This window comes from Triticum urartu, chromosome 7, assembly GCF_003073215.2.
Source record: "Triticum urartu cultivar G1812 chromosome 7, Tu2.1, whole genome shotgun sequence".
NCBI classification, from domain to species: domain Eukaryota; kingdom Viridiplantae; phylum Streptophyta; class Magnoliopsida; order Poales; family Poaceae; genus Triticum; species Triticum urartu.
The window spans coordinates 698,885,532-698,948,736 of NC_053028.1; the positions used below are offsets into that span (position 1 = coordinate 698,885,532).

General features: G+C 43.6%; 1 protein-coding gene across 6 annotated transcripts; it reads left to right on the plus strand.

The window, feature by feature from the left end:
* Window positions 1–50,423: 50,423 nt before the first annotated feature.
* Window positions 50,424–59,968, plus strand: LOC125521309. 6 transcript variants are annotated; one of them, XM_048686363.1, is made up of 18 exons: window positions 50,426–50,599; window positions 51,073–51,217; window positions 51,833–52,094; window positions 52,253–52,472; window positions 52,570–52,693; window positions 54,556–55,033; window positions 55,649–55,861; window positions 56,145–56,675; window positions 56,917–57,351; window positions 57,810–57,830; window positions 57,904–57,968; window positions 58,084–58,138; window positions 58,459–58,495; window positions 58,589–58,917; window positions 59,000–59,131; window positions 59,217–59,365; window positions 59,568–59,639; window positions 59,834–59,968. In XM_048686363.1, exons 7-18 carry the CDS (start codon window positions 55,808–55,810, stop codon window positions 59,937–59,939), a joined length of 1,986 nt encoding a protein of 661 aa, XP_048542320.1. In that variant the 5' UTR covers window positions 50,426–50,599; window positions 51,073–51,217; window positions 51,833–52,094; window positions 52,253–52,472; window positions 52,570–52,693; window positions 54,556–55,033; window positions 55,649–55,807; the 3' UTR covers window positions 59,940–59,968. The 6 variants fall into 6 exon arrangements, with proteins under 6 accessions (XP_048542324.1, XP_048542320.1, XP_048542319.1 ...); XM_048686367.1 differs by lacking the exon at window positions 54,556–55,033 and having other exon boundaries at window positions 50,424–50,599; window positions 59,217–59,319; XM_048686362.1 differs by lacking the exon at window positions 54,556–55,033.
* The last annotated feature ends 3,237 nt before the right edge of the window (window positions 59,969–63,205 follow it).

A 63,205-nucleotide genomic window follows, 5' to 3' on the forward strand; every position in this document is an offset into this window, starting at 1 on the left:
TCATCTGCTACCTTGTGTTGCGATGATAAATTCCGCACTTAGATCATCTGCAGACGTCCATTTTCCATTATGCATGTCATTATCTTCACATACTTTCACATGCATAGTGGATTGTCATCATAAGTTGAAGTGGATCTCCACAAGTACAACCTGCCATGTGCATTTGCATTCCAAAAGCAAATTAATTATATGCACATCTTCAGGGGGAGCCCTTGCAACTTATGAAGACAATTCCTTATCCGTTATAATTTCACACATTATATTCCCCGTTGAAAACTTCAACTAGTTTGTCATCAATCACCAAAAAGGGGCAGATTGTAAGTGCATCTAGTGCCACCCCTAGTTGGTTTTGGAGTATTGACGATAAACCTAGTTGAGGGACTAATGTGTTTGTGAGAATTGCAGGATAACACAGGTAGAAGTCCCTCATTGATTCAGTTTTCCGACCAAAGATGACCCCTAAAAATGTATGAAGACATTGATGTCAAAGGTGGTATATGAAGATATTCACATTGAAGACTATGACAAGAGAAGACACCGCATGAAGCCTATGGAGCTCGAAGACTTAGATCTTTCGTAGTTCTTTTTCTTCTGTGTTGAGTCATAGGAACCACCGTACTATTAAGTGGGGTCCAAGAGAACCAGTCAGAATGACTGGATGCTTAAACAAAAACCTATGTCTTCGAGTGAAGACTATGAGAGCAAATCTTGTCCAGAGTCGGACAAGTCAGCTTTGCTTGTAGCCCAAGTAAAGTTTCTGTGTGAGTTTGAAATCTGACCGTTGGAACACGTGTCAGTTCCTTAGTGACCCAGGGTCATTTCAGACAAATCAGGTCGGGTTGCCTAGTGGCTATAAATAGCCCACCCCCTACAACCATAAACGGTTGGCTACTCAGATTCAGAATACGGCTTTTGTCGTTTGAGAGCAACCCACCTCGAAGCCTTTGAGAGAGAATTCCTTGCGAGGATAAAGCCCTAACCACCCAGAGCCAAAGAGAATTAGGCATCACTTAAGTCTTCTTGTCTGAGTGATCTGAAGACTTATTACACTTGAGGACTGTGCATCCTCCAGCCGGTTAGGCGTCGCGTTCTGAGCATCCAAGAGACATTGTGGATTGCCGGTGAACGAAGTCTGTGAAGGTTTGGGAGTCTACCTTGAAGACTTACCAGAGTGATTGGGCGAGGTCTATGTGACCTTAGCTCAAGGGGAATACGGTGAGGACTGGGTGTCCTGAGCTGCGTGTTCAGGACTGGGTGTCCGGGACTATGTGTCCTTTGGTTTAAATACCTAGCCGCCCTAACCAGACATACAGTTGTCACAGCAACTGGAACTGGTCCAACAAATCTTTGTGTTCAACGAGTCACTAGTTTCATCCTTCCCTTCTCTTTACTTACTATTACTCTGTTGAAGTCATTGTATGTTTGCTCTATCTTTTGTCTTCATTGAGTGACTGTGTGATCCGTTTGGCTTCTTAATATCTTCCTGCCCGATCCTTACTACCTAGCTACTATTAGTCATTGTCCTTTCACTTCATTGAATACATGACTATGGTTTATCTAGTGTAGTCTTACTTCCGCTGCATGGTAATAGGTTTATTTCTATCGTTTGTCTTCGAAACTTCCATGTTTTGAAGACTTTCATGAAAATCGCCTATTCACCCCCCTCCAGTCGATATAACACACTTTCACCTTTGTTTAAGTGCAAATGGGTCAATCTGTCAGGAGGCGGGGTACAGGTAGACCCACAGTACAGAATCACTAGTGTAGAACCGGGCAATAGCACCGGTTCGTAAGGTCCTTTAGTGCCGGTTCCATAACCGGCACTAAAGTGTGGTCACTAAAGGCCCCCCTCTTTAGGACCGGTTCAGCACGAACCGGTGCTAAAGGGCAACCACGTGGAACGAGCCAGCTCCGGGGGCCGGGAGCCCTTTAGTACCGGTTGGTAACACCAACCGGCACTAAAATGTTTGGGGGGTTTTTGGTTTTATGATTTCTTTTTCATTTAATTTTGTGTTTTCCATTTTAATTCTTTTTCCTTTGCTGGTATTTTATGGTACTACACATTGTACACGTTATGCACATATATATATATAGAATTTCTAGTAGAACCAATCATATATATATCATCAATGTCTCACAAACCACCATATTAATTCACACATACACACATGTATAGCTATATACAATTTATCCTACATATGCATGTTGCCTTCGGAGCCAGTGGCATTAGCCTAATTGGTGCCTTCGGAGCACGATGACAATTGGAAGTGGTTCATGACCTGGTCGATGGGGGCGGTAGCGGGTAATAGTATTCTCCCTTCGGATTTATGACCTGGTCAAGCAAAAATCCCGCTATTTCCTCTTGAAGTGCTTCTACGCGCTCCGTTTCTAGGAGCTTGTCCCGCACCTCTTTGAACTGTTAAGAAGGAGATCAATATGCATATGTATTAGTTGTGTGACTAGATATCGATAATGGTGTAAAAATTGTGAATAGTGTTCTGACAAGCGTACCCATTCCTGTCTTTGAGATCTGCTCCTTTCGGACGCCATCATGTGAATGTTCTCGCAAACGCAGAATGCACACAGATCAGTCCCCTGCGCCTGCTTCAGGGCCTTTATTACGAGAATGGAATTTAATTTGATCAGATAATAATTAATCAAGCATGATAATTAAAGAGATGGCAGCTAGCTAGCTAGTACTACTTAATTACTTACCTTGGGTCGAAACCATTTCAGCTGTCGTTTCCATTCGCCTTCCATGACGTGATGAACCTTGCCTAAGCCCTGCCCGCCGACAAAGAAAATGAATAAAGGGGTTATTAAATAGTTCATATCATGAAATGACGAACTAAATAGGCCGAGATATATAGTTAATAATGATTGAAATTACCTGTTGACTATCCCAAACAAGATGTTATAGTCACTATTTGCTTTGAGTAGCGAGTCCAGTATTTGAACTGTTCCGGCGTCAACTTTAATGATACACAAGATCCAGTGAAATCTGCATGCACACACGTTTGCATGTCTTAATTAAGCGGGCATATGTAAGAAAAACATGTAGCTAGCTAGTAGGCAAAAACAGAGAATTTGTAGTACAAGAAAGTGTGACTCACTGGAAGTTGTAAGGAAGTAGTATATCTTCATTGTATTTGAGGCGCTTCAAGAACTCTAGCATGCTGTCCTCTACCTGCTTTTCATAATGCAGGTTTATTTTCCATGTGTATTCATTAACGGTGTTTGGGTCAATGAACCCAATGCCATAGCGTCCACCTTTTTTCATTTCATACATCTTCATCCTGCATAATACCACAGAAAAGAATATAGTGAGGATAATTACAGGTAATGATTGATTAAAAGGATCACTACAGCTAGCTTGAGACTTAAATTACAGAAAGAAATCACTTACAGACAATAGCAACTGACGATAGATTTGTTGAGTGCGTCTTGATTGTATAACTGAAACAGTTCAGAATACTCAACGGTCACAGGTTTCTCATGGTAGTAATGATCCTTCTTGACTTGCACCATGAGGGACTCTCGATCGGATCTCTTGATAATGTCCATGTACCATTCATGTAATTCATACATTCTCGTTGGGAGCTTCTTGACCTCTTCTGGCTTGACCAAAGGTTGGCCCTGGGCATATTTCCATTTTATTTCCTCCTCTTTAAGCACAGGCATGTCCTCGATCTCGAGGAGTTGCCCAACAGTGATTTTGAGAGTTTCAGCCTGCATTATATGCTCCTGGGTTATGACCACATTGCCCACCTCGGGAACGTAAACTATTTGGCCACAATAATATTGGGCGCGCGTACTGCCACGTGTTGTTGGCGGCACAACAAGCGGGGGGATCGATTGCGCCGCCTGTTCTCCCAGCTGGGCAACGGTTTTCCCGCATTTTTTGACAGCTGCTTGTTGTTTGCTCGAGCTCGAGCTCGCCTCCTTCTGTAGACGTTGTTGATGTAACTTCCTGATGTGGCGCTCATAGTCTGTGTCAACAGGCTTAGGAGCTGGTGGTTGAGCCATACGAATGAAGTGGTCAACTACTTCCACAGGCACTTTCTCCCTTGGCGGCGGTGGCGGTTTCGGTCCAAAATGGGCGTCGACTTTTGCCCGCACTATGGCATTGGTTTGCTCCTCGGTCCTGTCGTAAGCCCTCACAGGAAGAGGAGTAGTGAGGTTTGGACCATATTTCTATCGCTTGCCTCCGCCTGTACTTCCTGTACTATGACCTCGACTCGTACCGCTACGCACCATAGCTGCGGGGTGTCTCTTCTGCGATTGCTGAGGCAGCGGAGACGGCTGACGGGGCTGAGTTGGACGAGGAGGAGTGGCCTGAAGCTGTGCCGGACTTGCAGTGGCCTGAGGTTGTGCCGGACTTGGAGGAGGAGTGGACGTCTGACGCTGTGTCGGACTTGGAGGAGGAGTGGCCTGACACTTTGCCGGACTTGGAGGAGGAGGAGTGGCCTCACGCGTTGGTGGACTTGGAGGAGCGGGAGTCTGCTGACTCGGTGGCGGACTTCGACGAGGAGTCGGGTGACGCGGTGTCGGTGGCCTTCGAAAGATGATGCAATCCTTTCTCCATAGGATGATACGATGTTTGGCATCTCCGAGTGTGTACTCCTCGTCACCTCCAGGAATGTCAAGCTCTAGCCCCGAATATTGGTCCACCACCTCATCAACCACGACACGAGCATAGCCTGCTGGAATCGGGTTGCAATGGAAGGTTGCATCGGGGGAATTTGTATAAGAAACACCGTCCGCCACCTTCAAGGATATGTTCTTAATTTTGAAGTGTAGCTCGCAGTTAGTGTTCTTCGCGATATCATCCACGGGGTATCTATCCAGCATTGCGTCAAACGGGGTGGAACCCACGCTGCTTCTCGGCATGGATGGGGCGGTGGTATCCAATGCTGGATCATCCGCTAGCTGCTGCAGCTGCTGAGACCCCCTTTGCTGGCTAAGTGAGTCGATCTGCTCCTGCTGCCGCTGGAATTTGATTTCCAAGTCCGCGTGCGCTGATTCTAGGCCTTGAAGGCGTTCATAGTCGAGCTTCCTCTGCTCCTCCTCCATCTTCCTCTTCTTCTCCTCCGCAATCTTCTTTCTCGCACGGGTTCTGCAGTCGGCGTTCCAGTCCGAAAACCCCTCATACCACGGAATAGCGCCCATGCCTCATGTTCTTCTTGGGTGTTCAGGATTTCCCAGGGCACACGTAAGCTCGTCGTTCTCTCTGTTGGGCTCGAACAACCCGGACCGAGCCTCTTCTATTGCAACAAGTAACTTATCTTCGGCTCCGTCCAGACATGCCTTCTTGGAAACTTTGCCTGTCTTCGGGTCCAACTCCCCCCCATGCGCATAGAACCAAATCCTGCACCTAGGGGGCCAGCTCAATGTTTCTGGAGTGACACTTGCATCCAACATCTCTTTCTCAGACTTATCCCACTTAGGCATTCCCACCGCATAGCCACCTGGCCCCAGCTTATGGAACTTATCCTTTTTTGCGGCATTGGCCTTTTTTATTGTTGACCGTTCCTTAGATAATTCTGAATCCTTGAATTTCACGAAATCGTCCCAATGAGCACTTTGATTCTCTAGTGTTCCCTCGAATACTGGAGTCTTCCTTCCTCCCTTAACGTACTTATCCCATTCACGATTCTTGTGGTTCTTGAATGCAACTGCCATCTTCCTAAGAGCAGCGTCCTTGACTTTCTGCACATCTGCTTCTATGAAATGATCTGGAAGGGTGAAATGTTCCATGAGAGTATCCCAAAGCAGACTTTTTTGTCTGTCATCGACAAAAGTAAGATCTGGACGTGGCTTTGCTGGCTTTCTCCATTCTTGAAGGGAGATCGGGAGTTGGTCCTTCACAAGAACTGCGCACTAACGAATGAACTTGTCCGCAATCTTCTTAGGCGCTAATGGTTTGCCATTACGTTTGATTGCCTCGATATTATACTTTACGCCCTTCTTCAACTTTTTGTTCGGGCCTCGTTTCGTCCTTTTGCCTGAAGATTTGTTCGATCCGGATGGCTGAAAGAAGAAAGATCGATTCGTTAATATATCTTCAACTCATTTAAAACATGTGATGATCACTAGATGCCTGCTTATAAAAATATATATACCTCTCCGGTGTTGTCATAATCGTAGTTCATGACTTCATCAATTCGGTCATCGCGATCGAATATCTTATCACCCTCTCCGGTGTTGTTTAGAAATTCGGAGCTGTCATTCTTCATTCTGATCATCATCTGGCCCACGTATTATATCGAACATGGTCTGTTCTCCCTCTCTGTTGGTATTGTCTGCCATAGCTTTTATTTAACTATGCCAAAAGAAATATAAAACAATTTAGTATTCAAATTACATCGTTTCGAATAATAGATATAATCTCGAATACATCGTCTCGAATAATAGATATAATCTCGAATACATCGTCTCGAATAATAGATATAATCTCGAATACATCGTCTCGAATAATAGATATAATCTCGAATACATCGTCTCGAATAATAGATATAATCTCGAATACATCATCTCGAATAATAGATATAATCTCGAATACATCGTCTCGAATACATCGTCTTCAATATTATATATCGAGAAGGAACCCTCACAGGATCATAGCTGAAGTGAGATCCCTGAAGAAACTGCCAGGTATTGGAGAACCTGCCGCCCTCTAACGCAACCATGTAGCGATGGACGTGCTCGTCCTCCTCCCTGACACGGCGATGTACCACCTCCGGCGGGGCCGGCTCCCTCCGCACCGAAACTGGCCCACGCGAACGCCACCAAATGAGATCAGGGGCGACGACGGGACCCGGGGCCGGGTTCCTCATCAAGCGACGCGCGTCTCCAGGCAGCACCTCCCAGTACCAACCCGGCGGAGCCCAGTCCCGGACATGGGTCAGTCGGACGTCGTCGCGGACGGGTCGACAGCGAGGATGCGGGCCGGGCATCGTCGAGAACAAATACTAGCTATACGCCCGCAAAAAGTAACAATTTTTTAATGATTGGATTTTGATAACTAAAATTTCTAACATTTCTATATAACTAACATTTCTAATATTTGTAGAACTAAAAGAAGAAAAATTTCTAACTTTTTTATAACTATTTCTATAACTAAAAAAAAGAAAAATTTCTAACAATTCTAACTTTTTTATAACTATTTCTATAACTAAAAACAGAAAAATTTCTAACAATTCTAACATTTCTAACTATTCTAACAATTCTAACATTTCTAACTATTTCTAAAAAACAGAAAAATTTCTAACAATTCTAACTTTTTTATAACTATTTCTATAACTAAAAAACAGAAAAATTTCTAACAATTCTAACATTTCTAACAATTCTAACAATTCTAACATTTCTAACTATTCTAACAATTCTAACATTTCTAACTATTTCTAAAAAACAGAAAAATTTCTAACAAGTGTGTGTGTGTGTGTGCGCGCTCACCGGCGAGGCGAGAGGCGAGGGGGGGCGGCGACGGGGACGGCGACGGGCGCGACGACGACGGGGATGACGACGACGGGGACAGGGACGGGGCGGCGTTGACGAGGACGGGGACGTACGGGCCGGGGCGGCAACGACGACGGGGACGTACGGGGCGGCGACGACGGGGACGGGGACGACGCGGGACGGGCCGGGACGGGGCGGCGGTGACGACGGGGACGACGGGGCGGCGACGACGGGGACGAGGCGGCGACGGGGGCGGCGACGAGGGATGGAGACGTACGGGGGGCGCGGCGGGCGACGGTGCAGAGGAGAAGAAGCAGATGAGAAACTGAAATTTTCGTAAGTGTTGTTTATATAGGAGGGGCCTTTAGTACCGGTTGGAGCCACCAACCGGTACTAAAGGCCTGTTTTGTCCAGGCCAAGCGGCGGGAAGCGACCCCCTTTAGTACCGGGTGGTGGCTCCAACCGGTACTAAAGGCCCCCACTTTAGTACCGGTTGGTGGCACGACCCGGTACTAAAGGGGGTGCGCTGGCGCAAGTGCGGTGCGGCAAGTTTAGTCCCACCTCGCTAGCCGAGTGGCGACCGCACTGGTTTATAAACCCCCGTGCGGTAGCTCTCTCGAGCTCCTCTCCAAAGCAGGCCTACTGGGCCTACATGTTCTGTGCTGCCCTGTAGGCCTACTGGGCCTTTGCGGGCCTGCATCCTGGCCCAACAATAGGTTGGGTTTCTAGTCGTATGCCGGCCGCTTTGGCCTAGTAGGCGGGCTTTTTATTTTTACTTTTTTTGCTTTATTTATTTTTGAGTTGTTTTTTTGTGTATTTATAGTTTTTTTGTGAATATTTTTGCTTTAGGTACAAAAAATTACAAACTTTCTGTTAGTGCCCGTAGTTTTCAAATTTGAATAGTTTAAATTTTGAATTATTTGAAATTAGTGTGAATCACTAGTTTGTAAATAACTTAACTTTAAAAATCAGTAAAGGCATGAAAGAATTTGTTTGCACATAAAATTTCTTCATGTTTCAAATGCCAAAACACATAGTTAACTACCCTAACTATTACAGAGATTCCCTTCTGGGTGTGAAACACAGAAGAAAGTGATGATAGTGAAGCCGATCACATCCCAGATCTTTGGGTGTGAAACTTATTCTTCGCGTGTGTCCCTTTGCGCCGTAACCATGGAAAATCTTCATCATTTAACGGGATGCTCGGGTCAATATTCACTGTGAATGGAGCAATTTCATCAAACTTTTCATAATCTTCTGACTTGTCTGTCTTGTCATCCACTCCCACGATGTTTCTCTTCCCAGAAAGAACTATGTGCCGCTTTGGCTCATCGTACGATGCATTCGCTTCCTTATCTTTTGTTTTTCTTGGCTTGGTAGACATGTGTTGGAAATATGCCCTAGAGGCAATAATAAATTGATTATTATTATATTTCCTTGTTCATGATAATCGTGTATTATCCATGCTAGAATTGTATTGATAGGAAACTCAGATACATGTGTGGATACATAGACAACACCATGTCCCTAGTAAGCCTCTAGTTGACTAGCTCGTTGATCAATAGATGGTTACGGTTTCCTGACCATGGACATTGGATGTCATTGATAACGGGATCACATCATTAGGAGAATGATGTGATGGACAAGACCCAATCCTAAGCCTAGCACAAGATCATGTGGTTCGTATGCTAAAGCTTTTCTAATGTCAAGTATCATTTCCTTAGACCATGAGATTGTGCAACTCCCGGATACCGTAGGAGTGCTTTGGGTGTGCCAAACGTCACAACGTAACTGGGTGGCTATAAAGGTACACTACAGGTATCTCCGAAAGTGTCTGTTGGGTTGGCACGAATCGAGACTGGGATTTGTCACTCCGTGTGACGGAGAGGTATCTCTGGGCCCACTCGGTAGGATATCATCATAATGTGCACAATGTGATCAAGGAGTTGATCACGGGATGATGTGTTACGGAACGAGTAAAGAGACTTGCCGGTAACGAGATTAAACAAGGTATTGGGATACCGACGATCGAATCTCGGGCAAGTATCGTACCGCTAGACAAAGGGAATTGTATACGGGATTGATTAAGTCCTTGACATCGTGGTTCATCCGATGAGATCATCGTGGAACATGTGGGAACCAACATGGGTATCCAGATCCCGCTGTTGGTTATTGACCGGAGAACGTCTCGGTCATGTCTGCATGGTTCCCGAACCCGTAGGGTCTACACACTTAAGGTTCGGTGACGCTAGGGTTGTAGGGATATGTATATGCAGTAACCCGAATGTTGTTCGGAGTCCCGTATGAGATCCCGGACGTCATGAGGAGTTCCGGAATGGTCCGGAGATAAAGAATTATATATATGAAGTGTTATTTCGGCCATCGGGACAAGTTTCGGGGTCACCGGTATTGTACCGGGACCACCGGAAGGGTCCCGGGGGTCCACCGGGTGGGGCCACCTGCCCCGGGGGCCACATGGGCTGTAGGGGGTGCGCCTTGGCCTATATGGGCCAAGGGAACCAGCCCCAAGGGGCCCATGCACCAAGAGATAAAAAAAGGGGAAGAGTCCCAAAGGGGGAAGGCACCCCCTAGGTGCCTTGGGGAGGAGGGATTCCTCCCTTGGCCGCCGCCCCGCCCTAGGAGATTGGATCTCCTAGGGCCGGCGCCCCCCTAGGCTCCCTATATATAGTGGGGAAAGGAGGGCCTCTCAACCACGCCTTTGGTGCCTCCCTCTCCCTCTGCAACACATCCTCCTCCTCCATAGAGCTTAGCGAAGCCCTGCCGGAGTACTGCAGCTCCATCACCACCACGCCGTCGTGCTGCTGCTGGAGCCATCTTCCTCAACCTCTCCTCCCCCCTTGCTGGATCAAGAAGGAGGAGACGTCGCTACTCCATACGTGTGTTGAACGCGGAGGTGCCGTCCGTTCGGCGCTAGGATCATCGGTGATTTGGATCACGACGAGTACGACTCCATCAACCCCGTTCTCTTGAACGCTTCCGCGCGCGATCTACAAGGGTATGTAGATCCACTCCTCCCTCGTTGCTAGATGACTCCATAGATTGATCTTGGTGATACGTAGAAAATTTTGAATTATTGCTACGTTCCCCAACAGTGGCATCATGAGCTAGGTCTATGCGTAGTTTCTATGCACGAGTAGAACACAAAGTAGTTGTGGGCGTTGATTTTGTTCAATATGCTTACCATTACTAGTCCAATCTTGATTCGGCGGCATTGTGGGATGAAGCGGCCTGGACCGAACTTACACGTACTCTTATGTGAGACTGGTTCCACCGACTGACATGCACTAGTTGCATAAGGTGGCTAGCGGGTGTCTGTCTCTCCCACTTTAGTCGGATCGGATTCGATGAAAAGGGTCCTTATGAAGGGTAAATAGCAATTGGCATATCACGTTGTGGTTTTTGCATAGGTAAGAAACGTTCTTGCTAGAAACCCATAGCAGCCACGTAAAACATGCAAACAACAATTAGAGGACGTCTAACTTGTTTTTGCAGGGTATGCTATGTGATGTGATATGGCCAAAGGATGTGATGAATGATATATGTGATGTATGAGATAATCATGTTCTTGTAATAGGAATCATGACTTGCATGTCGATGAGTATGACAACCGGCAGGAGCCATAGGAGTTGTCTAAATTTATTTATGACCTGCGTGTCAACATAAACGTCATGTAATTACTTTACTTTATTGCTAACCGTTAGCTGTAGTAGTAGAAGTAATAGTTAACGAGGCAACTTCATGGAGACACGATGATGGAGATCATGATGATGGAGATCATGGTGTCATGCCGGTGACGATGATGATCATGGAGCCCCGAAGATGAAGATCAAAAGGAGCAATATGATATTGGCCATATCATGTCACTATTTGATTGCATGTGATGTTTATCATGTTTATGCATCTTGTTTACTTAGAATGACGGTAGTAAATAAGATGATCCCTCATAATAATTTCAAGAAAGTGTTCCCCCTAACTGTGCACCGTTGCGACAGTTCGTTGTTTCGAAGCACCACGTGATGATCGGGTGTTAGATTCTAACGTTCACATACAACGGGTGTAAGACAGATTTACACACGCGAAACACTTAGGTTGACTTGACGAGCCTAGCATGTACAGACATGGCCTCGGAACACAAGAGACCGAAAGGTCGAGCATGAGTCGTGTGGTAGATACGATCAACATGAAGATGTTCACCGATGATGACTAGTCCGTCTCACGTGATGATCGGACACGGCCTAGTTGACTCGGATCATGTAATCACTTAGATGACTAGAGGGATGTCTATCTGAGTGGGAGTTCACAAGATGAACTTAATTATCCTGAACATAGTCAAAAGGTCTTCGCAAATTATATCGTAGCTCGCGCTTCAGTTCTACTATTTAGATATGTTCCTAAAGAAAATTTAGCTGAAAGATGATAGTAGCAATTATGCGGACTAGGTCCGTAAACTGAGGATTGTCCTCATTGCTTCATAGAAGGCTTATGTCCTTAATGCACCGCTCAGTGTGCTGAACCTCGAACGTCGTCTGTGGATGTTGCGAACATATGACATACACATTTTGATAACTACGTGATAGTTCAGTTAAACGGCTTAGAGTTGAGGCACCGAAGATGTTTTGAAACATCGCGAAACATATGAGATGTTTCGAGGGCTGAAATTGGGATTTCAGGCTCGTGCCCACGTCAAGAGGTATAAGACCTCCGACGATTTTCTTAGCCTGCAAACTAAGGGAGAAAAGCTCAATTGTTGAACTTGTGCTCAGATTGTCTGAGTACAACAATTGCTTGAATCGAGTGGGAGTTGATCTTCCAGATGAAATAGTGATGGTTCTCCGAAGTCATTACCACCAAGCTGCTTGAGCTTCGTGATGAACTATAATATATCAGGGACATATATGATGATCCTTGAGATATTCGCGATGTTTGACACCACAAAATTAGAGATCAAGAAGGAGCATCAATTGTTGATGGTTGGTGAAACCACTAGTTTCAAGAAGGGCAAGGGCAAAAAGGGATGCTTCATGAAACGGCAAATCAGCTGCTGCTCTAGTGAAGAAACCCAAGGTTGAACCCAACCCTGAGACTAAGTGCTTCTGTAATAAAGGGAACAGCCACTGGAGCAGAATTACCCTAGATACTTGGTAGATAAGAAGGCTGGCAAGGTCGATAGAAGTATATTGGATGTATTATGTTAATGTGTACTTTACTAGTACTCCTAGTAGCACCAGGGTATTAGATACCGGTTCGGTTGCTAACTGTTAGTAACTCGAAATAAAAGCTACGGAATAAACGGAGACTAGCTAAAGTTGAGATGACGATATGTGTTGGAAGTATTTCCATGGTTGATCAAATATCGTACGCTCCCTCTACCATCGAGTTTGGTGTTTGCGTTGAGCATAGACATGATTGGATTATGTCTATCGCGATACGGTTATTCATTTAAGGAGAATAATGGTTACTCTATTTATATGAATAATACATTCAATGGTCTTACGCGTAAAATGAATGGTTTATTGAATCTCGATCGTGGTGATACACATGTTCATGCCAAAAGATATAAGATAGTAATGATAGTACCACCTACTTGTGGCACTGCGGAATAAATGATAGTACTGCAGCTCCATCACCACCACGCCGTCGTGCTGCTGCTGGAGCCATCTTCCTCAACCTCTCCTCCCCCCTTGCTGGATCAAGAAGGAGGAGACGTCGCTACTCCGTACTTGTGTTGAACGCGGAGGTGCCGTCCGTTCGGCGCTAGGATCATCGGTGATTTGGATCACGACGAGTACGACTCCATCAACCCCGTTCTCTTGAACGCTTCCGCGCGCGATCTACAAGGGTATGTAGATCCACTCCTCCCTCGTTGCTAGATGACTCCATAGATTGATCTTGGTGATACGTAGAAAATTTTGAATTATTGCTACGTTCCCCAACAACATGTCCTTCACATAGAAAACTTGTGCCACATCATTGGCTAGGACGAATGGTTCGTCTGCATACGCAAGATTGTTGAGATCCACTGTTGTCATTCCGTACTGCGGGTCTTCCGTTACCCCGCCTCATGTCATATTGACCCATTTGCACCGAAACAAAGGGACCTTCAAACCACGTCGATAGTCAAGTTCCCATATGTCCTGTATATAACCATAATATGTTTCCTTTCCCGTCTTGGTTTCTGCATCAAAGCGGACACCACTATTTTGGTTGGTGCTCTTCTTATCTTGGGCAATCGTGTAAAATGTATTACCATTTATCTCGTACCCTTTGAAAGTCATTATATTCGAAGATGGTAACTGGGACAGCAAGTACAGGTCATCTTCAATAGAGGTGTCATGCATGGTACGTGTCTGCAACTAGCTGGCGAAACTCCTGGTTTGTTCACGTGTAATCCAGTCATCAGACCGCTCCGGGTGTTTGGAGCGTAGCAAATTCTTGTGTTCATCCATATACGGAGCCACCAAGGCGGAATTCTGTAGAACTGTGTAGTGTGCTTCAGTGAGAGAATGTTCGTCCATACATAATATTTGTTCCCCTCCTAGCATGCCTTTTCCATCCAGTCTGCCCTTATGCCGTGATTCAGGAACACCAATCGTCTTAAGGTCAGGAATAAAGTCAATACAAAACTCAATGACCTCCTCATTTTGACGGCCCTTGGAGATGCTTCCTTCTGGCCTAGCACGGTTATGAACATATTTCTTTAAGACTCCCATGAACCTCTCAAAGGGGAACATATTGTGTAGAAATACAGGACCCAAAACGTTAATCTCTTCGCATAGGTGAACTAGGACGTGCGTCATGATGTTGAAGAAGGATGGTGGGAACACCAACTCAAAACTGACAAGACATTGCACCAAATCATTCTCTAACCTTGGTATGATTTCTGGATCGATTACCTTCTGAGAGATTGCATTGAGAAATGCACATGGCTTCACAATGGCTAATCGAACGTTTTCCGGTAGAAGCCCCCTCAATGCAACCGGAAGCAGTTGCGTCATAATCACGTGGCAGTCATGAGACTTTAGGTTCTGGAATTTTTTCTCTGCCATGTTTATTATTCCCTTTATATTCGACGAGAAGCCAGACAGTACCTTAATACTGAGCAGGCATTCAAAGAAGATTTCCTTCTCTTCTTTGGTAAGAGCGTAGCTTGCATGACCCTGATGTATGCCGTCTTTTCCGTGCATACGTTGCTGGTCCTCTCGTGCCTCAGGTGTATCTTTTGTCTTCCCATACACGCCCAAGAAGCCAAGCAGGGTCACACAAAGATTCTTCGTCACGTGCATCACGTCGATTGCGGAGCGGACCTCTAGGTCTTTCCAATAGGGCAGGTCCCAAAATATAGATTTCTTCTTCCACATGGGTGCACGTCCGTCAGCGTCATTCGGAACAGGTTGTCCACCAGGACCCTTTCCAAAGACCACCTTCAAATCCTTGACCATATCATGTACATCAGCACTAGTACGGTGGCGAGGCTTCGTCCGGTGATCTGCCTCACCTTTGAAATGCTTGCCTTCCTTTCTTACGAGATGCCTGCTCGGAAGAAATTGACGATGTCCCAGGTACACATTCTTCTTACAATTAGCCAAATATATACTATCGGTATCGTCCAAACAGTGCGTGCATGCGCGGTATCCCTTGTTTGTCTGTCATGAAAGGTTACTGAGAGCAGGCCAATCATTGATGGTCACGAACAGCAACGCCTTTAGGTCAAATTCTTCCCCCATGTGCTCATCCCACGCATGTACACCTGTTCCATTCCACAGTTGTAAGAGTTCTTCAACTAATGGCCTTAGGTACACATCAATATCGTTCTCAGGTTGCTTAGGGCCTTGGATGAGCACTGGCATCATAATGAACTTCCGCTTCATGCACAACCAAGGAGGAAGGTTATACAAACATAGAGTCACAGGCCAGGTGCTATGGTTGCTGCTCTGCTCCCCAAAAGGATTAATGCCATCTGCGCTTAGACCAAACCATACGCTCCTTGCGTCATCTGCAAACTCCTTCCCGTACTTTCTTTCGATTTTTCTCCACTGCGACCCGTCAGCGGGTACTCTCAACTTTCCGTATTTCTTACGGTCTTCTCTGTGCCATCGCATCGCCTTGGCATGCTCTTTATTTTGGAACAAACATTTCAACCGTGGTATTATAGGAGCATACCAAATCACCTTGGCAGGAATCTTCTTCCTGGGGCGCTCGCCCTCGACATCACCAGGGTCATCGCGGCTGATCTTATAGCGCAATGCACCACATACCGGGCAAGCGTTCAAATCCTCGTACTCACCGTGGTAGAGGATGCAATCATTAGGGCATGCATATATCTTCTGCACCTCTAACCCTAGAGGGCAGACAGCCTTCTTTGCTTCGTACGTACTCTCAGGCAATTCGTTTTCCTTTGGAAGCACATCCTTTATCATTACCAGCAACTTTCCAAATCCCTTGTCAGATACATCATTCTCTGCCTTCCATTGCAGCAATTCCAGTGTGGTGCCCAGCCTTTTCTTGTCACCTACGCAATTCGGGTACAACAATTTTTTGTGATCCTCTAACATGCGCTGCAACTTCTTCTTCTCCAAATCACTTGCGCAGTTTCTCTTTGCATCGGCAATGGCCCGACCTAGATCATCAACGGGCTCGTCTGATGCCTCTTCTTCAGCTTCTTCCTGCATTGCCGGCTCAGCTTCTTCCCGCATTACCGGCTCAGCTTCTTCCCCCATTGTTGTATCATCGTATTCAGGGAACCCATGGCCAGGATAGCTATCGTCGTCCTCTTCTTCTTCATTGTCTTCCATCATAACCCCTCTTTCTCCGTGCTTGGTCCAAACATTATAGTGGGGCATGAAACCGGACTTAAACAGGTGGACGTGAATGGTTCTAGACGTAGAGTAATTGTGACCATTCTTACAGCGAGCACATGGACAAGACATAAAACCATCCGCCCGCTTGTTTGCCTCAGCCGCAAGCAGAAAAGTATGCACGCCCTCAACGAACTGGGGAGAGCATCGGTCATCGTACATCCATTGCCGGCTCATCTTCATTACACAACACCGAATAGACCAAATTAATACAAGTTCATACATAAAGTTCATACAACACTTAAATGCAACAAACAAATAATTCTCTAGCTAAAGCATTTAAATGCAACAACAAATACGATCAAGATCGCAACTAAGGTAAGAATGGATCCAATAGCATAATGATACCAAGCCTCACTATCGATGGCATATTTTCTAATCTTTCTAATCTTCAAGCGCATTTTCTCTATCTTGATCTTGTGATCATCGACGACATCGGCAACATGTAACTCCAATTCCATCTTCTCCCCCTCAATTCTTTTCAATTTTTCCTTCAAATCCTCGTTTTCTCTTTCAACTAAATTTAACCTCTCGACAATAGGGTCGGTTGGAATTTCCGGTTCAACTACCTCCTACATACAAATATCTATGTCAACTTGATGGGCATAATTTGTCATAAACACGAAATGCAACTAGTTTTAAAAGAGAATATATATACCACATCCGAATCATAACAAGGACGAGGGCCGACGGGGACGGATATCAAAACCATGGCACTATATGTATAACAAACAACGTACGGGTAAGATAATTATACGAGTAACTATATATCCAAATCACACAAACATCAATTTTTATATAAAATTTCATGAACAAGAGGCTCACCACAAGGTGGTGCCAGCGACGGGATGGTGCGGGCGATCGACGGTGGTTACGACGGAGATTTAGAAGGCACTAAGTAAACCACACCTACATATGCAAACTAAGTGTTATTTTTGACCTCAAATTGCATATAAATCGAATACTAGCACATATATATATATATCCTCCCAAATTACTAAACTCACAAATTAATCACTATATAAAGCATTACAAGAGCTAATCTAGCAATGAGAGATGAAAGGACAAAGTTGCTAACCTTTGTGATCATTTGAATGGATTGGGGGCTTCAAATCTTGACAAATTTTGGGCAAAATGTGTGATGAGCTCGAGAGGAAGAGGGGAAGAACAGAGAGGAGAGGGGAAAGGGGAAGAACAGAGCGAGCTCGGGTGGACGAAGGGTTTATGTAGGACGACCTTTAGTACCGGTTTGTGCCAAGAACCGGTACTAAAGGGGCTGCAGAGGCCCCAGTCTGACAACATCCTACCACCACTCTCATTAGTACCGGTTCGTGGCACGAACCGGTGCTAAAGGTTCGCCACGAACCGGTACTAATGAAAGCGGCCCGGCTAGCCGTTGGAACCGGCACTAATGTATACATTAGTGCCGGCTCAAATACAAACCGACACTAATGTGCTTCACGTTTGACCCTTTTTCTACTAGTGAATGACAACAGTGGATCTGAACAATCTTGGGTACACGGACGAACCGTTCGTCCTAGCCATTGATGTGGCACAGGTTATCTATGTGAAGGACATGTCTACCAAATCGAGAAAAAGAAAAGATAAGGAAGTGAATACATCATACGATTAACCAAAGCGCCACATAGTTCTTTCAGGAAAAAGGGACATCGTGGGAGTGGAGGGCAAGACAGACATGTCTGAAGATTATGAAAAGTTTCATGAAATTCCTCCCTTCAAAGTCATGGCTGACCCAAGCATCCTGATAAACGATGAAGATTATCCATGGTTACGGCGCAATAAGCAAAGCACACAAGCGGAAAAAAGTGAAGACTTTCTCTCCACAACTATTATGATTATACCATGCGAACTTTCAACCTTTTCGTAGTTCATTTGAAATGCCTTGTAAGAGATTGTCCGTTTTGTACACGAAGTGCATCTAGTTTTTGCCGTAACCCTCTCAACTTTCTTGCACATGCTATGTGGATGAAATGATGATACCATGCCAATTTTCAACCTTTTCGGAGTTCATTTGAAACGCTTTTCAATTTCCGGGTCTTATAGCTCAAAAAAGCAGTAAATGCATGAAAAATAATAAAATGCACAAAACTATAATATTCTATTATGATCAACTAAAAAACTAAAATCAATTAAAATATTCTGTTATGATGAACTAAAATAAAACTATAATATTCTTCAATAGCAAAAAGAATCAAATAAAAAGCTTTTATAAAACTATAATAGCAAAAGGAATCAAATAAAAAGCTTATATAAACCTCTAGTATTTTTGAAACTAAAATTATATAAAATTTATGAAACTTATATTAACAAAGTATTTTTATAGTAAATTTATACATAAAACTAGTGATTCACATACATTTAAAAAAATTCAAATTTTAAAACTAATGGCACTAACAGAAAGTTTATTATTTTTGTGACCTAAAAGCAAAAAGAAATCACTAAAAAACTATAAGTATATAGTTTTAAGTAGAAATCAAAAAAGAAAAAGAAAAAAATGCCACCTACTGGACCTCCACGGCCTGAATACGACTAGAAACCCTACAATGGGCCAGGATTCAGGCCCGCAGAAGGCCCAATAGGCCCAACAGGCATGGCAAAGTAGAGATTAGGCCCGTAAGCCTGCAATAGAGAGGAGCTCGAGAGGGTGGCAGCAGCGAAGCTTATAAACCACTCCGAGCCCCTCCCAACTAGCGAGGTGGGACTAAACTTTCCACCGCACCGTGGAAGGCCTATGGTCCCGGTTTCTGCCACCAACCGGGACCATAGGTGGGCATTGGTACCGGTTCGTGGCACCAACCGGTACCAATGCTAACCTATGGTCCCGGTTCGTGCCACCAACCGGGACCATAGGCCTTAGTTATCCATCCTTTGGGCTACCGAAAAGAGACCTTTGGTCCCGGTTGGTGGCACGAACCGGGACCATAGGTGGGCATTGGTACTGGTTCGTGCCACGAACCGGTACCATTGGTTTTGCTATATAAGGTAGCACTTGTGAAAATTTCGCCAACTGCTACCATTTCCCCCCACGCCGCAAGGCCATTCCTCGTCGTCGTCGCCGTCGCCGCCCCGAGCCCCTGCCCCGACGCCATCGCCCCGCCCCTGACCTGCTGTCGACGTCATCCTCACCGTCGCCGCTCCTCCCCGAGCCCCCGCCGCGCGCGTAACCCCTCCCCCACGAGCCCGTTGTCCTCGTCGCCGTCATCATCTCCGGCCTCGTCGTCGTCCTCGTCACCGGCCTCGTCGCCGTCCTGCCTCGAGCCCCCAGTGAGCCCCTTCCCATCCCGATCTGTGCGCTGCCGCGGCTGCGGCCGCCGCCGCCCCTGTGCGCTGCCGCCTCTCCCCCTGCGCCGCACCGCCGCCCCTGTTTTTTATGTATGTATGTATGTATGTATGTATGTATGGATATGCATGTATATGGATGGATGTATGTGTATGTGTTCATAGTTTTTTTTGTTCATAGTTTTTTGTTCATAGCATTTTTTGGCTGTATAGTTTAATTTTTGTTCAATGTTTATGGTTAGAAGAGGAGAGGAAAAAATTGTGTTGCAAAATTTAAATTTAAGGTTAGTTGATTTAGTGCATTTTAGGTTATTAGTTCTACTGTTAGTGCATTTAAAGTTAGTTTATCTTTAGTTGAACTAGTTGATTAATTAATAAAACTACTTTATTTTACTATATATGGAAGTAGTTTATTTTTAGTAAGTACAACTTTATTTTATTTATAGTAAGTGCTTAATTAGTAGTTGAACTAGTTGATTTAATAAAACTAGTTTATTTTACTATAGAAGTAGTTTATTTTTAGCAAGAAAATTAAGATAACTAGTTTATTTTTTTTAGTTAAAGCAATTATTCCCGCATCGACGTCGACGATGCCTATCCCGCATCCTCGTCGTCGACTCGGCGGAGGAGGCCGACTTGATCAGAGGGGCCATGTCCGGCACTAGGCTCCGCCGGGCTGGTTTTGGGAGGTGCTACCTTCCAGCGTGCGTAGGTTGGTGAGGAGCCAGCCCGTCGTTGACCTGATCCTTTTTTGGTGGCGGTCGCGTGGGCCGGTGACGGTGCCGAGGCTTCCGAACACCGCGGAGGTGGTACGTCACCGTGTCAGCGAGGAGGACGAGTACGTCCGTCGCTACACCGCGGAGACAGGTTCGACAATACCTGGCAGGTTCTTCAGGGATCTCACTAGAGCTATGATCCTGTGATGGTTCCTTCCCTTTGAGTGTCCACCGCCCACGCCGATACCCGTCGGGCGCTACGGTTCTAGCTGTTTTAGCGATGCTATATGTATGATAGTATTTGTGGTGTATTAGTGATAATATTCGACGATGTATGATAGTAGTTGTTCTTATAATTGAATGCATGCTAATTTGAATACTAATTTATTTTGCGATTTGGTTTTGCTTATTGAATTCTCAAATTGGAAAACTACACCTACTTTGAATGCTAAAATTGGAGAGCACTATGCAAGGCGTATGCATATTATTAGTTGATAGCTTATAGGGTTTTTGTTTTCGTAGAAATCTAGGAGCCCCCCTCCATCATCCCCGACGTCATCCCTATCACCGTCCCCCTCCGACCTCGAGGTGAGACCAGCCACGAACCGGTTTTAGAAAGATAATTAAATGATATTTTGGGTTGACTTTAAGTCTGTTGAGTCTCCACCATATATGAGAGGACGAAGAATCCCGACTGTTGTCATGGGGGTAGCTTCTCCTTCGTTCCCGTGTGCTAGACAATTTGGTGTAATGCACTCGGGAACGAAAGGAGGAGCTACCATCACCGACGGGCGCAAATGTCAGAGAGGAATCAGTGAGGGAGAGTTCCACCATATATATATGAGAGGACGAAGAATCCCGATTGTTGTCGTGGGGGTCGCTTCTCCTTCATTCCCGTGTGCTAGACATTTTGGTGTAATGCACTCGGGGATGAATGGAGGAGCGACCATCACCAACGGTCGAATGTATACGCCACGTGAGCTGAGAGTTTTCAAGAAAAGACTCGACAGACCGATAGTCAACTCGTGATGAATAATAATGATCTAACTTAGGTTTTTTAGTACATATATTTAATTGTAGACGTTTAATATTTGAATTATGAACATAGGAAATGTCGTACTCGGACGACGAAAGTCTCCCGGGGGAGTGCAACTGGTGCCACGACGACCGAGGTCAGTGTGACAGGTTCATTGAGCTGGACGAAGATCGACGCTTCATCATTAAGCTCGAGGAGACCTTTGATGTTGAAACGGTACGCAACGACGACAAGTGTTTTTTTCGTAATTAAGCACGACTTCAACTATATATTTCAATGTGTACTTATCATCTTTTACAATTCGACTAGTTTATCCCATGCTTTGCAAGACGCTATTGCTACCTCTTGAGCACTACGTTGGATTTCCCCGAAGAGGAAAGGATGATGCAGCAAAGTAGCGTAAGTATTTCCCTCAGTTTTTGAGAACCAAGGTATCAATCCAGTAGGAGGCCACGCGCGAGTCCCTCGTACCTACACAAAGCAAATAACCCATCGCAACCAACGCGAATAGGGGTTGTCAATCCCTTCACGGTCACTTACGAGAGAGATCTGATAGATATGATAGATAATATTTTTGGTATTTTTGGTATAAAGATGCAAAGTAAAATAAAAGGCAAAGTAAAAAAGCAAAGAAATAATAAAGTGATGGAAGATTAATATGATGAGAATAGACCCGGGGGCCATAGATTTCACTAGTGGCTTCTCTCAAGAGCATAAGTATTTTACGCTGGGTGGACAAATTACTGTTGAGCAATTAACAGAATTGAGCATAGTTATGAGAGTATCTAGGTATGATCATGTATATAGGCATCATGTCCGAGACAAGTAGACCGACTCCTGCCTGCATCTACTACTATTACTCCACTCATCGACCGCTATCCAGCATGCATCTAGAGTATTAAGTTCAAGAAAACAGAGTAACGTCTTAAGCAAGATGGCATGATATAGAGGAATAAATTCACGCAATATGATAAATACGCCATCTTGTTATCCTCGATGGCAACAATACAATACGTGCCTTGTTGCCCCTACTGTCACTGGGAAAGGACACCGCAAGATTGAACCCAAAGCTAAGCACTTCTCCCATTGCATAAAAAACCAATCTAGTAGGCCAAACCAAACTGATAATTCGAAGAGACTTGCAAAGATAACCACTTATACATAAAAGAATTCAGAGAAGATTCAAATATTGTTCATAGATAATCTTGATCATAAAACCACAATTCATCGGTCTCAACAAACACACTGCAAAAAGAAGATTACATCGAATAGATCTCCACGAGAGAGGGGGAGAACATTGTATTGAGATCCAAAATGAGAGAAGAAGCCATCTAGCTACTAACTATGGACCCGAAGGTCTGAGGTAAACTACTCACACTTCATCGGAGGGGCTATGGTGATGGTGTAGAAGCCCTCCGTGGTGGATTCCCCTTCCGGCGGAGCTCCGGAACAGGCCCCAAGATGGGATCTCGTGGATACAGAAAGTTGCGGCGGTGGAATTAGGTTTTTGCCTCTGTATCTGATCGTTTGGTGTTACGTAGGTATATATAGGAGGAAGGAGTACGTCGGTGGAGCAGCGGGGGGCCCATGAGGCAGGGGGCGCGCCCTAGGGGGTGGGCGCGCCCCCCACCCTCGTGGCCACCTCCCTTCTTTCTTGATGTGGGGTCCAAGTCTCCTGGATCATATTCTGTGAGAAAATCACGTTCCCGAAGGTTTCATTCCGTTTGGACTCTGTTTGATATTCCGTTTCTTCGGAACACTGAAATAGGCAAAAAAAACAATAATTCTGGGATGGGCCTCCGGTTAATAGGTTAGTCCCAAAAATAATATAAAAGTGGAAAATAAAGCCCAATATGGTCCAAAACAGTAGATAATATAGCATGGAGCAATCAAAAATTATAGATACATTGGAGATGTATCAGGCATCCCCAAGCTTAATTCCTGCTCGTCCTCGAGTAGGTAAATGATAAAAGAAAGAATTTTTGATGTGGAGTGCTACTTGGCATAATTTCAATGAAATTCTTCTTAATTCTGGTATGAATATTTAGATCCGAAAGATTCAAGACAAAATTTTAATATTGACATAAAAATAATAATACTTCAAGCATACTAACTAAGCAATCATGTCTTCTCAAAATAACATGGCCAAAGAAAGTTATCCCTACAAAATCATATAGTCTGGCTATGCTCTATCTTCACCACACAAAGTATTTAAATCATGCACAACCCCGATGACAAGCCAAGCAATTGTTTCATACTTTTGACATTTTCAAAACTTTTTCAATCTTCACGCAATACATGAGCGTGAGCCATGGATATAGCACTATATGTGGAATAGAATGGTGGTTGTGGAGAAGACAAAAAGAGGGGAAGATAGTATCACATCAACTAGACGTATCAACGAGCTATGGAGATGCCCATCGATAGATATCAATGTGAGTGAGTAGGGATTGCCATGCAACGGATGCACTAGAGCTATAAGTATATGAAAGCTCAACAAAAGAAACTAAGTGGGTGTGCATCCAACTCGCTTGCTCACGAAGACCTAGGGCATTTTAAGGAAGCCCATCATTGGAATATACAAGCCAAGTTCTATAATGAAAAATTCCCACTAGTATATGAAAGTGACAAAATGAGAGACTCTCTATCATGAAGATCATGGTGCTACTTTGAAGCACAATTGTGGTAAAAGGATAGTATGTCCCTTCTCTCTTTTTCTCTCTTTTTTTATTTGGGCCTTTTCTCTTTTTTTATGGCCTCTTTTTTTTCGTCCGGAGTCTCATCCCGACTTGTGGGGGAATCATAGTCTCCATCATCCTTTCCTCAATTGGGACAATGCTCTAAAAATGATGATCATCACACTTTTATTTTTCTTAAAACTCAACAATTACAACTCGATACTTAGAACAAAATATGACTCTATACGAATCCCTCCGGCGGTGTACCGGGATATGCAATGAACCAAGAGTGACATGTATGAAAGAATTTTGAACGGTGGCTTTGCCACAAATACGATGTCAACTACATGATCATGCTAGCAATATGACAATGATGGAGCGTGTCATAATAAACGGAACGGTGGAAAGTTGCATGGCAATATATCTTGGAATGGCTATGGAAATGCCATGATAGGTAGGTATGGTGGCTGTTTTGAGGAAGGTATATGGTGGGTGTATGATACCGGCGAAAAGTGCGCGGTATTAGAGAGGCTAGCAATGGTGGAAGGATGGGAAAAGTGCGTACAATCCATGGACTCAACATTAGTCATAAAGAACTCATATACTTATTGCAAAAATCTAGAAGTTATCAAAGAAAAGTATTACGCGCATGCTCCTAGGGGATAGATTGGTAGGAAAAGACCATCGCTCGTCCCCGACCGCCACTCATAAGGAAGACAATCAATAAATAAATCATGCTCCGAATTCATCACATAACGGTTCACCATACGTGCATGCTACGGGAATCACAAACTTTAACACAAGTATTTCTCAAATTCACAACTACTCAGCTAGCATGACTCTAATATCACCATCTTCATATCTCAAAACAATTATCAAGCATCAAACTTCTCTTAGTATTCAACGCACTCAAAAGAAAGTTTTACAAATCTTGAATACCAAGCATATTAGGATTTTTTAAGCAAATTACCATGCTATTTAAGACTCTCAAAATTATCTAAGTGAAGCATGAGAGATCAATAGTTTCTATAAAACAAATCCACCACCGTGCTCTAAAAGATATAAGTGAAGCACTAGAGCAAAACTATATAACTCAAAAAAATATAAGTGAAGCACATAGAGTATTCTAACAAATTTCAATTCATGTATGGCTTTCTCAAAAGGTGTGTACAGCAAGTATGATTGTGGTAAAGTAAAAAGCAAAGACTCAAATCATACAAGACGCTCCAAGCAAAACACATATCATGTGGTGAATAAAAATATAGCTCCAAGTAAAGTTACCGATGGAAGTAGACGAAAGAGGGGATGCCTTCCGGGGCATCCCCAAGCTTTGACTTTTTGGTGTCCTTAGATTATCTTGTGGGTGCCATGGGCAACCCCAAGCTTAGGCTCTTGCCACTCCTTGTTCCATAATCCATCAAAAGCATTCACCCAAAACTTGAAAACTTCACAACACAAAACTCAACAGAAATCTCGTGAGCTCCGTTAGCGAAAGAAAACAAAAGACCACTTCAAGGTACTGTAATGAACTCATCCTTTATTTATATTGGTGTTAAACCTAATGTATTCCAACTTCTCTATGTTTTATAAACTATTTTACTAGCCATAGATTCATCAAAATAAGCAAACAACACACAAAAACAGAATCTGACAAAAACAGAACAGTCTGCAGTAATCTGTAACTAACGCAAACTTCTGGAACTCCAAAAATTCATCCAAAATAGGAAGACCTAGGAAATTTGTTTCTTGATCAGCAGCAATTGGAATCACTATTTTATCACGTTCTTGTGATTTTTAACAATTGTTTTCGTGAACATAAAGTTTCTAGAAATTACAGCAAGATCAACTAACTATCATCTAAGAAGATCCTATAGGTTTAACTTGGCACAAACACTAATTGAAACATAAAACCACATCTAAACAGAAGGTAGATGGATTATTTATTCCTAAACAGAATCAAAAGCAAAAAAAACTAAAAATAAAATTGGGTTGCCTCGCAACAAGCGCTATCGTTTAACGCCCCTAGCTAGGCATAATAGCAAGGATAGATCTAGGTATTGCCATCTTTGGTAGGCAATCCATAAGTGGCTCTCATGATAGATTCATATGGTAATTTTATTTTCTTCCTAGGGAAGTGTTCCATGCCTTTCTTTCATGGAAATTGGAATCTAATATTCCCTTCCTTCATATCAATAATTGCACCAATCGTTCTAAGCAAAGGTCTACCAAGAATAATAGGACATAAAGGATTGCAATCTATATCAAGAACGATAAAATCTACGGGCACATAATTCCTATTTGCAACAATAAGAACATCATTAATTCTTCTCATAGGTTTCTTAATAGTGGAATCCACAAGATGCAAGTTTAGAGAGCAATCATCAAAATCAAGGAAATTTAGCAAATCGCACAAAGTTTTGGGAATAGTGGAAACACTAGCACCCAAATCACATAAAGCATAAAATTCATGATCCTTAATCTTAATTTTAATAGTTGGTTCCCACTCATCATAGATTTTTCTAGGGATTGAAACTTCCAACTCAAGCTTTTCTTCATAAGATTGCATGAAGGCATCAACGATATGTTTAGTAAACGCTTTATTTTGACTATAAGCATGAAGAGAATTTAGCACGGATTGCAACAAGGAAATACAATCAATCAAAGAGCAAATTTCAAAATTAAATTACTTGAAATCCAATATAGTGGGTTTAGCAACATCTAGGGTTTTGCTTTCTTAGATCCCACTTTTATCAATTTCATCATCAAGATCTAAAAACTCCAAATTCTTGGAACGCCTTCTAGGTAGAGGTGGATCATATTTAGTCCCATCATTATCAAGATTTATATTGCAAAACAAAGATTTAATAGGGGACACATCAATAACTTTTAGATCTTCATCTTTATTTTCATGGAAATTGGAAGAACACGCTTTAATAAAGGCATCTTTCATAGCACGCATCCTAGCGGTTCTTTCCTTGCACTCATCAATGGAAATTCTCATGGCTTTGAGAGACTCATTGATATCATGCTTAGGAGGAATAGATCTAAGCTTTAAAGAATCAACATCAAGAGAAATTCAATCAACGTTCCTAGCCAATTCATCAACTTTAAGTAATTTCTCTTCAAGCAAAGCATTAAAATTCTTTTGTGAATTCATAAACTCTTTAACACTAGTCTCAAATTCAGAGGGCATCTTATTAAAATTTCCATAAGAGTTGTTGTAGGAATTTCCATAATTATTAGAAGGATTACTAGGATACGGCCTAGGATTAAAGTTTCCTCTATACGCGTTGTTACCAAAATTATTCCTACCAACAAAATTCACATCCATAGATTCATTATTATTCTCAATCAAAGTAGACAAAGACATATCATTAGGATCAGAAGAAACACTCTTAGTAGAAAATAATTTCATAAGTTCATCCATCTTTCCACTCAAAACATTAATTTCTTCTATCGCATGCACTTTTTTATAAGTAGATCTTTCGGTGTGCCATTGAGAATAATTAACCATAATATTATCTAGGAGTTTAGTAGCATCTCCTAAAGTGATTTCCATAAAAGTGCCTCCTGCGGCCGAATCTAAAAGATTTCTAGAAGCAAAGATCAATCCGGCATAAAAATTTTATATAATCATCCACAAGTTCAAACCATGAGTAGGGCAATTACGTATCATTAATTTCATTCTCTCCCAAGCTTGTGCAACATGTTCATGATCAAGTTGCTTAAAATTCATAATATCGTTCCTAAGAGAGATGATCTTAGCGGGAGGAAAATACTTAGAGATAAAAGCATCTTTGCACTTGTTCCAAGAATCAATACTATTTTTAGGCAAAGACGAAAACCAAGCTTTAGCATGATCTCTAAGCGAAAAAGGAAATAGCTTCAATTTAACAATATCATTATTAACATCTTTATTCTTTTGCATATCACATAAATCAACGAAGCTATTCAGATGAGTAGCGGCATCTTCACTAGGAAGGCCGGCGAATTGATCTTTCATAACAAGATTCAACATAGCAGTATTGATTTCACAAGATTCAGTGTTGGTAAGAGGAGCAATCGGAGTGCTAAGGAAATCATTATTGTTGGTATTGGTAAAGTCACACAATTTGGTATTATCTTGAGCCATCGTGACAAGCAAGCAATCCAACACACAAGCAAACAAAAAGCAAGCGAGAAAAAGGCAAACGGAAAAGAGAGGGCGAATAAAACGGTAAGGATGAAGTGGGGGAGAGGAAAACGAGAGGCAAATGGCAAATAATGTAATGCAAGAGATAAGGGATTGTGATGGGTACTTGGTATGTTGACTTTTGCGTAGACTCCCCGGCAACGGCGCCAGAAATTCTTCTTGCTACCTCTTGAGCACTGCATTGGATTTCCCCGAAGAGGAAAGGATGATGCAGCAAAGTAGCGTAAGTATTTCCCTTAGTTTTTGAGAACCAAGGTATCAATCCAGTAGGAGGCCACGCGCGAGTCCCTCTTACCTACACAAAGCAAATAACTCCTTGCAACCAACGTGAATAGGGGTTGTCAATCCCTTCACGGTCACTTACGAGAGTGAGATCTGATAGATATGATAGATAATATTTTTGGTATTTTTGGTATAAAGATGCAAAGTAAAATAAAACACAAAGTAAAAAAGCAAAGCAATAATAAAGTGATGGAAGATTAATATGATGAGAATAGACCTAGGGCCCATAGATTTCACTAGTGGCTTCTCTCAAGAGCATAAGTATTTTACGGTGGGTGAACAAATTACTGTTGAGAAATTGACAGAATTGAGCATAGTTATGAGAGTATGTAGGTATGATCATGTATATAGGCATCACGTCCGAGACAAGTAGACCGACTCCTGCCTGCATCTACTACTATTACTCCACTCATCGACCGCTATCCAGCATGCATCTAGAGTATTAAGTTCAAGAAAATAGAGTAACGCCTTAAGCAAGATGACATGATGTAGAGGAATAAATTCATGCAATATGATAAATACCCCATCTTGTTATCCTCGACGGCAACAATACAATACGTGCCTTGCTTCCCCTACTGTCACTGGGAAAGGACACCGCAAGATTGAACCCAAAGCTAAGCACTTCTCCCGTTGCAAGAAAAACCAATCTAGTAGGCCAAACCAAACTGATAATTTGAAGAGACTTGCAAAGATAATCAATCATACATAAAAGAATTCAGAGAAGATTCAAATATTGTTCATAGATAATCTTGGTCATAAACCCACAATTCATCGATCTCAACAAACACACCGCAAAAAGAAGATTACATCGAATAGATCTCCACGAGAGAGGGGGAGAGCATTGTATTGAGATCCAAAAAGAGAGAATAAGCCATCTAGCTACTAACTATGGACCCGAAGGTCTGAGGTAAACTACTCACACATCATCGGAGGGGCTATGGTGATGATGTAAAAGCCCTCCATGGTGGATTCCACTTTCGGCGGAGCTCCGGAACAGGCCCCAAGATGGGATCTCGTGGATACAGAAAGTTGCGGCGGTGGAATTAGGTTTTTGGCTCCGTATCTGATCGTTTGGGGGAACATAGGTATATATAGGAGGAATGAGTACGTCGGTGGAGCAACGGGGGGCCCACGAGGCAGGGGGCGCGCCCCCCACCCTCGTGGCCACCTCCCTTCTTTCTTGACGTTGGGTCCAAGTCTCCTGTATCATATTTGGTGAGAAAATCACGTTCCCAAAGGTTTCATTCCATTTGGACTCCATTTGATATTCCGTTTCTTCGAAACACTGAAATATGCAAAAAAAAAAACAGCAATTCTGGGTTGGGCCTCTGGTTAATAGGTTAGTCCCAAAAATAATATAAAAGTGGAAAATAAAGCCCAATATGGTCCAAAACAGTAGGTAATATAGCATGGAGCAATCAAAAATTATAGATACGTTGGAGACGTATCAGCTATGTCTTGGAGAGGATGGGTTCTGAAGACCATGAAAATTTCAAAACAAAGACAATTCACCTAAGGACCCATCATGGTATGGATTTCGAAGTAAAACTGTACAATGCTAAGAGCGTAACCCATTTTGGTTGCAAGAATTGGGAAGCACTTTGCAAGATGTATGGTTTTCATGAGGATATGCTTGTCACCATGGATCTTGGTGATCCTGAAATCGAGCAAAACAATCTGAACATTTGGGTCCTTGTTGATACGCCTCCAATTCTACCGCTATGTGAGTTTCTTAAACATAGTTATTAACTAATTTATATTGTTTATTTCAAAATAGTTGACAGCTTATTTTCATTGACAGCTTATTTTCATTCTTCAAAGAATGTGCGAAAGATGGTAGACAAAACCCACTACGATGACTGCGAATTAACTTATCAGGAGAAAAATCATCTGATCGAATTTTGTATTGATCTTGAGAATTACAATATCTACAATCAAACTCCTCAACATTATGGTGAATACGTGCCACTAGTGCACGTGTTGAACAACAGTAACTTCCATGGAGATACCCTGGTAAGATTTTTTTCTATTACGACATCCTTGCATCTTTTGCATACTTCTAAAACTAGTACATCATTGCTAACTACGAAGTTATTACTATGTTTTTCAACAGATAATCCCAAATGATTGTGTGCCTCATCTGATGTATCAGCATGGTGGTCGCCTTGATGTTTTGAACATACGGCCAGGTTATCCTACGAATCTCAACTGTCCATACAAGATTTCTAAAAGAAGTGGAGACATGAAAATCAGAGAATGGAAAAAAATGTATGGACAGTCGTAAGGAGGTTCTTCGAAGCAAAAGGAAGCGCCGCGCAAGAATTGGCGAGAGGATGATCTCCATTCTCCATAATGGAGAGTCAGGGTCTATATTGTTTTATGCTATTTTACCTTAAGTAGGATATTTAGGTCCTACCTAATACTGATGATCATGTGCTAAGAACAATTAGGTAGGGTTGGTTCGATGACTATCAAGATGATAATCGTATGACTTGTTATTAATAACGAGTAAAGTTGTATGATGATGATTAATAGGACTTGTTATTATGATGATGCATGATGCGAGCATGAAGAGTTATTATATATCTGTGTGTGAAATTAACATGGATTGGATTGAAGTGAAGGCAACATGCATGTGGTGCATGTTGAAAGTAGTACAATCCAAACTTGATCAAGTTAGGATTAGTATTACTTTCGATATGCACCACATGTTGCCTCACTTCAATCTAAGTCATGTTTAGAAATAGCAGTATAGAAGTAGCATGGAGATAAGAGAGGACACATATCTCTATTAGCTACCTATAACAACATAAATTAACCCCCTAAACCAACTCCTTTCAAAAAAACACAGCCCCTGAAATGCTGACGCGTGGAAGCTTATTGGTCCCGGTTAGTAGCACCAACCGGGACCAAAGGCCATCCTGCCTTGGCTCGCCGGAGCGGCCACGTGGGGGCCCATCTGTCCCGGTATAAGAACCGGGACTAAAGGCCTAGGGAATTATTAACGACACTTTACCCGGTTCCCCAACCGGAACAGATGGGCCTTATGAACCGGAACAAATGGCCCTTTTCTACTAGTGCTGGCCCACCTGTTCACCGTCTTGACACCATGGATGACTGTCGCCGGGCACTCCCATCATCGGCGAGCGCAGCTACACGATCTGAGTGTCGATTGGACGGCCTCCAATTGAGACAGCATGCGTGGCTGCACAAGACGTACATGTTTTTGCTGATTCTGCAGAGACATACAAGTATATGATCTAGCTTTGCATGCAGGCTAATGGATTGATTCTGTTCAAGGTTAGCTAACTTTCAATCAGCCGGAAACACGCGCACTCTACATCATAGGTTAATGAATTTCATGAGCTTGGCCGATGGTTTTGTACGGCAGCAAAACGCATCAGCGCCAACATGTCGGATAACTAGGCGTTGGTCAGCATTCCGGTGTCGGCCTGGTGCGCTGGAGAGATAACACACCGGCCTCGGCCTCCGGCATGCTCTCGGTGCACTACAAGCACCCATAAAAATTCAGAGTATGTTCTTTATTTTCTCACCTTCGATTCCTTTGTGTTGCTTCCATTGGCAGATGTATAAATTGCTAACTGCACGTATATGGGATATATATCTACAATAAGTTAGAAAAGAATTACTCGCATATAGGCTGCCACATGGGTAATAACATGAATATTAGGGTCTACCTCTTCCTTCGGCGGCGCCGCCAAAGTCCACAAAATTCCCACGTGAAAGCCGGCCGGATTGCTCAGCTTTTGCTGGTGTTCGGTTCGTCCCGAGGCAATCGTCCTGGTACACCGGTAGCATGGAGGTAGGGGACGGAGATCGCGGGGCAGGGGGGTCGAAGGAAGCGCAGGCGGAGGAGTTAGGGCGGAAGTCCTTGGGGGCTGGAGAGAATCAAGCCCCGTCGGCATCGGCGGCGAGGGTGGCCGCGGGAGGAGCGGAGGAAGTGAGGGGCATGGAGGATGATCGGGTGGAAGGGGATGAGGAGGAAAATTGGGATCATCATGGCCCAGATTCGAATCTGGAGGATGCGTTTGAAGGCCTAAACTTACATGGTGAGGAGGAGGAAGACCTAGATCTTTCAGGGGAGGTTGATGAGTTAATCAGGGATGTGAGGTGGCTGGCTCTCTTTAGGGTTCATACCCTACGCCCGTTCAGTTACGCGGCCCTGTTAAACTCCATGAGGAATGCTTGGGTGTGTGCTCAAGGTGTGACGTTCAATATCAAGGGACCTAATTTGTTCTTGGCGCAATGTCATTGTTTGGGAGACTGGAAGAGGGTTATGGAAGGAGGACCGTGGCAGTTTAGGAGAGATCCGGTGGTTTTGGTTGAATATGATGGGTTTACTAATGTCTCTGATTACTCGTTGGACATGTATCCAATATGGGCAAGGATCAAGGGCCTGCCAGACGGGCTAACGAGGAAGAAATAACTGGCCGAGAAGGTTGCAAAGAAGGTAGGGGAGCTCCGTTTACGGTGATGGTCAATGAAGGCAAGATCAATCCTTAGAGCTACATAAGGGTTAGGGTGTTTGATAATGTTAATAAACCTTTGGTGAGATTTGTGCCAATCACTTAATTTGAAGGAGAGGAAGAAATACCCCGTTTACTATGAGAAGTTGCCTGATTTCTGTTTCTTTTGTGGATGTATGGGTCACGTGGTTGAGGAATGTGGCGATGGGATACACGATCCATCGTCGTGTGAATGGGGTGACTATTTGCATTGGAGTGGTGAACCAATAAACAGTGGCACAAGAGGAGGTCGAGGTGCTTGGTCTGATTCGCGTAGAGGAGATAATGCCTCGGGGGAGGGAGTACGAGGTGGTAGAAGACGTGGCAGAGGCAGAGGTGAAAGAGGAGGGAGAAGCTTTGGGGCTGGAGGTAGGGGCGCTGGAGTGCATCCGAGTCAAGCTGAGGGAGTTGTTGAGGAGGGCGAGCAAGTCGGGCTGGAACAGGAACTCTCGGTTCGTAAAAGACTCGTCAGAGATGATGGTACTATTAACTTCCGTGGGCAGCTAGTCCCTAATATGGGAGGGAAGGTGGCTGATACAGTGCTCCTTATTGAGAACGGCGCCGGGATTGGGCGCCCGAGCCCGACTGCGGCTGGCTCCACCGGGCAAGAACCCCATGGTGAAGAGGCTGTGACATAGTGGGAGTGGGGAGGAGATGGTTGGCGAAGTGGACATGGGTACATATTATGAGGCGGCCTCCGAAACGGAGGACCACCGGGCCCAATGAATTGCTTAAGCTGGAACTGCCGGGGAGGGGGGAATTCCCGGACAGTTCGTGCGCTGACGACCTTATGTAGGTCACATTCCCCCATGTTTGTGTTCTTGTGTGAAACGAGACAGAAGGAAGCGAAGATGAAGAGGTTGAGAGGTCGGCTGGGCCTGAAGGGTTTTTGTGGCGTTGACAGTTTTGGCATGAGCGGTGGATTGGCAGTATATTGGCATGAAAATTGTGTGGTGGAAGTGCTAGACAAAGACGATCGTCACGTCGATGCTCTAGTTCGGGTGCAGGAAGGGGCGGAGCAATGGAGAATTACGTTCGTATATGGAGAACCGCGGGTAGAGAATCGACATCTCATGTGGGCAAAATTACAGAATTTAAAATCTGTAAATGATCTTCTGTGGTTGGTTATCGGGGATTTTAACGAAGCAATGTGGGATTTTGAACACTTTTTAGCTACACCAAGGCCGGAGCCACAGATGATATCATTCAGGGATGCGCTTGAAGTTTGTGGCTTTGTAGACTTGGGTTTTTCGGGGGTCCCTTTCACCTATGACAATAAAAGAAGCGGCACGAACAATGTCAGGGTGAGGCTTGATAGGGCCGTTGCAACAAATGAGTGGAGAAATCTATTCTCTTTTGCTTCCATACATCATATTCTTAGTCCTTGTTCGGACCATGTGGCAGTACTGCTCAAAGGCGAGGCGGACTCAGGACCAGTTGGGCCTATTTAGCACCAGTATGAGATTTTCTAGGAGCGGGACTCGACGCTCCCGGAGGTCATCAAGAATGCTTGGGAGTCTGCTAGAAACGTTCAAAATTTGGTGCAGCTGCGAGAGGCGCTAACCAAGACGATGGTGTCGCTTGGGTCTTGGTGTAGAAAGTTCGGAAATGTAACAAAGGAATTAGCTAAGTCCCGGTCACGGCTAGAGGAGCTCATGCATATGAATGCGGACAGACAAGAAATAAGGAAAGTGACAAACAGGATGAATGAGCTTTTGTACCAAGAGGAGATGATCTGGCTCCAAAGATCGAGAATTTCATGGCTTAAGGAGGGCGATTGTAACACAAAGTTTTTTCATAGTAAGGCAGTGTGGAGGGCTCGGAAAAACAAAATCGGGCAGTTAACAGATAGTATTGGGGCGGTCCACTCAGATTTGGCATCTATGGGTAAGTTAGCGAACGAGTATTTCCGTGATATCTTCACAGCGGATGTTAACCTCGATGCAGGCCATGTGGTTGATCTCTTTGAAGCACTGGTCACGGAGGAGGACAATATCAAGCTGTGTGCCCCGTTTAGTAACAAGGAAATTTCTGCCGCACTTTTTTAGATAGGACCACTTAAGGCGCCGGGGCCTGATGGTTTTCCTGCCAGATTCTTTCAGAAGAATTGGGCGACTCTCAAGGACAGTGTGATTGTGGTTGTTAAGGACTTCTTTGGGACGGGTGTGATGCCAGAGGGAGTTAACTCAACGACAATTGTCCTCATACCGAAAGTTGCCAATCCTACAAAATTGTCTGAGTATAGGCCAATTAGCCTGTGCAATGTGATTTACAAGGTCATATCTAAGTGTTTGGTAAATAGGCTCCGTCCTCTCTTGGACAACCTAATCTCAGATGAACAGAGTGCGTTCATACCGGGTAGGATGATTACTGATAATGCGCTAATTGCCTTTGAGTGCTTACACTACATCAAACAGGAAAATGACCCCACAAAGAGCTTTTGTGCATATAATCTTTATCTCTCCAAAGCATATGATAGGGTGGACTGGGGATTCTTGAGGCAAGTGATGCAAAAGTTGGGGTTCTCTCAACAATGGATAGACTGGATTATGACTTGTGTCACATCGGTGAGATATTCTGTCAAATTAAACGGAACTCTCTTGGATTCATTTGCTCCGATGCGTGGGCTTCGGCAAGGTGATCCCCTTTCACCATTCTTATTCCTATTTGTGGCGGATAGGCTTTCTGCGATCCTAAAAAAAGAGTGGCTACTGGTCTTATTACTCCGGTGAGAGTGTGCAGGCGAGCTCCAGGTATATCTCACTTGTTATTCGCTGATGATACCTTGTTGTTTTTCGAGGCAACTAGAGATCAGGAAGAGAGTGTTAAGGAAGCTTTAGACATGTATGGTGCGGCCACTGGGCAAAGTCTTAACTATGATAAATGTTCCATGTTCTTTGGTTCTTCTTGTCCGAACACAGTTCAAGATGAGGTTCGGCAGGTGCTGCGAGTGCAAAGTCTGATTTTTGAGGAGAAGTATTTGGGCCTACCTACTCCTGAGGGACGCATGTCTAAGGGGAAGTTCCAAAACCTTCAGACAAGCTTGACAAAACGCCTTATTCAGTGGGGAGATGGTCAACTTGCCCAGCCCGGGAGGGAGGTATTAGTGAAAGCTGCTGCACAGGCGCTGCCAACTTATATCGTGGGGGTTTTCAAATTGCCATTTTCAGTATGCGATGATCTTACAAGAATGGTTAGGAACTTTTATTGGGGTTCGGCAAAAGGGAAAAGGAAGGTCCATTGGAGAGGGTGGGACCATCTCATGCAGCCAAAGGATAGAGGCGGTGCAGGTTTTCGAGATTTTCGATTGTTTAACCAGGCGCTTTTGGCTCGGCAGGCGTGGAGATTGATCTCTAGGCCGGACAGTTTATGTGCACAAGTTCTGAAAGCAAGATAATATCCAAAGGGCAAGCTTGAGGATACGGTTTTCATCAGAAATGCTTCCTCTTCCTGGCAGGCAATAAGTCACGGTTTGGATTTGTTAAAGAAGGGTTTGGTTTGGCGTGTGGGCAATGGCAGAAGCATACGAGTTTGGTGCAACAACTGGATCCCGAGGCCTTACTCATATAAGCCCATCTCATTGCAAGGCAGATGTCGTCTGCGCTATGTCTCTGATTTCCTGAATGAGAATGGATCCTGGAAGGGGCAGTTACTGTCGCAGTACTTTCTTGCCGCGGACGTCAACGAAATTCTAAAGATTAGAGTATCTCCGAGGCAGGCCGAAGATGTTATTGCATGGGGTCCCAATAAGCTAGGAGTGTTCACAGTAAAAAGTGCTTATATGCTGGCGTTTGATGAAGCACATAGAGAGAGGGCGTCCTCATCTAGCTCTTGTCCAGATGGGAGCAGAGCATGCTGGTCATACATATGGAAAAGTGTGGCGCCTCCTACTGTCAAGAACTTTCCTTGGCGAGTAGCGACTGATGGGCTACCCACTTGGCGGAAAAAGCTTAAAATTAGACTAGAAGTGACTAGCATCTGTCCAGTTTGTGGTGTTGAGGAGGAAGATAATTTTCACCCCTTTGTGCGTTGCCAGTTTGGGCGAGACTTGTATCAAGAGATGGCCAAGGTATGGAGGTTACCCAGTATTGATAATCTGATAAATAGTGGGAAGGAGTGGCTGCCAAATGCACTATCACAATTAAGTGAAATTGAGCGAAGCATGATGCTTATGACCTTTTAGCGGAGCTGGTTTGTCCGGAATGAGATAACACATCAAAAGCCAGCCCCACCACTGGATGTTTCGGTTCGTTTCTTGCAAAGCTACCTGGAGTCTCTGGTGGCGATCAATCTGAACTCGAACATAGACCCAATTAAGGGCAAGTCCATTGTGGTCTTCGGTTCTTTGCCTACGCTGGGCAGAGCTGCATCCCCGGAGTTCAGATGGTCTAGACCGAGCACGGACTGGGTTAAACTAAATACAGACGGGTCCTACGATTCTTGTGGAGCAGTGGGGGCTGGAATGATCCTCCGGGATTCGAATGGTGACATTATATTCTCAGCCTGCAGAGTTTTGTATTTTTGCAGAGATGCTCTGGAAGTGGAGTTATGTGCATGCATGGAGGGGCTTTCGATATCTATTCAGAGGTCAAATCTTCCTATTGCAATTGAGATGGATTCTTCGGAGGCGGTGGCCATGATCACTTGTGCTGGCAAGGATCAATCTGTTTATGCTTCCCTTATTAATGAGATTAGATATCTTGTTAGTCTTCGATCTACTTGTATTACTCACGTTTCACGAGTTCAAAATAAAGCTAGTGATTGTCTAGCTGTCTTTGGGAGAGTGGAGGGTAGAACTTTGACCTGGATTGGGTCAGGTCCTCCGGAGGTGGTAGAGATTGCTAAAGGTGATTGTAATGACTTGATTATTGAGTAATACAAGTATTTCCCCCGCAAAAAAATATGAATATCGATCTGTCAGGATCTATTTGTAATATCTTGATTTTGCTTTCAGAGTAGTTACATCATGACAGACTAAAAAAAAAATTTGTTGTTGTGGCTGCTTGATTTCTCCATCATATCAAGAAGAGGAAGTTAACAAGTGTTCAAGTCAGGTTTATGCATTGATATCTGTGATATGTAAGCTAACATATTATATTTTGTCTAACGGTTGATTGTATGTTTTTAAATAAAAAATAATTATGCAATGAAATTACATGACGTAGCAAGCCATAACTTACAGGACGATGTCAACTCTTCTTTACATTGCATAGGGGAGGAATAAACTTGCCTATATCGACGAAATTACACAATAAAGTTCTTGGCGACCATGCATGTACTTGATCTGCAAATTTTGTTATATACCAGTTCCTTCCAAGACCTTTTGTTCAGCTAGAAAAAAAGATAGCAAAGTACAATATGTTATTGTTATCATGGAACAACTTGATTCCAGTGTAATTTGTCATTCTTCTTTATTTTTCAGAGAAGAACCATCAAATTTGTGCAGCAACACTGACAAGTAAGTTTTTATTCAATAGGATGGATATGTTTAATATTTGGTATTACAAGCCATATTTCTTGGAGATAAGTGAGATGCTTCAAGTGCATGAGCCATAAGGATCCCTGAATTATGTACATATCAAAAAAATACTGCAATTCTACCTGCCTGCACTAATTAATTCGATTCTAATCCTCATAGTTGATTTTTACTCTTTTATTATTTAGAGGTATAATTAATCAGATCCATTGATGTACTTTAAGAATACCTGAGGTCTTCATGTCATATCAACCTATGAAATGGAGAAAAGTAATACAGGCCAAAGCTTCTCCAATGTTGATCTATAGAATCATGGATTTCTTATAATTAGCCCTCCATTTCTAAATATACGACATTTTAGAGATTCCACTATAGACTACATACCAAACAAAATGAGTTAGTCTACACTTTAAAATATGTCTATATACATCCGTATGTAGTCCATATTGAAATCTCAAAAATGGCTTATATTTAGAAACCGGAGGGAGTATAATCCAACAACGCAATTATGTCATACAATCTTTTATGCATAGCATATGCAGTTAGCTGAATTTAATCAGCGTTCTTCGACATATGTCCATACGATAGTCTTGAAGGTTGTTGCTCGAGATTTTGATTTGGCGTAAAAATGTACATAGTGGTTCTCTTCTGTAAGTTGTGTACTAATGAAAATTTGTCTATGGTTCATTCTTCATGCGTACATGCTTATTTCAAAATCATACTTCTGTTTGATAAAATAGAGGACATTTTTTCACATACTTGACGGTAAGACTTTTAACACATAACATAGTTGGCTCATGGTGGTTGGCCATGATGATCTGGCATTTAAATTATGGCTATATTGACACACAAGTATAGTACTCGCATCCCAGTTCACATCTTTTCTTTTTCATATCAATCAAGTTTAGGTCACTTTGATAATTCAATTTATCAAACAAATCTACACATTGGTTAGTTTTATCATGTTACTACAGTTATATTTTTCTATACATCTTTGGTTCTGCAAGGATACGTTTATGTCAATAAACTTCCAAGCTATTAGTTACACAAATACCATTAAGACTGGGTTTTACATTCGCCTTGGCAGTTTTTTTTTCTATGTTATTGTTATCTGACCCGCTATGTGTACTTTCATGGTCAGTTTTCCATAGTTGATTATAAAGTAATCAAAGATTCTTATTATTTTCTTGCATTTTATTGCAGAATTACGAACGATTGAAGGAATATTATTTATGTTTGCTACATATGATGAAGTCTATTACAACATTAAAAATGTCGAGTACACTTCAATTTTCTGTACATATTTCCTGTTCCCTAAACTATAGTATAAATATATATGTATAATGCTAGCCCGTGCAAATGCACGGATTGACGACTAGTCGATCTTAATTAGTAGTACTTCGATCGATCCCTCTAGTCTTCTCTGAGCTATAAGTCTGGCCAGTAATCTGCCTAAGTCCAGTAAACAATGTCTGTCAGAACATTAGAAAAATCACGTAAAAAACACATCATCATTATAAATGTGAAGTAGAAAAAAAACAATGTGTAGTAAAAAAACACAAAATCATTAATATTACGAAGATCTGGCTTTACAAACTGAAAGCAGTACGTACAATGTGAAGTAAAAGAAAGGGTCTGTCTAGGACACATCTAGATATGACATAGTTATGTCACATCTAAACTAATGTTCACTCTGTTTATGGTCTATTTTTTTGTCCTATTTTTTTGTTTCTTGTTGCTGCATGATATATTTGTGGGAGTTTAGATATAACATCCTTAAAAACATCTAAACGTGAACTAGACAAACTGTAAAAGAAAACACGTCATCAGTATACTATGAAGATCGAGATTGGCAATTTCACATGGAAGATGCCGATACACTTATTCAAGGCATATTAATTGCCTAGCTGTTGTGCAGCTAATTTAAATTTTCACGGTGGAGTCGATCGAGAACATGGCCTGATCTCAAGCTCTTAACTAAGCAAACATGCATGTATGTGAGGGCTGTCGACCGAGCTAACCAATTGAATTACCTTGCATCTAGCGAACTACTACTACAGCTTAAGTCATGCATGATTTGTTCGTGTATGGAGTCAGAGCGATCGAGCTAGCTTTGCGTGCAGATCCAGTCGTTGACACCAAAATTAACGAGGCTAATCGTGCGAATGCCCATCAGCCCATGTGCATCGACTGCAGTGGCGGAGCTGGATTTTATTAATCAACATTCAACTGTTTGCAGTTTCCACTCAAGAACTACAGTAGAAATTCTTGTATTTTATATTGTTTTTTCTTTTTTCGAAAAACTTCCAATCTATTCATCTTCAATCATGGCAGTACAACGAACATCAGAAATAAAAATTACTCTAGATCCATAGACCACCTAGCGACGACTACAGGCATTGAAGCGAGCCGAAGGCGCGCCGCCGTCATCACCCCTCCATCGCCGGAGTCGGGCACAACTTGTTGTAGTAGACAGTCGGGAAGTCGTCGTGCTAAGGTCCCATAGGACCAGCGCACCAGAACAGCAACCGCCGCCGATGAAGAATAACGTAGGTTGGAAGGATTCAACCCGAAGACAGATGAACATAGACGAATAACAACGAGATGCGAGCAAATCCACCAAAGATAGATCCGCCGGAGACACACCTCCACATGCCCACCAATGATGCTAGATGCACCGCCGGAACGGGGGCCAGGTGGGGAGACCTTTATTCCATCTTCAGGAAGCCGCCGCCGTCTCGCCTTCCTGAGCAGGACACAAATCCTAACAAGACAGAAAAAAAGACTGAAAACGGAGCCCTCCCGCCGGCCCTTGGCAGGATCCACCGTGCCCCCATGACCCTAGGGCCACCGGAGACGAGGCGGACCTACGGCGGCGCCGGCGAAAGGCAAAAACCCTATCTTTCTTTTTTGAAGGAGGAGCGAAGACTAGGGCTTATATTGTTTTTTCTATAGATGAGATTTTCTTGTACAAAGTATCCTACTAGACTAGTACACATCCTATATTTCTCATTTTATTTACGGTTTGATAATTTTCAGTCAGATGAAACTAATTTGCTTTCATTCTTTTTTTGTCCATTTGGTCCCTGTGTTGAGATTTGTGCAGGACTGGTTTTTTTTTCAGCTCTAGCATTGTTTGGTTCTTATCGGGCTCGCAAAGTGTTTCCGAGAGACCCGCCCACATCTACAGTATTGAATATATTGATTATTAGAAAAGATAGGATAGCGTAGGATATTATTATATCTTATCTTGTATTTCGAGTAGATTATTGTACTTCTATATATAAATGCCCAAAAGGCTCTAGCAATATAATCAAACAATTTTACCAATCCCTCTCTCTCCCTTCTAACATGCCTTATCTCGATCCTAAACCTTAGCCTACGCCGCTTTCGCACCCGCGCTCCGCCCCCGGGACAGTCGACCTCCATGACCGCCGTCGGGGGCCATGCCACCCGTACCTACGGTTCGTCCGAAGGTCGTGTTGACCGGCTGCCCCAGAGAGTCTTTTTCCCAAGCCCTTGCTTCGGGTTTTTCTCTCTCTCGCCGGTCGCTTTGATCGGTGTTTCTTTTTAGTTTTCCAATCCATGCTTCATCTATTTGCGTCGCCTGCCACCGCCGTCGACCACCGTGCGCCCTACTCCGACACCAGCGCGTCACTCGGCCTCTTCTCCGACCCGGCGGCCTCGCGCGACACGGCGGCCTACCATGGTCGTTGTTCCCGCCTCTGCCCACCCGTCGCTTTAAGCCGGGCGTCACCGCCCTGTCCCCGAGTTCAACGCGCCCCTCCACTGACGGAGCAATGGGCTGCCGCTGCGTCGCCCCGTCGGGCCGCAGCGCCGCCACCCCATGGTTCTCCTCGTGGCTACACCGATCCGCGTCGCCGCTGCCCCTTCGGCCGTAGCGCCGCGACCCGTGGTCCCCACCGCTGCCCTGAGGCCGTTTTCGTGGTTGCACCAACTCGCGCGTTGCCGCTGCCTTGGCCCTTCGGGCCGTAGTGCCGCGGCTCACAGTCAACCGCCGCACCGAGACCGTCCGCTCCAGGTCGTCCACGAGGCTGCACCGACCCTCGCGTTGCCGCTGCGTCGCCCCGTCGGGCCGTAGCGAGCATTGCATGCGATCCCTGCAACCGCCATGAGGTCTTCGCCACCGTCACCCCGACCTGCCCACTGCCGCAGCGTCACCCCTTCGCGCCCTAGCGCTACGGCCCACAGTCCACCGCCATCCATGCGCGTCGACTTCAAGTGATATGCGCCGCGCCGCCTTCCTTGGCACGGGAACGCCACCGTCCGCGCCACACTTTGTCACGCTGTCGGGTTCTTTCTCGCCTATTTCGAGCACCGTCGCCGCGCTTCTGACCCAGCCGCCGCTGCTGCCTCCTCAGGCCGCCGCCGCTCTTCTTCCCGGTCCACGGCGACTACCTCGACACCGGCCACCCCGACTCGACATCGACCACGGTGTCCCTCGCACGGCTACTCAACAACGGCTACACCACCCTACGCTCTCGGCTACATCGACATTGGCACAAAGTGCTACCGCCTTGCTTGAGCAACCGTGTGGCTAATGTAAATTACTGTAATTCTACTGTATATGTTCAAAAATTACACTGTAATTCTACTATACATTACACTATAATGCAGTAGTTTACACTGTAATCCTCATCTTTGCTTACACTATGACTCTATTGTAACACGTAGTAATTCACAATGGGATGCACTGTCATATACGTATTAAGTGGTGATTCATGTTCCCCAGGCTTGAGAGAATCCTTAACATTGGCTGTCATCGAGGTGTTTGTGGTCTTGCCGCTTTGGTGGGGTCAAGAAGGTAACCGGTATTTTGATGTTCTTGTGTTTTACTGTGTATTGTTGCCATATCCGCACCATAGTCTTATTTTTCGGTGTTTCACTTCCTACCAGCCTGTAAATTAAAGCACATATTCTTCTATCTATTAGGGTTATGATTGGGCATGATTCGGCAGTATCGATGTTGGAGATCCATGATGAAGTACCAGCTGATACCAAGGGCAAAATGAAGGTACCAAATGTCAGTGACCAGAACTGAAGTTCCATATGTGTGACAGATTAGAAAATCCAGGATCTCGCCTTTTCTATTTTGCAGCAGAGAATCTAATATCTTCATGCCGAGTGAAGATGACCGTGGCTTGATGAATGACCTGTTTCAATTTGATAAGAGCAGTTTGTTGGCCGGGTTTTGCTTACTCTTGCTTCCTGAAAACATGTAATTCAAGCAAATATCATGCATACACAATGTAACAATTGCTTTGGGGGTGATCTGCGTATACAGTAATATTGCCACGTTAAGTTACTCTTGCCGCTCTAGTGCGTCCTTTTGTGTAGACTTACTCCTGAAAAGAACTGTTTTGCCACGTTAAGTTATTTGTCGCACATTTGTCAATCCGGTGGCTCAACTGGGAAACTGTCTCACAGTAATATTGCTTTCGATACATAGTTTATACTCGGTTGGGCCCCCGCGACGCCCCCCACCGCCGCCGGGCTCAACCAACCTCTCCCACCCCTCCGCCGCCATTGGATGAGGTCGCCGGGCGGCTGACGGCGGTGGCGGAGGCCCCCTTCCCTCCCGCGTTGCATTGGGTGAGGCGGGTCACCCGTGGCGCAGGGGCCCTCCTCCCCGATCTGAGTCGCGGCGGCGCGGCCGTTCGTCCGGGGACGGTGCAATGGTGGCATGGTGATGGGAGGAGGCGGTGGAGCTGTGGGCTTCATAGAAGATCTGGTGGTGCCGGCTGCTCGGTGAGCTTGCATGGTCATGGCGGCGGAGCTCGCAGTGGCCGGTCGGCGGCGGCGGAACATGGCCGGTGGCAGCGGCGATGTTCTGTCTGGATCCCGGGCAGCGGCCCTGGATGGTAGCGGCTGGTGAAGCTAGGGCTTCCCGCGACGGCATGGCGTGGTGTAGTCCCTGTTCAAGGCGGATCTGTGACGGCGATCTGATCTACGGATTGGTTCGGATCAGAGACGGTGACGAGCGCGCGGGATCCATCTCGGCGGCTCTCGCGGCTTGGCGAGGCGGAGTGGGAGCCCTCCTCCTAGGCTCCAGTGGTGGCACACTCAGGCAGTGGCTGGTGCACCAGGGCTCCTACGGTGGCACCGCTGTTGCGGTTGGTCGCCGGATCTAGGCGGCTAGATCTGGGGCTTTGAAAGCGGTCGAGACGGGGCACAAGTTGTTGGGTGGATTACTTGAGACGGATCCGGGTGAAAACCTGGTCTTCGGTCGATGGCCGGAGCCGGTGATGACGATGCCCTTATCATCGTTTCCTTCTTGAAGGCATCATCAAGGTGAAGCTCCCAACTCCACTCAATACCTCCGGGGAAACCCTAGAACAGCTGATCGGATATTGGCGGCAATCATGTGTCGTTACCCCCTTGGGGACGGCATTCTTGGAGGTGCACTCGGCCTCGCGGGACCAGCGGATGGCATTTTTGGTGGAGTGGTGCTTCATCCTACACATTGATGACAACGGATCTCGACGGCGTGGCGCAGTGCAGATTCGGCGTTTGATGTGCGAGGATGGACTCGCCCAGGAGGACGACGCTGTCTGGCGTCGATGGCAGAGAGACCTAGCACGGTAGATGCAATAGTACAGCTTTGAAGATGGATTGGTGGCAGGTGGCTGCGGCAGCCTCATGCCCGACAGGCGTCCTGGTTGAGGAGTGTGCTGGACTGGTAGCTGCCCCATACCCGGCAGGCGTCCTGGTTGGGACCTCAGGTCTTAGATGTTTAGGTTTGGCTGTGAGGTCTATTTGGTATTAGGCCTAGACTATCCGCATCCCTTCATCAACTGGATAGGAGTAGCGACAGATGTTGTGCCTTTAATCTTATTGTTGTATGACTTTATAAGGTCTTGTGTGAATAATTAATAAATGGCCGTATGCATCGTCCAGATGCAGAGGCCGGGAGTCTTCCTCCTTTTTCTAAAAAAAAAGTTTATACTCGGTTAGGGAAGTACTATGAATCATCTTTTGACTGTGGACCGACCTTGTCACCCACCGTGGTTAATTAATACTGCCTGGACCTGATTTTGTCTGTCGCACTGTCCTACCATAGTTATTACATGGACCCAGTGTGGAAGCCTTTAAAGGTGGTGTAACAGCATGATGATCATATTCTTGTGGACTCAAAGTCTTGTGTGTACTGTACACGCAGCCACACCGACACCGTAGGCCAATACAAAACCGCCATATAGCCATCAAAGAGGCACCCGTATCAAACCTGACAAATTCTCTAGTCTTGCATGCCAAATTTTCTAAACCAAGTATTCGACCTGCACTGAGACTAGTAAACTCCCTTTCTCAGTTTCTCCCCTACCCGCTCTTCTCCTCCACTGGACTGCCTGGCGTCGTCTTTTCTATTTAACTAGGTAAGTGCGCGTGCATTGCAACGGCGACATACATATTACTATATGGTTTAACATCATTTATATCTAACACAAACTTGTAGAGATTTAATATGATTCATTTCTTTTCTTAATATTTATTGGGCCATAGTACTTATATCTGATATTACGTGTGCCTGATATGTGGTGTTGCCAAATATTTATAGAGATCGATTATAGATTAGCCATGATATGTGGTGTTACCAAATATTTGTAAACAAATTAGAGATTGGTGGTTGACTATTGCGCGCACGCCAGAGCGCTTGGTTTCCGACTGGAGATGAAGGGATTAGGCCATGTGATTAGATCGGTTTGAGGATAATTCGGGTGTAGAAGAAACTGGCGTGGGCCTCCTGAAATTCAGCGGGTGGGTGTGATCAGTTGTTGATTTGTTCTTTTTAGGATGGGGCGTCGACCCGTTGCCTGAGCAGCTGGGGTAGCTGTCAGCCCACCTGGATTCAAGCCTTGGCTCTTGCACGCGGTGCTCGCGGAGTTTCTTTTATAAATAAAAACCAACAAGGGTTAGCTCTTGAATTGGTCTCATTTTTTATTTTAAGGCATTACATCCTTGGCATGCATGCATTTTGGCTCAGGCTCAACAATCCCGGTAGTGGGCCCTACCTCCCAAGATTGTGTTGTCATAATAAAATCCTGTCGGAAGCGTGCTTCGCATTTGGTTGATTCGCTCGCTGGAGATTGACTGTGATTTGTTCCTTCCCATAAAGACGTTATCAAATATACCAAGGATTGATTCGATAAATCGTGTGTGTACATGCAACCACGCGAGGTCGTTATCAGAACCGCTCGTGCCCACGTGATTCGTGCTACTACAATACGTCGTTGTCGTGTAACCTTTTCCTGGTCAGCGTACAACAACTGGTATAGTGCTCGTATTGCCATTGCAACCTCAGTAAATGGCCCACATGACAGCCTCACGCATTGAAATGACAGGCGCGTCGACGGGAATTGGTTGCAGGGCATTAAAGCCTCATATATTGATGACCACCATTCCGCAACGGCAACTTCACCGACAGATAGTTTTTCTCCTCCCGCCTTCATCACGCTGCAGCACATCTCTTATTTACTGTCCTCCTGTTCATCTCCTATCTCCCCTCAATGCCTCACGACAGTTCGTTGGCTCCTGCAGCACTTCTACTCCTCTAGCACGGGCACGGCCATGCACGGTGTTGTGTTTCTGTAGCAAAAATTCTAATCTTGAGCTGGCCTACGTGAGAGTAAACCACTAAGATTGGAAACTGCCGAAGATTGAGAGCTGTTGTTCTATTGGAGGATCCAAACCCAGCTAGAAGAAAAGTAAAGAAAAAACTCCACCAATCCATACTCTAGACGCACTAAAAGATCTACTAGCCTAATAAAAAGAAAAACAGCTGAATGCACTACTCCATACTCCACTGACCCATACCATTAATCCCCATTGGGGAAGCTTAATGCCATGTCGACCTTCTCGTTCTTGGCTCTTCAAGTGGTAGGCTGATGATGGGTGTACAGTGAGGTCTTGGGTGATGACTGACGACAGGTGTATCCTACAATTTGTCAGTAATTTAAGTTTTTGCTTGACAAAACAACATTCTATCATGCACTTCGCATGCAGAAGATAATGATGTGCAGGTATCCCTGTTCATGTTTGGGATTTCCAGAACATGCTACAGTTCCCTTTATTATTATTTTCATATTTTTTTCCTGAACGGATTTGCCGTCTAAATGTTGGAACCCTTTAGGATGGAATACTCATCTTCCAAACATATCCGAAGGAAAAAAAATATTGATGCGATTCAATTTAATTGCCATGCAAAAGAGAAAACAAAGAGAAGTTACTTTGGTTCAAGTAGCCTTGCTTTTGTTGCAATGTTGTTAGCACAAGTTCAGAACCAACTCCTGCTAGCAACAGAACAGGAGGGAGCAAAAAAGGTTTGCTTTGGCAAACCTGCTATTGCAATACAAGGTTGTGGGTGAACATGCATATGCAAGCAAGAACTGGAGCAACAACTTTCACCGTCCGACGAACTTGATCCCATGTGCTAAGTTGACGAAAAGGTCCATAGTGCAGTCTAGGTGTGTAATTTGTATATAAATTTGTATTTATCCGCAAAAAATAGAGTAATTTGTATTTAACTAGGAGCAGGCCTCATTTTTTTTGAGAGAATGCCATCATGGCTAATTTTATTAAAATTAAATCACGCTTACATCGTCAATCAACAGCGGCAAAATAAAACTAGGTGGATCATCAGCCCACACACAACTATCTAGCCTACATTCATGTGCAAGTGTATGCGCTACCCGATTTGCTTCCCTTGGACCGTGCATAAATAAGATTCTGTCAAAAGAGCTCGCCTGAATACAAATGTCTTCGAATATTGGAGCAGCAACTGTCGCAGAGAAACCGCCTTCCAGAAGAGTATCAATAACTCCTGCACAATCAGACTGAATAACTAATTTCTGACAGCCTATTTGATTTGCAAGATGAATACCATCTAGAACTGCTTGAGCTTCAGCTGTTGCCGCGTCAAGCGCAAAAGGAATGAGCTTGGATCCCGCGCCTACAAATCTTCCTTTATCATCTCTGATTACCACACCTGTAGCTCCTGACCTCATATTAATATCGTACTTCGCATCAACATTTACAGAGACAAAACCCTCAGACGCCCGATGCCAAGTACTTGATCTTGGCTGAATCTCTTTCCCTTGTGCTTTCGAGAAACTAGATACCAAGACTTGAATTGACATGGCCGCTTGTGATAAAGATTGCACAGTTTCTGCATGGACTGTCTGTCTTCGTCTCCACCAAATATACCAAGCGGCCGTTATGATTGTTTCTCTCAAAAACTTTACTGATGCATCAACTGGGACCCTGAACTTTCCAGCCATCAGATAATCAAGCACCGCACTACCTGACCGATCTATCTGACATGCTTTAGTAACCACCTCTATCAGGCCAATTTTCTGCCAAATACCTTTTGCTTTCTCACACTGAAAAATAACATGTTTTATGTCTTCACAATATCTCTTACAGACCGGACACGTACTGTTATTTATTATGTGGCGGTTAACTAGAACATCATAACAGGGAAGAATCCCATGCAAACATTTCCATGTAAAAAAATTCATTTTTGTTGGAATAGCGCACTTCTAAAGATCTCTCCAAATCGTGTTCAAACCTGAAGATCCCGTTCCATCAGATCTTTGCACCCTGATCATAAACACACCAGTAGATGGCCCACGTTAAATGTATTAAGGGCTAGTTTGGTTTGTGTCCCCGGCTCCATGCCTGGGCACAACCGCTGCCAGCTGGCGTGGCATTGATGTTTGGAAATCTTTTGCCTGGTGAGGCAGCCTGGGCTAAAGGTTGTTTGGTTCTTGGCCTGGTCTGGAAGAGTTATTATGATTAAAATATTACTCTATAAGGTCACATCGGACATACAGATTGGTACTCCCTCCGGTTCTTTTTACTCTACACATCGGTTTTGCCGAAAGTCAAATTTTGCTAAGTTTGACCAAATTTATATTAAAAATTATTAGCATCTATAATATCTAATGAATATAATATGAAAATATATTCCAAGATGAATCTAAAGATATTAGTGTTGTTATGTGAATGTTTATAATTTTTTATATAAACTTGGTCAAAGTTGAATGAGGCTGACTTCAGACAAAGCTAATATACAGAGTAAAAAGGACCGGAGGGAACACCTAAGCAACCCAGGCAGCCGCCAGGCTTTTCTCTTGGACCAAGCTAAACGCTTCCCTGGCTTTTCCAACGAGGCTAATCACTCCCCATGCTATGTGAGGCCAGGCCAGCCCAGGCATCATGAGGACAGCAACCAAACGACTTCAAGATTTTTTCAGGCGCACTCCAGGCCAGGCAGGACATCATGAGGATACGAACCAAACTAGCTCTAACGCTGTGTATTTGCTAGCATATCCTTGTGTATTGTCGCAGTATCTAGTTAATCACTATATCAGTAATCATTGGTCAGGATAACATCCTCACGTGGTATCATGTCAAAAAATTCGTGTCCGGATTGATTAGATTTTCATCTAAAAAAGGATTGATCTGATTTGGTAGATAAATGCAGTTTAAATAGACCGGTAGGGTAAAACTTGGTCAACTCTTTGACAAGAAATTCAGCGGCGGGTCCCACCCGCCACTGTCTACTTCACTGGAGTGGTAGCGCTGGTAGAGGTTCTTGAGGCTGGTCACAATGGGAAGGAGTTTAAGAGTAACATTACACACTCCAATACAACTTTGCTTATGTGGCATATATTTAATGAAGAGAGAGGTGCTTGTAGTAACTAGCTAAGTTATCGAAACATCACACACTCCAAAAACAATGAGTCTATAACCTAATAAATACATCGTTGCATGGCACTACATAAATGTTTCTACCCACTATGAAGACAGTAACATAGTCTAGGAAAGTGTGTAAGTTAGCTATGTTCTTGCCCATCGTGACCAGGCTGAGAATCCTCGTTCATATCCCAGTCAACGGACAGCAGAAGCAGGAAACGGATCCGTCGCAAGCCAGCACCGAGGACTCCGCGGGACCGCGGCCAACGGCGTTGCACTTGCTCGCCGTCGACGGGACGCCGCCCCCATCTTTCGCCGCGAGCGCCCGCGCGGGGCAACACAAGGTAGGGGATCCCCCCACCCCCCCCCCCCCCCCCCCCCTCTGATTTTGTTCTTTTAATCTTTCGGGGCAGAAAGCTATCTGGTTGTTCGCATCTGCTGGAAAGTTGCTGGTGTGATTCGCTGAAAGCAGTGGCTCAATTTCACGGGGCTATGATGTTGAAATTTCCCGAGAAGTTCTTATCCCTTTCCCGCCTCTGTTTCTTCGCTTAAAGTTCGTCAGATCATCCCTTGTTCAAAACGCCAAAAAGCCCATGATTCCTGGAATACGGAATCCATTTACCCAGTATTCTGAGAGCTGTTGCTACCGAGTAGTGTAAAATTACTGATGCTTGTGCAGTCTTTTCCTGATCTGGTGATGCACTGTGGCTGGCTGCTACCCTGTGTCCTTGCGCCAACTCTGCTATTTTAGGAATTAAAGTAGTTTTCCTCACTGTGATTTCTGTTCAAGTGTATTGTGTAACACATTGTGCAACAGGTATATGGAGTATGACATGCTGGAGCACATACTTGAGGGAAAGGAGAAACCAACGAATCTATCATTTGCACTTCTGAAGAAAATCACAGATGATTTCTCAGAAGAGCGGGAAATTGGCCAGGGTGGATTCGGAACCGTCTATAAGGTAATTTTCCTTTCTGTAGGTAATTCTTTTTTCTAAAGGTAATTCTATATATAGCACCTAATATGCTAAGTATCTCAAAGATAGCGATGTATCACCAAAAGAACAGAGTATAAATTTTCTGACCCTGGGTGCATATGCAGCAAATTGTTCCAAGTCCAAGAAACGCGTATGCATGTTCTATACAAAATTAATTCTCCATGTTATGCTTATCTAAAAATATTTGCAGATCTACATTTTGGACATACAAATTTTGGGCCAGAAAATGAGTTATGTGTGTTGTTAGAAAACAAGGACGAACAGTCTGAAACTAACAACTTAGTGTACACACTTTGTTCTAGTGTACAAAATGCAATTTTTTTTTACATATTCACATTTCATTCTACCATGTACGTTTGGGAGTTCTTGAAGTTTTTGTGAAGCTTGGAATATGTTCTATTCTACTAGATCACAGATGCACATGATATAATCATAGCAACTTGAAAAATATTACTCTATCCCGGTAGCTCATTGTCAAGTCAGATCGTTGGCTATATAATTAAAGCTGAGTTCTTTTGGAATGCATAGTCCCTTTTTTCCTTTATTTTATTGCACCGTGCTCACAACAGATGTAAACAGGGTGTCCTACGAAACAGAAATGTTGCAGTGAAGAGGATCATGAACAACTACACGATCGATGAGAAGCTATTTTATCGCGAGGTTGACAGTCTTTTGAAGGTTAACCATAAAAATGTAGTCCGGTTTCTTGGCTTCTGCGCTAATACTGAGCAAGCAGTTATAAAAATTGAAGGTAAAAAAGAATATATTTATGCCGAAATAAGAGAAAGATTGCTCTGTTTCGAGTATGTCAGCAACGGGAACCTACAAAATTATATTACCGGTACGGTATAGCATTTGATGTAGTTTTCTGTTTCCTTGTTATCTTTTTTCCATGCACTTCTACTTTCCAAGTCATGGTCAACAAACAGTAGAATGGACAAAACAAAATTAGAATCAGATGTTTGAAGATCCCATGCTACTGTTTCTTTCTTCCTACAGATGAATTAAGAGGACTTGAGTGGAATGTACGTTTTCAGATCATCAAAGACATTTGTGAGGGTTTGTTTCATCTGCACATGGAAAACCATATTATTCATATGGATCTGAAGCCTGCCAATATACTGCTAGATCATCATATGGTCCCAAAGGTGACAGACTTTGGTCTATCAAGACTTGATGAGAACTCACAAACCATGTGTACGAACCGTTTTTTATCACTGTAAGCCATGCATGACAATAACCAATTATTCTTCATAGTAGTTTTTCTCTTACATCCTTAATGCCATAATGGTTCATTCTATCGTTATCTTCTACAGCGGATATTGTGCTCCGGAATACCTACATGGTGGCAGGATGTCTGTGAAATCAGACATATACAGTTTGGGTGTAATAATCATCGAACTGGTAACGGGACATAAGAGTATCCCTGATAACAATAATGTAAGTGTTTCATCAGACCATGCATATGGCCCCTTTTTTGCAAATATCCTAGAATTAAATTTTCCTTTGCATGTTGTTATGATTTTCTAATCACTCTTACTTACTTTACATACAATATATGTTGTATTGCATATCATACCACCCAAGCTTCCTAATAACTCAATAACTTCCAAATGAACATACCTCATCTTGCCTCAGCACCTCTCTCACCTCGGCAACTGCACCTCACTTTCACGCCTCACCACAACGCCCCTCTAGCCTCGACGCCCACCCCTCACCTCGCTACCACCTATATGCCCCTTGCAGCCTCGCCTTTGTGCCCCTCCCACCTTGGCACCCACACCTCATTTCTCTAGCCAGCAACCTTTGAGGCAGGCGAGGCTCTCTCCCACCGCTTGCCGCTTGCCCATGCTTTTCGAGTCACGAGTCGCTCTGGGGTAGCGACTTGGAAAAAGTCGAGCCTGCAGTTGCGACTAGTCGCGACTCGCGACTCAAGTAGACACTAAGTTGAGTCAACATTTTTTTTGCGACACATTGACTAGCCGTGACTTGTCGCAAGAGTCAAAAACAATATACTTGCCCTTGCCGCCTCCCCAGTCACCGGCCACCCGACACACATCATCATTGGATACCTCGCATAGGCCTCCCTGTCGCTGTATCACGATGATCGCATATCCTCCCGACTCACCTCCCCACCTCCAGACCTCACCACTGTTGGAGCTTCTCCTCCTAGCAATCCTCCATGCCACCCATCGCCCAGGAGGCTAGGACATGGAGTCCAACCAAGAGGACCTATCGGAGTATAAGGAGGTTGTGTACTTTGACAACGACCTCTACGCGACTCCTATGCAGGAGTAGGCACATGAAGATGGGTGAGGCCGGTATTTTACCGGTGGGTATTTTTTTACCAGCCCGGGTACGAGTATGGGGAAAATTTTGTACCCGGGTGTGTCTACGGGTAGCGGGCGCAATGTTTTAAGCCTGTGTGGATATGGGTGCATTGTACTCGCTCCCGATGAAGTTGGGTGCCATGTTGGTGTACTTGCATTGGATACATCTGCAGAATTCCTACATTGAAATACTTTGTACTACATCTGGACACTGCAATTGAGAATGCAGTTGATGGTTAATTTATTCAAATATATATGTGAGGCTCCTATATGCAGTCTCTAAGTTGAGGTTGCCTAAGAATGATACCTAACAAGCAATTGACATGCCCTTTCCTAGGAAGTTGTATGGCCGACCCCACCAGTGATTCCTACTGCACGTGCCACATTTATTGCACTTATAGGGGTGTCTACCTTCACGATGTGGGCTATGAGTCTCTATTTTGACATGTGTCAGGTACAGGCTTAGCAAAATATCTACAGTGTGTCTCCTTGCAATAGTCCCAACCAAAAAACGAGTACTACTAGAGCATGATGGCGCGTTTCTACACCCGTCAATTGACACTATAGAATGGTAGAAATTGTTGAAGTATATGTGGATTGCCCAACCTTCTCACCAGTTCAAACTTCTGGTTTTACTGGTTGGTGCATGAAACTTAATATGGTATCAGAGCCTCTAAAGTTCAAGATATGACCAACACACTATTAATAAATATAGTTGCAGCCTACATTAACCCCACATCTAAGGCTTATGAGCATAGATGTGAGGGGGAGTGTTGAAATATATTATTCCCCACCATTCTCTACTAGTACAGCCTTTTGGATGAATTGGCTAGTGCATGCAATTCAATATGATATTGGAGCTAAGAAGTCTTGTGTTCAAGTCTCTCGCAATTCAAATAAAAAGATTGCTTGCCCATGAGTGATCCAAGATTTATTAATTTGTGAGTAATAGGAAAAATAATCTTTGGGCAGGTCCATCGTGATACATGTTTGGATTGGGTTGGTTGTCGGCCTATTTTTCATGCTTGAGCTGGATCTGGAAATAGGCACATCGGTTTCATACGGGAGAGAGGCTCAGTCAATCTTACTCAACTAAGGCATCTATGCTGAATAGCGACCTCTTAGGACATCTTACCCAGTTTACGAGATAAGGTGAGTTGCACCTGACAACCAAGAACGAACAAAGCGTGAGATCAAACGGTCCAAGAGCATAGGTGCGTGAGAGGTTTCATTGAATGCACAATTTTAATGTCATAATTTTCTCTCTCTCTCTCTCTCTCTCTCTCTCTTCCACATCATCCTGACAAAGCGTGTGTCTGTGATGCGGAGCCGCGGAGAAGAGGGCAGCGAGGCTATCCACGACATGGGCCTCATCTTGCGTAGGTCGAAGGAGGTGCAGCTCCAATCCAGGTGGCTCACGCATGCGGATGGCATGCTTTGGCTCTACACGGTAAGGCTGATTCAAAGAACATGTAGACACGGCCCATTGCTGGCCTTGAGCATATGGGATAGCTCCTTTCGAGGTGTTAGAAGAAGAGACGAGGCGAGCTCCTTTTGGCAGAAGAGTGGGTTCCGGCAGGTGGCAGGACGCATGGCAATTGAGGACTTTTCCCTCTCTCCTCTTGTACCATGTTCTTGTAGTAGCACCGATTCCTCTTTACTCTCCTTTGGACACCTATCCCGTAGACTATGACACCAGTGTGATAGCGAATGTTCCCTTAGACACCCCTCCCTTGCTAGCATGGTCCACCACCATGGCTTAGACTAGTGTAATGAGACTGAGACCTGTCCAACCTTGTTTTGTACTCCCTCCGTCCCGAATTACTTGTTGCATAAATGGGTAAAAATGGATGTATCTAGAACTAAAATATGTCTAGATACATCCATTACCGCGACAAGTAATTCCGGACGGAGGGAGTATGTGTCAGCATCCCATAACTTGCGACATAATTGGAGATATATGCTTTAGTTCCATGAAATAGGATAAATAGGCAAGCATGCACCGTTTAGATTTTGAGTCAAATATTTTGTTCCATTGTTCTAAGTTAAGTTTGTAAAATGACAGGTAGTCAGAAGATGGAGGCACAGATGGAAAAAATCAGGGAATGAAATGCCATTAGGTTACCAACAAGTAACTAAATGCATCGAAATAGGGCTGCGCTGCTAGGAAAATGACCCCTACAGACGACCTTTCATTAGTGATATATTATGCGATTTCACGAACATGGAAGGTACAAATGAGCAATTCAGCAGCAACAATGGGTCTACAATTGATGAGGTAATTGAGTTTCATAGTTATGCGAATCATCAACCGCCTATTAGTTTCTAGCATTATTTTATTTTCTCTCTAAGAAGCTAACATTAACTTGCTAATAAAGATGTTTATAATCCCTTAACTTGCACTGCACGTGGAGAGCTCCCCGCCTTGTGCGGTTTGCTGACCTTTTCTTTTTGTCAAACTTTAAACATATTCTTGCATGACTCAAAATACTTCTTAATTAGGAGATGGTATGCATGGATTAAACATATTCATGGTAATGTATTTTGCTCATTTCTGTCAGATGAGCGCTTACTTGGAGGATGATATGCTTGGAATTGAGCCACTCGAACTACATTTTCCTTTTGACCTGAACAAGCAGATGGCATGCACATTACAGTTAACCAACGAAACAGATGGTTGTATAGCCTTCAATATCCAAACAACGTCCCCCCTGCCATATCGCGTACATCCAACCAGAGACATCGTGCCACCGAGATCCAAGTGTAGTATCGACATAACATTGCAATTACATAAGAAGGCACCATGGCATGCCGGCGGGTTAATTGTTCGGAGCACTAAAGTGAGTGATGGTCTTGCAGCTCGGGATATAACTACAGACATGTTCGATAAAGAGGCAGGAAACTTGGTTGATGAGGTGAGTTTGGATGTTGTTTTTGACAGACAGCTACAAGCCTCACACTTATCTGAAGTACCAAAGCATACATCACTTGCACCAGTAGCAGTTTTGGGTACGAATGATCCGAGGAATCGAGGGGCATCTAGTGTGCCACGGATATCTGCACACACAGGGTCAGAAGGGACAGTCTCTGAGGTGAGCTTACTCAATATGCATGAAAGCATAAAGGAGGCTTAGTCTGGTACTGTAATTAGAACACCAATGTTTTAGACAATCCAAAACTGGTGCGCTTGGTGAAATATCTCTTTCTATGAGTATCTGCAGTACAATCCCATTAGTTAAGTTACATGCATGCAACCTAACGAACATAAACAATAGCTACTCTTTCTTCAGAAAATTTATGCAAATGTTAAACAGGTAAGTCCTCTCTCCGCAGGTAATTCCTGCAGGCTCCAGCAAGCTTCTTGACATCCACCCGCCTGAGCTTTGGTTCACCTTCGAACCCAACAAGTTGATCCCCTGCTCACTGTACCTAACAAACAACACAGATGAATATGTGCCGTTTAAGCTTATGGAGAAGAGCATGCTCATGCACAAAAGGAGGCTCTTTCTAAGTCTACCACTCTATGGCATTGTCCCCCCGGGCTCCGCCTACATTCTCGTTGTGACAACGGATAAAAGGGAAAACCTACCAGAAGAAAGGGACGTCGATTTTGTCCTTCAGAACAGTGTAGGTGATGAGCGCCTCAAGCCCTTCAGAAACCAATATGATTGTGACCAATATTTTGAGAAAGCAACAAAGTCGGGGAATATGGTGCATAATGTGATACTGAAAGTTGTTTATGCACCCGAAGGAAAGATGGCATGTGAGGTAAGTTGGTTCTAGTAAGCAGTTGCCCGATGGGGATAAATGTGAAGTAGTACAGACCACATTAGTATGTAATTCACTTGAAAGAATAGAACCGCCTGCTAATGTGGCCTGTTTGCTTGCCTCGCCTGTCCTAGTTTTGGACAGGGTTGGCGGAGCAATATGGTTAGCGTATAAGAAATTGTTAGAAAGCAGAGGCCAGTGTATTCCTATTTTCGGAAAAAGTAAGCAAATGAATAGCCAACAGAACCACCTAAATTCAGTGAGTTTTAGGCTGGTACAATATATGATCTATTCTATTTTGTTTAATATAATTTGCAAGGCCAGTTTAGATCTCAGCTGAGTTCATTCGAGAGACCAATTGCTTTGTGGCATGAAATACTGCTGCTTGGAAAGCGGGTTGATATGCACTGATGCTTCTTTTTGTTTCTCTTTTTCTTCATGCATCCACGATCTAACAGGGAATTCCACCTTTACTTAAGGTCTGTTTTCCTTTCCCTTCATAGACCTTTCAACCTTTGGATTGTATAATTTTACCAGAGTTTGTTCGATCAGATGACATTCGTGGAGAAAACCCATGCAGCATTGTGTTCCCTGGATGCAAACCAGACAGAGCCATGGTGAGTGATAGAGTGTGTATCGTGTATAGTACCTATAGGCATTAGAATGGCTAAACCTCTTTCAACTGAGTACGTTGAATGTGATTATGACGCGTTAAATTTGTTCTCTTCACAGGATTATAACTGGTCATTACGACGGACGTGTTGGTTTATGGGACTATGACACACAGGCAGGTTACTGTAGTTCCTCAGCAGTTAGTACCAGTCGAATTAACATCTCAACATACAAAGTTACTGGTAATTGCTGATATTTTTCTGTGAGGAAAAGATAAGTTTGTTGTTGTTCCACGTAAGCCATAATAAAATGCTAAAAGCTTTTCTGATCAACCTGAAAAACCGTCACACTATACATCTCTTTTCTAGTGATGATATTCCACTTCTGGATACATTTGATGGGTCATCACAAAAAGCTAAATTTTTATAGACAAATGTACCATGCTTTTGTTTGCATTGTTGGACTAACAAAGGGCTCATTTGTATTTACTGGCAGAAATTTCTTGCTTTGGATAAAGTCACAGGATCATCAGGCATGATATGAAATCTCTGGTTGTTTTATTAACATAACTATGTTTCTTGCGTAAAACACTGATATGCTGATAAGATGACCATTCTCACTGTAGGTTGTCTTGTTAAATTTATTGAACGGCGTCAATGGTTTCTGGCTGGGTCATATCACGAAGGATTTATCCATGTGTACAACTATGAAACAGAAGTGCAGGAAGTCAATAGTTTCCGTGCTCATGATAGATTTCTTGAATCGATGGCCATTCATCCTACGCAGCCTTATGTGCTGTCATCATCTGATACACAAATAAAGCTTTGGGACTGGGACAAGGATTGGGAGTGCAGACGAACGTTTATGGAACACTCCCATACTGTAAAACAGGTTGCATTTAACCCATGGAACACCAACAGTTTTGCTAGTGCTTCAAGAGATCACACAGCAAAGGTTCGGACTTGTCTCTTATGCTAACCGAAAATTGGCTTTCTTCTAGACCAACTGATTGCAAACTCGTTTGTTTGGTGTTCAGGTTTGGAGCCTTGATTCTTCCAGGTCTATGTATACTCTGTCCGGGCATTTGGACGAAGTGAACTGCCTAGATTTCTTCACGCGTGATAATCAGCAGTATTTGATTACTGGCTCTGAGGATATGACTGCCAAGGTCTGCTATTTCACTAAAACAGGCAGCAATGTATTATGCAGATAACATTAAAAATAACACATGCTTGTTTGTTTGTTCCAACCAGATATGGGACCTGCGGAAAGAGATGTGTATTGAGACACTAAAAGGTTTCATGTTTCCAGTTGTCTCTATTGTTTCCCATCCCAGACTTCCACTTGTAATTATAGGTACAAGAAACGGCATCGTTCATTTGTGGAGCTTGACTAATTTCAGGTAATCGGCACTGTAGGAGTATGTCCTTGCGACGTTCACAAACTTGGCACACCTAACATGTGTCGTTGCACATGTTTCAACTAATGCTAGCACGCGCATCACTTGAGATGCTCGTGTCACAATTTTATTTTCAAAATGTTGTCTCCCATTCGATACAATTAACGTAACCGGAAAGTAATTAGTGATGATTCATATTCTCCAGGGTTGAGAGAATTCTTCACATTGGTTGTCATCAAGGTGTCCGTGGTCTCGCCGCTTTGATGGGGTCAAGAAGGTAATCGATATTTCTGATATTGTCTTTTTTACTGCCTAGCATTGTTACATTGTACTATGTTTTATAGGTGGAAAATAATGGTCTTCAGTGCTAGCTTTATTTATTTTTTCATTTCCCTGCCACCTATTTTTCACAATTCTCGCCATCTATATGATGTTTTGCATGTAAACTGAAGCACATACTCTATGTATCAGGGTTATCATTGGACATGGTTCAGCAGTATCAATGGTGGAGATCCATAATGAAGAACCTGTTGATAGCAAGGCCGAAATGGAAGTCCGATATGAGCGGCAAGGATGATCATTCAGTATGAGCGACACATATTAGAATATCAAATCCAAGACATCCGTCCCCGGCGTTGCATGCACCGATACCTGCTGATTAGGGCTAAGAAGAAGAGACAAAGTAAACCTTACGGCAGAAAGAGGGTGAGGAAAGCAGTGATTTGGAGGGGAAAGGTCTGACAGAGATAAACTTAGCTGTGATAGGTGGAATATATATGTATTGTATAAAGAACACACACTAACAATCATCAATACATATTTTGTTGTCCTCACAATCTTCCACAGCACCCTCAAAATTATGTTTGGTCCAATAGGCTCTCCTTTGGCATCCTAACACCCAATTGCCTGCTCCTAACTCCGATTACACTAACTAATGTGCATGTTAGTTGTTTCTTTCGTCCTTTTTATCCAAGTGACCAAGTCTTGCAGAACGATGGCCTAATTGTCCAATTATGTACGCTCCCGTCTGCCTCACCAGAAGTCGTATCTACTGCCTCCGTTCCTAAATATTTGCCTTTTTAGAAATTTCAAATGAACTATCACATACGGATGTATATAGACATATTTTAGAGTATAGATTAACTCATTTTACTCCGTATGTAGTCATTTGTTGAAATCTCTAGAAAGACAACTATTTAGGAACGGATAGAGTAGATGACAACAACGGATCCATCCAGATGGCATTTCTTTTCTTGACATGAGACCACAGTTTTTTACTTGGAGAGGGGTCAGAGCCCACCGATAGAGATCACACTGGTTCAATGCACATTAATGAGCTAGCTGTTGCAACCTCGTGTTTGTCATAAGATATTATGGCTGGCCGGCCGGGGCACATGCACCGTTAATGAGCTGTTCCACGATAGATTAGTTTACGATCTCGATCAATGGGGCCAAGGTTAAGTCTATGTGGTCGAGAATGGCGTTATGGATAGAGGCCGTTTTTTGTAAAAATTCAAAATTATAAAACTTTGGTTTCGAAAAAAATTTAAAAAGTTGTACAAGTAAACAAGGATGTGAGGCTTATGTGTGTAAAATTTCAGGATGAGAAAGCCATATGATGAAAGAGTGGTTGAAATATTCTTCCACTGGATTCGATCGACTAGATGATCTGAGAGACGAGAGAAACAATGACTTGATGGTTAGTCGTGGAAACTATTAGTTCTCTCCAAACGACGCACCAGTTGTCACGCATGCCGATGGTTTGATTATATAATTCATGAACTTTTTTCAAAATCGATGAACTTTTGTTCAAAACCGGTGATTTTTTTTCAAATATGACGAACATTTTCAATTTCAATAAACTTTTTTCAAAATTGATGAATTTTTTTCCAAAACGGATGAACTTTGTGTCAAAACCTATGAACTTTTTGCCAAATCCGATGATTGTTTTTCATAGTCAATGAACTTTTTTCAAAATCAATGAAAATTTTCCCATAATTGATGAAATATTTTCAAAATAGATGAACTTCTAAAATTCCGTGAACTTTTTTTTTCAAATTCGATCAATTTTTTTCAAGTTTAATGAACTTCCTTTTTTAAAATCGATGAACTCTTTCTAATTTGATTATCATTTTTAAAAATTGATGAACCTTTTTAAAAATTCATGAACATGTTTCAAGTTTGTTGACGTTCTTTCAATTTTCATGAAGATTTTTTGAATTCTAGATTTTTTTCCTTATTTTTTCAAAAGTTGACTGGTCAACTGGCCATCTATCGAACGGTCAACCAATATCGAGCGAACAAGGCGATCGAGTGAGTGAATGAGACAACAATTCATCTCCTTGTTAATCATACTTATAATCGTGTTTCACATCCGACAACTATTTTAAGACATATTATCAATCAAGCATTTCTCTCTATGTCTTCTTCAATGAGTTTTTCTTGAGATCCAAGTCAGGTGATGCTGCGCACCACCGTCTCTGTAAATGTCTGCTTTGGTCGGTCTTTGCCAACAGCTTCGCCTCTGCAGCAGCTACGACTACCACATTTGCAAACTACCACTAGGTACGACATGACCCGACCTATTTTTAGTTATGAACTTATGATTGATGCATGTGTGATGTTGCTGTTCATGTTGTTTAAATAATCTAGCATGCTGGATACACACGCTAGGTTGCTTTAATCATGATTTACATTATGGAATTAACCATGAATTTCCTAATTATCCAACATGTACTTTAAGTAAGTAGCCGTATTAACAACTGTAGCCATGATTAACTAAGGCATGAATGAAGATCATGCAAAATCATCAAGCTTAGTAGTAGAAACATTGCAGGGAAGTGTGAACATAGGATAATATATGAAGTTGGGTCATGCGGAACATGTCACCCCCGAGCTCTCTCTATGTGCCATGAGGAACCGATCTAAGGAAAGAAACAATAGACAAAACAAATAACATTAGATAAGCAAATATATGTGGTTGATGGTAAAAGCTAAATTAATTGGATAATATGCTATTTATATGTTGATAGATGAGTATATGAGAAAGGGTTTGTATATGCATTTATATGTTGGCAGATGAATTTTAAAAGGTTCCTCAGATGAATTTTAAAATTTACCTCAGATGATGGCATCTATATGCTGTCAATTTTGGCGAAAATCAAAGGCATAACTTCGTACATCACTGTAAGGCCCAAAATTTGGAGGTGGGCTAATAAGTTCGATTGGAAAGGACGTGGAAGACCCAAGATTTTTGTGTGCCAAGAGCAGCCAGATGAAGGTAAGGAATTCCCGTCCTCTGGCCAGCTGTGTCGCATGCGTCTCTGGCCGCGACCTGCCAGCGGCATATATGATGATCCTCACCCACATATCTCTCATCTCCTCCAGTGTTTCTTTGCATGGTTCGGGCAAACACAACCTGGAATCCTCCTTCGATATCAACTCTTTGAGATTTTGTAGAACCACAGGCTTGCTGATGCTGCCAGTCATCATCATCATAAACTTCTTACGAAAGCCTTGTAGTACTGATTTGGCACTGGTTGCAGTGACCTGCAACATAACAGGGTGTGTAGCAAGGAGGTACATCATATAATTGGATGGTTTCCGGCAGACATCAACCAAGGCAACTATTTCCACATCCACACATGAAACCTCACTGAGGTGTATTATTGTTGATATATGCAAATTGATCATGACTGCACTAAAATCTCTAGAAAATTCCCGTGCCATGTTATTCACACTAAGATGTTGCCACAGCCTACTCGGTCCTCCTCCGAAAGGGGATTGGAGAATGACTTCAATGTCCTTCAGAAGACTATCTGTGATATCCGCATCCACCTCCTC

What these genes read in the sequence shown, in the direction of transcription:
- LOC125521309 (XM_048686363.1), top strand. Translation starts at nt 55,808, where the DNA reads ATGGAAGGTACAAATGAGCAATTCAGCAGCAACAATGGGTCTACAATT. An exon ending in ATGGGTCTACAATTGATGAG is followed by an intron (nt 55,862 to 56,144) that starts GTAATTGAGTTT and finishes CATTTCTGTCAG; the next exon opens with ATGAGCGCTTACTTGGAGGA. An exon ending in GAATTCCACCTTTACTTAAG is followed by an intron (nt 57,831 to 57,903) that starts GTCTGTTTTCCT and finishes TTGTTCGATCAG; the next exon opens with ATGACATTCGTGGAGAAAAC.